Source organism: Sesamum indicum, linkage group LG1, assembly GCF_026168435.1.
Source record: "Sesamum indicum cultivar Baizhima isolate 11 linkage group LG1, ASM2616843v1, whole genome shotgun sequence".
In the NCBI taxonomy this organism is placed as follows: Eukaryota; Viridiplantae; Streptophyta; class Magnoliopsida; order Lamiales; family Pedaliaceae; genus Sesamum; species Sesamum indicum.
Genome location: NC_142657.1, coordinates 9,018,110 through 9,090,198, shown reverse-complemented (window position 1 = coordinate 9,090,198; position 72,089 = coordinate 9,018,110). Strand labels below are relative to the sequence as shown.

At 37.6% G+C, this 72,089-nt stretch overlaps 1 non-coding gene and 1 pseudogene across 1 annotated transcript; both read right to left on the bottom strand.

Moving 5' to 3' along the window:
* Window positions 1-16,822: 16,822 nt before the first annotated feature.
* On the bottom strand, window positions 16,823-16,896 carry TRNAA-AGC (transfer RNA alanine (anticodon AGC)). The gene has a single exon. It is a non-coding gene; the product is annotated as a tRNA-Ala (tRNA).
* Window positions 16,897-24,096: 7,200 nt separating this feature from the next.
* Window positions 24,097-43,991, bottom strand: LOC148789437 (uncharacterized; annotated as a pseudogene).
* Window positions 43,992-72,089: the final 28,098 nt, after the last annotated feature.

The window sequence follows — 72,089 nt, the reverse complement described above, 5'->3', positions numbered from 1 at the left end:
ACCCAATAAAAGAATATGTTATGTAAATTTTAATTACATTACGAAATGCATTCTGAATATTATGTTATGGAATTTCTTTTTTTTTGCGTACTCGAATTGCCTTGTTAAAAAGTTTTATGAACTCGTGTGTATTCTGCTCATTTGCTTTATATGGGTTAAGATTCATGGGTTCAACCCTATCCAACTAATTTTTGATTAGGTTGGATTTGTTATAATTTAGAAGAATTGCTATAGATGAGACTTAAATAAAATTGTATTTTAAATTGAATTGGATATGGGTTCTTAATGGGCCTAATATCAGTTGATTATGAGTTCAATCCAAAAATAAATGTAAAAAGAATAGTAATTTTTTTTAAAATTATTGCAATTTGAAGTTAACCCGTGACAATTTATATGAAAATTGAGAAAAATATCAATAAATGAACATCCAAACTATAATAATGATTGAATTATATAATAATAAACAAATTTATTAAGCCCGTAATCTAACTATATAATAATAATAATAAATAAGTATGTGTTAAAGATAGTGTGTATATTTGGATTTATTTTTGGAGATAATATAAAATAAGTATGGTATGTTTGATGTTATTTAGTGTAAGACAAAAACTACTGTTCATTGTCAAATTATGTCTCTTTTATATATATTTATATATATAAGTATGTATATAATTTTTTAGTTGTAGGGCCTATAAATTAGTATAAACTTATTTTAACCAAAAACAAATGAAGCACTGTTTCAAAACGTCTCAAAACGCCACCAAAACTTTCAAAACAAATCAAGACAAACATTTATTATGTCTTGGCCCATCTCGAAAATGGGCCAAAAATAAAACCAAGCACTATGTAAGAGTTCGTAACACTAAAACAACAAAAAGAAAAGCAAAATCAAACAGATCACAGTAAAAGGGTGAAAAGGAATAAACGTTGAAAAGCTAATATGAAGAGAATGTTGTTGAACAGATAAGAAATTAGAGATAAGTATCTTTTATTTTGAAATCATAGTCCAATATATATGTAGGCTTCAATCTAGGGATACATGTGGCTTTTCTTATTATAGAATGATATTAGATTTACAATAGAGCAAGCCAATGAATTTTTTATTAGATAAAAAATGCAAAACTATCAACATTTAAAATTAAAATTATCACTAAATATAGTTAGTGACATATTTGTAGTTATAAAATTTACTTATATAAATTGTTATATGCATATAATACATAGAGGAAAAAAAAGAATAATTTTAGAGCATAAAATAATAAATAAAGTGGAGAAGACAATATTTTTTTTAACTATATGCTTTTATTTTGTAAGAATAATATATTTATTTATAAAGTACCTATTAAGTTTTAGTTTATATAAATTTATTTTATTATTATAACTTAAGAATTTTATTGAAATAACACGAATAACGTTCAACACACGTCATTAATAATATCAAATAGAGATAACTAACACACAACTCATGTCTTTTTCACCCAAGTATATGAATTTAGACTTTAATTCAACAAAAGTACAACTAAGCACAACATACAACCAATCCCAAACATCATCAACTCCAAACGCAACTTGTGTTGACGCTTCAGTCTTCCACCACACTGCTGCATATGTTGAAAATTAACAACAAAAATCAGTTCATATTCCCAAAACCCACAATGTCAAGTTTCTATCTTTCCTTTTGGGAAAATTAAAATTTTGGTCCCGTAAATATATAAAAAGGGGTCCTTCAGAGATAATTATGGTCGAAAATTCATAAATTGATTCGAAAACCCCAAATTAGCACGTTATGTGCACAACACATGCACTTTTCTATTCAGGTATGCTTTTCTGCCAAAATTGTTTTCGATTGAAAATTTTTATAATTGCAATATCAAATTACCAAAATCAATTTCAACACGATCAAAATTGCTACCCTAGTACTAAAATTGCAAGTGTGTGTGTGTGTGTGCGGGAGAGAAAGAGAGGGGTTTACTTGCAATGACTACATGACATTAGTCAAAAATGATATTAGCTCTTGGAGAAGCTCTCCAATATTCAAGTATCTGATGGATCTTCAAGTCTGCATCAATGTCGTCCAGAAGAGGGTTCATCTCAATCCTCATTATTTGTAAATGAGGTGTTCTAGCCAGCAAATGCCTCACAAGCGCCATTTCTGTCACATTTCCTCCAAAATTCTCTATTCTAACATCGTTTAAGCCACCAAAATCTCCCACACCATAATCTGCTGCACATCCCCCATTCCCCCGATTAATAATTCTTCCTTGTGGCATCTGGCATAACAAACTACAGTAAATGCAAGAGCGGTTTTATAATAAAACAACCAGATATGACCATACAGAATCAATCACATGATAAGTGTATTATACTTATGAGTGCTGAAATATCATCTCTTCTTACCACAAAATCAATAGAGAGCACGGAGAGTATTGGGCATTTGGAAACAAGCAAAATCAATGTTCTAACGTGCCTTGCGACTGGCCATACCCTGACGTTCAGCGTCAGCAAGTAATTGTAACTAACAGAAGCTAGTCGCCTTGGTAGATCAGGAACCATAGAAAGATACTGAAGCAAATGCAAGAAACTATGTATAAGTACTTGTACCATAGTGCACGCTAAAAATTTACGCACGCATGATTCTATTACAAAGAAAACCAATGTAAATTACCTGAATGAGCCAACGTCCTGTAGTGATATAACTTGTCCCAAGAAGCTCTCTAGTGAGTTTAACAACAGTTTGACTCAACTCGTCAGGGCTTCCTCTACACATGAGAGAATCATCACCATCAACCACCAATGAAAATTCACATGGAGGCACGTGCAACACACTTTCCCTTGGATCCCAACTGGTGTATATGAATTTAGAAAGAGATGGAGTCTGGAGCCTGATCGAGCAGCTTTCCATCCCTAGACAGGCAGACATCGTGAACTCCGTTAATCTTGAAGATGAAATGGAAAAAACATTGAGGGACGCAACGTTGCAGAAGAACATGGAGAGTTTTTCAAGTGCAGGGAAATTTGAGAACAAATCATGGCTGGTGATCATCTCTGGCAGAAGCAAGAATTTCAGCTTTAGTTTCTTGAGGTTTGGAAGCTGAATAGTTTCAGGCCAAGATAAGACAATTTCATGTACAGACAACTCCAATTTTACAAGGGACCGACATGAAAAGATGGAATCTGCTAGATTTTGAGTCCCACAAACTCTTCCATGAAGAACAAGCTTTTGCACATTGTGTTGTATGGCAAATTCCACCCATTGGTACTTGATCGAAACCTCACAATAAGTGGTAGGCCCGAGCTGAAGTTCAAAAATTTTAACATCTGATTCATCATGGTGAGCAACAGTCCAGTCGACGAATCTCAAGAAAGAATGTGCCTTATTCACCATAGCCGGGAACTGACTATAATCGAAAACAAGATTTAGCAGCAAACACCATGTAGTCGTCAAAATTCTTGAACTAAAAGCTAACCCTTGCAGCCTCAATTGTTGAGAGGCGAGACAAGATTTCGGTCAGAATATGCTGCGGCAATGCGCTCAACCTGTCAGTGCCTCTGACGACTGGACGACGCCGCCTGTTGGAAGAAGAGGATTCGCCTTCGATAATGCGCACCATTGTTGATGTACTCAAGCGTTCGCCCTTTACTTCCTGTGATCATTACAGTAATTGTTTAGCATAATCAATAATAAAATAAGACAAAAGTACACAAAAGACATGTTAAGACTACTTCAAAAGAAATGTCCAATGATCTTGAGTTTCTGAGGTGGATCAACCAACTTAGTAATTGCATCAGATAACCAAATGTTACACATGAAAACTAGTGCTAAGTATTGCAAATGTAAAGAGAGCAAAGCAAGTGCAAGAATTTCTTAACAAATGATAATATGCATGCACAAATGCTGCACGTATATTGCAAAGAACAAAGCAAATGCAAGAATTCTCTTAACAAATAGTAATATGAATGCACAGATACTGCACGTATGCATTTAACCAATATGATAAAATCAAACAATACTCAATATTGTCCAAAACACTATTGCTTTGTTTGGATTTGTATTCTCGCGTAGCCGAGACAAGATAAAACACACTTAATGTTTATTTTTGTATTTTTACACATTATCTGCGTGTTTTTCTGTTTTTCAACTTTCTATATATAATATATATATATACATTTATATATATACATAATATAAAACAAACATGATTTGACAATATTTTTGTCTCCAAAAAATACAACATTAAACATAAAATATTTATATATATACATATTATATGTAAAAATATATGATTTGACAATAAACAGTGATTTTTGTCTCCCAAATCCCAACATCATACCTACACCACTTATTTTAAAATATTTTAAATTACCCCAAAACACAAATCCAAACATATCATCTATTTTCAACACACACTTACTTATTTCTATTTTTCTCTCTCTATTTTCAAAACACAAAACAAAACAGCTAAAACAAAAATCCAAACACAATGTATGTATTCACGATATTATCTTATATACATTTTGATATTATCATTAACTTATTCAAACGAATTATGGCAGCAAGATGTCCACGAAACACAAGCATAGTATTTGGATTCATTTTCGGAGTGCTTTGTTGTGTTTTATGGAGAAAGAGAGAGAAAAACAATGATAAATAAGTATGTGTTAGAGATAGTATATATGTTTGGATTTGTTTTTGAAGATAATTTAAAATAAGTATTGTATGTTTAATGTTCTGTTTTGGGAGACAAAAATTATTGTTCATTGTGAAATCACTGTCAAACATGTCTTTTTTTGTATATATTTATGTATATGTGTGTATTTATGTCAAAACAGTTAAAAACACCCAGATAAAGTGATTTTGTATGATGACAAACATTGGGTATGTTTTAACTCATCCGAAGATAATTTGAAAATGAAAATAAACATAAAGGTTGGCAAGTTCCAGGGGATAGTGCGCTCTAGGCCTACTGGGATGGATCTAGTACAGTATAACTTTTACCCAATGCATTGGAGGGTTGGAATTTGGCCTATCTATTTGACTTTCTCATCGTCAATCAGTCGTTATCTTTTAGTAAAGGATCTTTTATTACACTTTTATGATATATATATATATATTATATTCATGCATATATTGTATGCAGTCTCATTTTTAAATTATGCTATAATTTAATTATATTTCAAATTAAAAAATGTGTCAGTTACTCATTAGTATGGCACCAATATAAGATTCAAAAGTATGACAGAAGATCCTCATCGCCTCTTCAATCCTTCCACTATCGTGAAGTGAAGTCAGAGGAGTCCGTTAGGCTAGATTTCAGGTCATAAGGGCCCACGACTGTTATAGAAAGAAAAAACACCTAGACCCACATCTGTTATTGGATTAGAGGGAAAGGTGGGCTAGAGCCAACAATACATATGATTCAGATCGTAGCCAAGGGGAAGACAAGAGGCAGTAAAGCGACGGAAAAACCGTTACAAAAGTAATTAGGAGTTTTGTCTTTAAAATATGCTTTTGACTAGTAGATACTCCAAAAAAGACCTTGATTCACCAATAATACGACTTTTAGCCGGTATTGCAACGGAGACCATCAAAAAGCAACTCCACGTTGTGAGTATCTTCGACATCATAGTTATTCCACCCTTTTCGTCAACCTAAACAAGAAGTATATTCTATCATAACTCGTTCGGGCAATAAAAGAAGTTTCGCACCAATAAATCGATGAAAAACTATTTGTAAAATGACTCTATTGAGTCCCATATCGGTGATAGAATTAATCTATTCCTATAATTATGAAACCAAAAATGAGATACGGACGAGTAAGCTATTCCTTTTCTATATTCCGTTAATCGTAAAATGCTGAAGTTACATAGATTATTAATTGAATAACCGTCGGAGATTGTTGAAGCCACTAACTTTGAGAAATTAGGTGGCATTGAAAGTAAAGATATTGTTCATTTCTCTTTTCTATCTAATCCCATAACATTCGTGTTAAAATCATGTACTTTGGATAGTAAAGTATAAAAAAAATGTTCAGGTGAAAAATGGTAAAAACCACTATATTTTGGATGATAAAAATGTAATTTACCTCAGAAAATAATTATTGTCACTAAACTTATATTACCAATTGATCGTCATTACAGATGTGGCATTAAATGTCTTATAATATAGTGATAAGAATGTGACAAGTTTATGTGTTGCATATTTTTGGATAATGCATCGTCATTATAGATATGGCATTAATTGTCCTTTTAAGCATTGTATAATGCATTTTTTTTTGTATTCGATACACATGGACCAATTTGGAAGAAAACACCAATATTGTCATGGATATTTTTCGTTTGATTTGAAAACCTATAGATGTTATAGCAAATACGAAAATTCCAATACAAAGGAAATGAAAGCCTCATCATAGAAGGCTTAACAGAGAAATGAAAAAGGGTGGATTAAGCCATTCCAATTGACCGTGGATGCTCATTTTCCAGGTACACATTTACCATGGTCTCATGGTGGATTTTATTGAACTCTGTCATGACCCTTTCATTATCCAGCTCCTCAAACCTTTCTAGGACATTAACACACCAGTTCATCTCAAGAATTGAACTCTCTTTTTCAGTGTAGCATTGGTAATAGAGTTCTGATTTTCCTTGCATATAGACAGATGCCATAGATACCTTTTGATCTTTAGGTATGGGTATCAATTCAAAGTATCTCGAGCACCTCCTCACCCAACATCTACCATTTTCCCCATCAAAGTAAGGGAACTCTAGTCTGTTCAAAGCATTGTAGGTCCCTTTGCTTTGTGAGCTGTGATGTTCCAGCCTAAAGATGCTACCCCTTTCCTGTTTGAAGGGGTTGTGTATGGCAGCTCTAGAGTTAGATCCCTTGTCCATGGCTGCAGTCAAACCATCTCCAAGGATAGACTTGTTCTTGTTGTATTGCTGTAGTTGCTCAACCACACTTTGGAGTTGCTGTTGAACATTCAGTAAGTTGTGTTCAACATTCAGTACTGATGTCTGAAGGTTCTCCTACACTTCCATCATTTGATCTGGACACCCATTGATTTCATCTTCACTTGCTTGTCTTTTTGCTGTTGTATTTCTTTCAATCTTTTTCCATCAGCCATTGTTGGAGGATTGTTTTGTGTGTTTGAGGTTCAAGGAAATAAGGGCTGTTAGGCTAATTCGAAATGAATTGAGCTAAAATTTGCGAAAAATTAACAGAGCCACAGACAAAAATGGAGGTGGGAAGTAGAAGAAGAATAAGATTAGAGGAAATTAAAAATATAATTCATTCATAATAATTCCTCTTTCAGTCGTTTGAGCCTTTACAAGGAGAAACCACAACAAAAGACAAAAAAAAAAAAAAAAAAAAAACTTGAATGGACATTAAAACTCTTTAGAGTTTTGGGTTGCTCGTCCTCCTCTTAGCTCAGGATTGGTAGTCCTTTATTGTTGTCATGGACTTAATAAATGCAGGTGGCAACTCCTGCAGCAACGGGTGGCACATCTCCGTTGTCCAAGTGTCATGTGTCTGGCTAAATCAGGAAGGGAGAGTTGAGTCCAAATTCCCAATTTCCTATGCTCTGGAATCACACACTAATTGCCTCGAAACCACGTCGCCTTTGCTTGATAATTTAAAATCGTCCCCAATTACACCTGTGCCCTTAATCGAATGGTCCTCTTTCATCCTTCTTCCCATCCAACGTTCAACTTTTAAAGTCGCATTTTGGCCCTTAAACGCGATATAGATCACCTATCACGGATTGACTCTTTTGTCTTGCAATGGAATGTAATTTTCGCCCTTGTAGCATAAGTCACACTCAACCTTCAATCAGTCGTATACCATCTCGAGTCCTGACGACACCCGCCACGTGTTTTCAACACTTAAAACTCACTAGCACGACATTTGAACGCCTCTCGATGTGGCACCCCATGCTCGTGCACTCGCTTTGACAAGTTTAACCTAATACGAAGTACCTATAGTTCTACTTCATATTTGATTGTTTGTTGCTTTCCAAGTACTTATTGCAAATGTTGATATAAAATGTCTTTCACAGTCTCTTATGATTCTTCCTGCTCATGCCGCTCTTTAGTTGACTTTGTCGATTGCCAGTAAATTTATTCTTTCGACGTCTTTCAATAACATGCACTTCAGTAGTGTGCGGTTCATCTTCCATGCATTAACATGGAATCTTCAACATAAATGATATTTCAATTGTGTTGTCGGACAACAAATACAATATAGCATTATTCAGAGAATACAATATGTCGTTATATTTAATTGGATAGGGATGATCATTTATATATTCTACTTCTCACATATTTATTACACCTATGGATAAAGATTATATTATAACCATAATAATAAGAAAGCGTAATATGATTTACCTATTTGGAAATTTGTTTAGTGAATGTATATAGGTTGAATGGACCGGTGAGTCATGTTTTGTTTTCTTCTTCTGTCTTTACCTATCTAAAATTTGATGTCATAAATAGTGTCTCCGTTAAAATATTCTAAAGAAGATACAAAAAATGTCAACATGAGGTCTAGATATCAATATCGAACTTAAACAAAACTTAATGATTATAGGAACATCTTGCCCTATCTTGCTAGTTCGAATAAGCATAAAAGTTCAAGATAGTTTATATACCCATTCAGGAAATCTATGACAGTACTTGCACAAGTATATTAAAAGTTTTGAACTATATTTTACTTTGTTTTCATTGATTTTCTCATCGGTCAAATTGCTCCAACTTCTACACTTGGTGAAAAATAAATGCCAATAAGGAGCATACGAATGAGATTCAATATTTGTCCTTGACATCAATTCTTTTCCTCTTATGTTTCTCTTCATTCCATTACCACTCTTTCCTTTTAGATACCTCGTTCACATTTTAAAACAATTTGATTTACCCATTTCTTTAAATAATACGACGTAATGCAAATGAGATCCACTATATTTCTTTAACATGAATTTCTTTTTCTTCATTTTTACTTCCTTTCAATAAAAAGTATTTCGTTTTTCAGATTTCATTCACAAGTCTCCTTAGATTGTTTTCATTTCAAATTCAAATTAACACATTCAATTTATTTTTATGTTTAAAATTTGGATACATTCTACGCTTTCTATCATGAGAATAAAGTTATTGTCATCATCCACATGAAGAGAGAATATAAATTATTTTTATCAATTTCAATCTTGACATAATTACTTCACAACGAACTAATATAATTCATAAGCAAGAGAAATAATAGAATTTTATTTGATCAATAAGCGACAACATTCTTCAAAACACTAAAATAGAGGACTAATTTGCAAAAAATCTAAGATAAAAGAAAAGGCAAAATATAAAATAAGAATGATGAAAGCATATATTAATCAGATTCATAAAAAAAAGAAAAGAGAAAGAGAAAATATGTTTGAAATGAAAAGATACCTTTTGGAAACTTGAGCAATGAGGGCAACAAATCAATGGTGGTTCGTACCTTTGATGTATTCGGGAGACGAACTTCACAGGAGAAGCTAACAGGAACTGCAAAATCTCCTAAATGTTAACATGAAATTAAGAGATTCATTCAAAAATATTTTACTAAAAGAAAGAGATAATAACAATAACAAATTTAATTGTACACAATCCACATCAAATGCTTATAGTGGATATATATTGTTCTCTATGAATCATTTTTACAAAATTTGAACATATATGTGAAAACCTCTATGTATAATCAGGGAACATCTAACCAAATGAAAATGGCTTGAAAGATATATGCTTCAATACAATTTTTAAAATGCAAAATAATTATTTCAACATAAACAACATATTTCTATCAAATATAAGAATAATAACCATTCAATTCTTTCTTTTTTTCCCCTCCTTATTTGGTAATGCAAAAACTTTACTGAAAGGATTAAATATACAAATCTGCCTCAGGTCAAGGCATTTTCTTGTCATTTAGAATTTACAACATTTATGGTACTTAAATGTGAAGAGTTATTATTTATTTATAAAAAACAAATACAGAATCTATCTTTACTGTACTGTCTATTCTAGCTGCTATCTGTGAATACAACTACTGCCTTCGGCAAGCCCTATTATTTAGAAAAATTCATTCCGTTAATTATATATCCTGATCCATCTAATTCAAAATTAAATCAAACAAAAAAGAAAACAAAGAAGTTGGGCTAGAGAAATTAAAATGATGAGACTAAAAATGGTAAAAAAAAGGTGTATATATGCAACTTGAACGGCAAAGAACAAAAAAAAAAAAATAGAAACATAAATTAGACGATTAAGTAATAAAAAGGTGAAGTAAAAATGGTATGAAACATTTCAACAACCTTCACTTACTGACCAACAATGGAGAGAACAAAGGGCAGATCTGGAGATGAGGAAGAAACATTTTGCCCTCTAGAGAGAATTCATATTCATACACGTAGATGGAGGGTATGCAATTAATGATAATAAGAAAGTTCATTATAACTACACGTAATCTATTCCAACCAAATGAGTGCACGTGGCATTTGCCTCGTCAGCATGAAATTCAAAATATCACTCAATTTAAGAAAATAATATTACGTGAGTTACCTATGTTGACCAGAATTATATAGAACTTACCCAAAGAAATAATGTGTTATTGTACCTTCCTTATCACTTCAAATGTGAAGTAATTATTAATAAATGATAGCTAATTCATTTAAGCTAGTGTGCATAAATTACCCTTATGAAATAGGCATGACTCTTATAGTAATTCACAAAATTGAAGAATATAGAAATTCAAGGCATTGAAGAATATTGAAATAATATTAACTGGAACATTCACAAATAGGAATTTGGGAAAAGAAATTGATTCACTACATAACACAAAGATGATTTAAATAACAAAGTTTCATACTTGCAACAATGTGCTTTAAATTAATGCACCCTACCCAATAAAAGAATATGTTATGTAAATTTTAATTACATTACGAAATGCGTTCTGAATATTATGTTATGGAATTTCTTTTTTTTGCGTAATCGAATTGCCTTGTTAAAAAGTTTTATGAACTCGTGTGTATTCTGCTCATTTGCTTTATATGGGTTAAGATTCATGGGTTCAACCCTATCCAACTAATTTTTGATTAGGTTGGATTTGTTATAATTTAGAAGAATTGCTATAGATGAGACTTAAATAAAATTGTATTTTAAATTGAATTGGATATGGGTTCTTAATGGGCCTAATATCAGTTGATTATGAGTTCAATCCAAAAATAAATGTAAAAAGAATAGTAATTTTTTTTAAAATTATTGCAATTTGAAGTTAACCCGTGACAATTTATATGAAAATTGAGAAAAATATCAATAAATGAACATCCAAACTATAATAATGATTGAATTATATAATAATAAACAAATTTATTAAGCCCGTAATCTAACTATATAATAATAATAATAAATAAGTATGTGTTAAAGATAGTGTATATATTTGGATTTATTTTTGGAGATAATATAAAATAAGTATGGTATGTTTGATGTTATTTAGTGTAAGACAAAAACTACTGTTCATTGTCAAATTATGTCTCTTTTATATATATTTATATATATAAGTATGTATATAATTTTTTAGTTGTAGGGCCTATAAATTAGTATAAACTTATTTTAACCAAAAACAAATGAAGCACTGTTTCAAAACGTCTCAAAACGCCACCAAAACTTTCAAAACAAATCAAGACAAACATTTATTATGTCTTGGCCCATCTCGAAAATGGGCCAAAAATAAAACCAAGCACTATGTAAGAGTTCGTAACACTAAAACAACAAAAAGAAAAGCAAAATCAAACAGATCACAGTAAAAGGGTGAAAAGGAATAAACGTTGAAAAGCTAATATGAAGAGAATGTTGTTGAACAGATAAGAAATTAGAGATAAGTATCTTTTATTTTGAAATCATAGTCCAATATATATGTAGGCTTCAATCTAGGGATACATGTGGCTTTTCTTATTATAGAATGATATTAGATTTACAATAGAGCAAGCCAATGAATTTTTTATTAGATAAAAAATGCAAAACTATCAACATTTAAAATTAAAATTATCACTAAATATAGTTAGTGACATATTTGTAGTTATAAAATTTACTTATATAAATTGGTATATGCATATATTACATATAGGAAAAAAAAGAATAATTTTAGAGCATAAAATAATAAATAAAGTGGAGAAGACAATATTTTTTTTAACTATATGCTTTTATTTTGTAAGAATAATATATTTATTTATAAAGTACCTATTAAGTTTTAGTTTATATAAATTTATTTTATTATTATAACATAAGAATTTTATTGAAATAACACGAATAACGTTCAACACACGTCATTAATAATATCAAATAGAGATAACTAATACACAACTCATGTCTTTTTCACCCAAGTATATGAATTTAGACTTTAATTCAACAAAAGTACAACTAAGCACAACATACAACCAATCCCAAACATCATCAACTCCAAACGCAACTTGTGTTGACGCTTCAGTCTTCCACCACACTGCTGCATATGTTGAAAATTAACAACAAAAATCAGTTCATATTCCCAAAACCCACAATGTCAAGTTTCTATCTTTCCTTTTGGGAAAATTAAAATTTTGGTCCCGTAAATATATAAAAAGGGGTCCTTCAGAGATAATTATGGTCGAAAATTCATAAATTGATTCGAAAACCCCAAATTAGCACGTTATGTGCACAACACATGCACTTTTCTATTCAGGTATGCTTTTCTGCCAAAATTGTTTTCGATTGAAAATTTTTATAATTGCAATATCAAATTACCAAAGTCAATTTCAACACGATCAAAATTGCTACCCTAGTACTAAAATTGCAAGTGTGTGTGTGTGTGTGCGGGAGAGAAAGAGAGGGGTTTACTTGCAATGACTACATGACATTAGTCAAAAATGATATTAGCTCTTGGAGAAGCTCTCCAATATTCAAGTATCTGATGGATCTTCAAGTCTGCATCAATGTCGTCCAGAAACTCTTCCATGAAGAACAAGTTTTTGCACATTGTGTTGCATGGCAAATTCCACCCATTGGTACTTGATCGAAACCTCACAATAAGTGGTAGGCCCGAGCTGAAGTTCAAAAATTTTAACATCTGATTCATCATGGTGAGCAACAGTCCAGTCGACGAATCTCAAGAAAGAATGTGCCTTATTCACCATAGCCGGGAACTGACTATAATCGAAAACAAGATTTGGCAGCAAACGCCAAGTAGTCGTCAAAATTCTTGAACTAAAGCTAACCCTTGCAGCCTCAATTGTTGAGAGGCGAGACAAGATTTCGGTCAGAATATGCTGCGACAATGCGCTCAACCTGTCAGTGCCTCTGACGACTGGACGACGCCGCCTGTTGGAAGAAGAGGATTCGCCTTCGATAATGCGCACCATTGTTGATGTACTCAAGCGTTCGCCCTTTACTTCCTGTGATCATTACAGTAATTGTTTAGAATAATCAATAATAAAATAAGACAAAAGTACACAAAAGTCAATATTGTCCAAAACACTATTGCTTTGTTTGGATTTGTATTCTCGCGTAGCCGAGACAAGACAAAACACACGTAATGTTTATTTTTGTATTTTTACACATTATCTGCGTGTTTTTCTATTTTTCAACTTTCTACATATAATATATATATATATACATTTATATATATACATAATATAAAACAAACATGATTTGACAATATTTTTGTCTCCAAAAAATACAACATTAAACATAAAATATTTATATATATACATATTATATGTAAAAATATATGATTTGACAATAAACAGTGATTTTTGTCTCCCAAATCCCAACATCATACCTACACCACTTATTTTAAAATATTTTAAATTACCCCAAAACACAAATCCAAACATATCATCTATTTTCAACACACACTTACTTATTTCTATTTTTCTCTCTCTATTTTCAAAACACAAAACAAAACAGCTAAAGCAAAAATCCAAACACAATGTATGTATTCACGATATTATCTAATATACATTTTGATAGTATCATTATCTTATTCAAACGAATTATGGCAGCAAGATGTCCATGAAACACAAGCATAGTATTTAGATTCATTTTCAGAGTGCTTTGTTGTGTTTTATGGAGAAAGAGAAAAACAATGATAAATAAGTATGTGTTAGAGATAGTATATATGTTTGGATTTTTGTTTGAAGATAATTTAAAATAAGTATTGTATGTTTAATATTGTGTTTTGAGAGACAAAAATTATTGTTTATTGTGAAATCACTGTCAAACATGTCTTTTTTTATATATATTTATGTATATGTGTGTATTTATGTCAAAACAGTTAAAAACACCCAGATAAAGTGATTTTGTATGATGACAAACATTGGGTGTGTTTTAACTCATCCGAAGATAATTTGAAAATGAAAATAAACATAGAGGTTGGTAAGTCCAAGGGATAGTGCGCTCTAGGCCTACTGGGATGGATCTAATACAGTATAACTTTTACCCAATGCATTGGAGGGTTAGAATTTGGCCTATCTATTTGACTTTCTCATCGTCAATCAGTCGTTATCTTTTAGTGAAGGATCTTTTATTACACTTTTGTGATATATATATATATATTATATTCATGCATATATTGTATGCAGTCTCATTTTTAAATTATGCTATAATTTAATTATATTTCAAATTAAAAAATGTGTCAGTTACTCATTAGTATGGCACCAATATAAGATTCAAAAGTATGACAGAAGATCCTCATCGCCTCTTCAATCCTTCCACTATCGTGAAGTGAAGTCAGAGGAGTCCGTTAGGCTAGATTTCAGGTCATAAGGGCCCACGACTGTTATAGAAAGAAAAAACACCTAGACCCACATCTGTTATTGGATTAGAGGGAAAGGTGGGCAAGAGCCAACAATACATATGATTCAGATCGTAGCCAAGGGGAAGACAAGAGGCAGTAAAGCGACGGAAAAACCGTTACAAAAGTAATTAGAAGTTTTGTCTTTAAAATATGCTTTTGACTAGTAGATACTCCAAAAAAGACCTTGATTCACCAAATACGACTTTTAGCCGGTATTGCAATGGAGACCATCAAAAAGCTACTCCACGTTGTGAGTATCTTCGACATCATAGCTATTCCACCCTTTTCGTCAACCTAAACAAGAAGTATATTCTATCATAACTCGTTCGGGCAATAAAAGAAGTTCCGCACCAATAAATCGATGACAAACTATTTGTAAAATGACTCTATTGAATCCCATATCGGTGATAAAATTAATCTATTCCTATAATTATGAAACCAAAAATGAGATACGGATGAGTAAGCTATTCTTTTTCTATATCCCGTTAATCGTAAAATGCTGAAGTTACATAGATTATTAATTGCATAACCGTCGGAGATTGTTGAAGCCACTAACTCTGAGAAACTAGGTGGCATTGAAAGTAAAGATATTGTTCATTTCTCTTTTTTATCTAATCCCATAACATTCGTGTTAAAATCATGTACTTTGGATAGTAAAGTATAAAAAAAATGTTCAGGTGAAAAATGGCAAAAACCTCTATATTTTGGATGATAAAAATGTAATTTACCTTAGAAAATAAATATTGTCACTAAACTTATATTACCAATTGATCGTCATTACAGATGTGGCATTAAATGTCTATAATATAGTGATAAGAATGTGACAAGTTTATGTGTTGCATATTTTTGGATAATGCATCGTCATTATAGATATGGCCTTAATTGTCCTTTTAAGCATTGTATAATGCATTTTTTTTTTATTCGATACACATGGACCAATTTGGAAGAAAACACCAATATTGTCATGGATATTTCGTTTGATTTGAAAACCTATAGATGTTATAGCAAATACGAAAATTTCAATACAAAGGAAATCAAAGCCTCATCATAGAAGGCTTAACAGAGAAAAGAAAAAGGGTGGATTAAGCCATTCCAATTGACCGTGGATGCTCATTTTCCAGGTACACATTTACCATGGTCTCATGGTGGATTTTATTGAACTCTGTCATGACCCTTTCATTATCCAGCTCCTCAAACCTTTCTAGGATATTAACACACCAGTTCATCTCAAGAATTGAACTCCCTTTTTCAGTGTGGCATTGGTACTAGAGTTCTGATTTTCCTTGCATATAGATAGATGCCATAGATACCTTTTGATCTTCAGGTATGGGTATCAATTCAAAGTATCTCGAGCACCTCCTCACCCAACATCTACCATTTTCCCCATCAAAGTAAGGGAACTCTGGTCTGTTGAAAGCATTGTAGGTCCCTTTGCTTTGTGAGCTGTGATGTTCCAGCCTAAAGATGCTACCCCTTTCCTGTTTGAAGGGGTTGTGTATGGCAGCTCTAGAGTTAGATCCCTTGTCCATGGCTACAGTCAAACCATCTCCAAGGCTAGACTTGTTCTTATTGTATTGCTGTAGTTGCTCAACCACACTTTGGAGTTGCTGTTGAACATTCAGTAAGTTGTGTTCAACATTCAGTACTGATGTCTGAAGGTTCTCCTGCACTTCCATCATTTGATCTGGACGCCCATAGATTTCATCTTCACTTGCTTGTCTTTTTGCTCTTGTATTTCTTTCAATCTTGTTCCATCAGCCATTGTTGGAGGATTGTTTTGTGTGTTTGAGGTTCAAGGAAGTGATGTATTATTACCTAACAACTAAATAGATTAGAAAAACCACTTATAATTTGTCATATGATAGTGATGTAGAATTTATAATCCATGACACAATATCCCTTCCTAACTTTTGACTCACAACATTGTCAAAATCAAAAACCAATAAAAGAAAAGTGGCAAAATATCAAATTTGCTTTCATTGAGAGTCGAAGTCAAGACCTCCCGCTTGCTAAACAGGTGCTCTAACCAACTGAGCTATGAAAGCTCATGAACCTCAGTTTCTTATGAACTAGATTATTTGTATTAGAAGAAAAGACTCTGAGGACATTTTCTACAGGAATAAAATATAGAAACAGTTGAATAAGAGAAAAGTTGAGTTGAGATAAGAGCTTGGGATGCACATAACCTTCCATTAGTAATTTCCCCTTAAACATTACTTTGTTTCACAAAGACAACACTACTTTGATTCAAAGTTGAACCAAAAGACAATTACCAAAAAATGAACAAGAATAGAATCATCAACTTTATTAACAAAGCCATACACACACTCTCATTGTTCTATGAAAACATAACATTTGTTCCATTTACACAACGTAGATTGATTGACGGTTGAGTTGATCCTATCACTCAATTTAGTAATATTTTATTATTCATACTAAAATAGAAAAATCAAATTCAACATAACACAAATTGAATAAATTAAAAAAAATAGTAATTCTATTTCTTCAGTATTGCAAATTACAAAAATATTTATCTTGAAAAAGAAAATAAAATTTCAAATAAATATCTTTGTTGTGCTGATCTTGATGATGATTTCAGGTTTGTGGGATGCTGATCACTCGCATGAATCTGCCTCAATTTACAAATTCAAACTTTCTTCGAAGCTGCTCTCACTTTGAAGGTTTACCGTCAGCAATCCATTATCAGAACTGTATGGTGAAGTCCTCATCTTTCTTGTCTACCTTACAGCACCTTGGTCTTTTGCTTGAAAATGGCTCCAAACAAGCCATCTCTTCTTTCTTTTGATTCTTATACTATCCCCCCAAGGTACAATCCTCAATGGATCCTCCTGTCGTGCATTTTGATTAGTCTGAGCGGTGGAAACTCAACATTTTCTTTGAATACCTGCAGAGGATATTGATAAGTATGGTCTCCGTTGGTCATGAACAAGAAGAGTGGTATGGAATGGAAGTTTGAGGAGTTTTGCCTACTTTTATTGGGGAGACGGTATATATTCGCACTGCATTACGCCTAACGACACTTGAATGGTTTTGTTCTTCAGCACTCTTGAAAGGGATGCTGCAACAGTATACAGTTTAAACATTAGAATCTGTATCAGATAGTTGTTGTGTTTATGTTGGAAAAAGAAGAGGTTGTAAGGAATGAAGTGAACCTGTGTTAAATGCATATACGGCGCATTCTCCATCCTCAAGAAACTCGATATCAAGAGGATTTTGCAGATGTTTAACCCAACACATTTGAGAAAAGACTATACCAACTGAATAGAGTATTTGTTTGAATCACATAATTCATTAATCACATCAAAAACAGTATTTTGATTCAATAAGTTGAAACAAACCATCATTGTCATCAAACACAGAAAAGAAGAAAATCATCAACTTTATTAACAGAGTCTCATTGTTCTACAAAAAGATAACATTTGCTCCATTTACACAAAATACACTGACTGATCAGTTGAGTTGACTACATTTCTCATCAGCTTCCACAATACTCAACACATTCTTTCTGCCCGCAGTCCGACGAAGTGCTCTGCGATGAGCTCCAGAAGGCTCCAGGTAGTAAATCCGTATTGATCGGCACTGTTAGGTTTTGTTCCCTCCTCATTGTAGCTGTTTTCATTCCTTGTTCTAGAGAATGGACCACCAGTACATCTATCAACTTTTGATCAGCTAACTTGGAAGAGTTTCATAAACATAATTTTCAAGAACAAATTATCTTTAAACAGTAATATCAACTGCAGCCACAGCCAGGAAAAGTGTAAAAACTAACAACACACCAGAAAGTACTCCACATAACAATTATGGCCAGCCGCTACACACAAATTATATTTATCAGATCATATGCACAAACTGTTGAAAAGACACTGTTTAGCACTTCTTTATTCATTCTTAACAGCCGTAATTATACTAGAAGATTGATTAAGAAAGTAGAAATGAGGGCTAAAGCACCAAAACCCCAACATTCCTTCTCTTCTTTTCTTTCTTCTTTCAGCTATCCAAAACGTCTACTAATAACATGAAAGCTCGATAGCACAGCTAAATCACCATAACTTGAAATACTATTTATGAAAATAAAATACACAATGGAGACAATTTCTATGAATAGCAAAAGTCAGGAGAACCCTTACTTGCACATAACTGAAAATTTTTGCATTGTTTGCAAACCAAACGATTTCAGCAACCATCATAATGCAGCAGCAGCAGTGCGCGCAGGCATGCTATATGTGTACCATATGAAGCCTTCCTTCATGGCAGATATTGTTTTACTGATCTACATAAATAAAGTAAGTTTGAGAACCAAGATATTTCCAGCAACCATCCAACTCAATTTCTTTTCCTTTTTTCTAACACTTTCTTCTCTACTGCTCCGACTTTACAAACCCTAAATAAAGTAATAAAAAATCGAGAAGTTGAAAAATGTGGGTATGGATGGGGTTTGATGGTGGGAAGCGAACAGTAGTTTTGAGGGTTTTTACCAGTGGGGTTTTCTTTTTTGGATTTTTGTGTCGCATCCATCTCCAATGCCGCTTCTCCTGGATGTGCTGATTGGTAAAAGAAACACATCTTCGCTTCCATCAATCCGAGTAATAAACCCTCCGCCAGTGGTAATAAACCCTAACCCCTCTATTGGTGTTTCCTCTCTATTTTTGAGGGATTTTTAGAAAATCCTTCTTTTGCCCCTGCTTTTTGGGGTTGAGAAGTAAATAGAGGGATGAAAGGAGAAATGTAGGTGAAGGGGTTTTTACAAATGAGAGGAAGGAAAGATGGGAGGATATTAAACTTCTTTATTCCTTCAAGAATCTCTGGTTCTTGTGTAGAGAAATCCAAGAAAACAAGAAATACAAGAATAAAGAACCTATTTCCCATCCGCACACCAATCCAGGCCATCGTTAATACAAACTAAGATTTCATTTTCCTGTTGACATTTATATATTTCGTAATCGGGATCAGGAATGTGTGTAGATGGATGGTTGTATAGAGTGAGATTTGTCCAGTTTCAAAGATTGAACAAAGAAAGAGAGGAGATTGAAGAGCGTCTGAAGATTCTTGAAGGAGTTCAGTTCACATTTTGAAAACGATACTTCCAAGAAAGCAAGAGAAAAAAAGAAAATGTTATAAACTTAGACAAATTCTAAGTTTATTGGCCTATCACTCTTAATAGAATATAAAGAAATAATATATGTATTTCTCCAACCAACTTTCTTATTCACTCAAAAAATCACTTTACAAATGAAATACATGGTGGTATCTATAGATCACCAAAATTGTGGTTACAAAATACATCAAAACTATTTTAATTACAAATTATAATGGGTGATACAAAAGGGTGTATAACATAATGGGTATTAAAAATGAATATGAAGAGGTGTATGCATTCATATATACATATTATATATAATACTCCCCCTTGAATGCATACCTCTTTATCATATACATCCTGCCTCGTTAAAAACCTTGTTTGGAAAAATTCAATGGGATAAAAATCAAGGCTAAGGAAATGAGTACAGTTGTATAATCTCCCCCTCAATTGATACTGATGTACGAGTTGTACGAGTTGTTTGAACACGTTGTACGGAAATGAGTACAGTTGTACAGTTGTACTGGTCGCATGCCAATAAACTGTACGAGTTGTTTGAACACGTTTATTGGTAATGCCTTCGTAAACAATCTGCTAAGTTCTGACTTGATGAAATTTGTTGAACATCAACTTTGCCTTCCACTTGAAGCTCGTGAGTGGAGAAAATTTTTGGTAATATGTGCTTGGTTCTGTCGCCTTTAATATAACCATCCTTGATTTGGGCGATGCATGCTGCATTGTCTTCATATATTACTGTGGGACTTTTCTCGATTATTTCCAGTCCACATGACTCATGCACATAATGTATTAATGATCTAAGCCATACACATTCACGCCCAGCCTCGTATAATGCAATTAATTCTGCATGATTTGATGAGGTGGCTGCCAAAGTCTGTTTGGTTGAACGCCATGAAATAGCAGTTCCACCATACATGAATACATATCAGATTGAGACATAGCTTTATGTGGATCAGATAAATACCCCGCATCTGAACAACCAACTAATTTGATTGTTTTCACATCATCATGCCTTTCAAAATATAATCCCATGTCACTTGTTCCACGTAAATAATGTAGAACGTGTTTAACACCATTCCAGTGTCTCTTTGTTGGTGTTGAGCTATATCTTGCTAGTAGATTAACTGAAAATGCTATATCTGGTCGGGTATTATTAGCAACATACATCAATGTACCAATTGCACTAAGATATGGTACTTCTGGACCCAAAATCTCATCGTTATATGCTGGAGGACGGAAAGGATCTTTATTAACATCTAGCGATCGAACTACCATAGGTGTACTCAATGGATGAGCTTTGTCCATATGAAAATGCTTAAGGACTTTTTCTATATAGTTCGATTGATGAATGAAAATTCCACCCTTAGTATGTTCGAACTGCAGGCCGAGACAATACTTTGTAGTGCCTAAATCTTTCATCTCAAACTCACTTTTTAAGTAATCAGCTGCTTGTCGAAACTCTTCAGGAGATCCAATAATATTCAAATCATCAACATACACAGTTATGATTACAAATCCCGACTCTGTCCTCCTTATGAATAAACATGGACTTATTTGAATATGGTAAAATCCTTTCTTTATTAAGTTTTCACTAAGACGATTGCACCACATACGTCCTGATTGTTTAAGTCCGTACAAGGACCTTTTAAATTTGAGGAGTACATATGACGAGACTTTGACTGTAATGCTTCAGGCATTTTTAATCCTTTTGGGATTCTCATATAGATATCTGTATCCAATAACCCATAAGCTGCATTTGCAGCTGTTCAATTACTGATAAACTGCTCAAAAATCTAAGTATGGTTGCATCCACTACAGGTGAATATGTTTCAGTATAATCAATTTCGAGCTTTTGAGTAAAGCCTTGGGCCACAAGTCTAGCTTTGTACCTTACAACTTCATTTCGTTCATTTCTCTTGCGTATAAACACCCACTTATAGCCAACAGGTTTGACATCTTTTGGTGTTGGAATTATTGGTCCAAATACTTCTCGCTTATTTAGCGAGTCTAGCTCATCTTGTATGGCCCTTTTCCAACTTTTCCAATCATTTCGATGTCTACCTTCCTCCATAGTTTGAGGATCATTTTCATTTTCATCCATGATTTGGACGGCTACAGAATAGGGAAAAATATCATTCATTTCAATTTCTTTTCGATACCAACCTAAACTGTTATGAGCATAATTAATAGACATCTCGTAACTGTCCTCGAGATCTTGCTCATTACTTTTAGAGTCATCAGATAAAACAGCTTCAGGGATTTTATCCTTTGAGACACTAGTGGTCACATTAGCATCGTGATTAATTGAGACGATATGTTCCTTTCTCTTTCGAGGATTTGCATCTTTAGAGCCAAGTGGTCTACCATGCTTCCGCCGTATTTGTGATTCAGATGCATTTGATTTATTTAGAATCGCTTCACGGACTTCTAAACGAGCTGGAACATTTTCAGTCGGAATATATGATTTTGTGACATTTTTGGTATCTATGAATGCTTCTGGTAGCCTATTTGCAACACTTTGCAAATGTATGATCCGGAACTTCAAGTTAACTATTATTTGTCCGTGGATCCATAAAAGATATAGATGTTGCATTCCATACAATATCCTTCCTTTTTATCTCCTTATCTACTCCCCCTAATGCCGAGAATACTATCTCATTAAATTGACAATCCAAGTACCTAGCAGTGAATTGATCATCGGTCATTGGTTCAAGGTACTTAATAATTAAGGGAGACTCAAAACCAACATAAATTCTCAGTCTCCGTTGTGGCCCCATTTTAGTTCGTTGAGGAGGGGGTATCGGGACATACACCGTACAACCAAAAACCTTTAAATGAGATATATTTGGTTCTCTTCCGGAGACCAATTGTAATGGAGGAAATTTATGGTAAGCGGTAGGTCTAAGATGAATTAGAGCCGTTGCATGCAAAATTGCATGTCCCCATGCCGATGAAGGCAATTTTGACCTCATCAATAAGGGTCTAGCCATTAATTGTAACCGCTTAATTAACGACTCTGCCAGGCCGTTTTGAGTATGTACGTGAGCAACTGGATTCTCCACAACTATCCCAATTGATTGACAATAATCATTGAACGATTTAGAAGTAAATTCTCCCGCATTATCTAACCTTATCCTTTTAATAGGATAATCAGAAAAATGAGCTCTCAATTTAATAATTTGGGCTAACAGTCTTGCAAAAGCAATATTTTGTATTGACAATAAGCTTACATGTGACCAACGTGTTGATGCGTCAATCAACACCATAAAGTATTTAAATGGCCAACATGACGGTGTTATTGGCCCGCATATGTCTCCTGGAATTCGTTCAAGAAACATAGGAGATTTTACATTCACTTTTGTCATAGATGGCTTTGTAATTAATTTTCCAAGAGAACAAGCCGAACATATAAAATCACTTTTAACAAGGAACTTCAGGTCCTAGTGGGTGTCCACGTGAATTTTCAATGATCCTATACATCATTGTTTTACCTGGGTGGCCAAGTCTATCATGCCACAAAGTAAAAATACTTTGATCAACTAACTTCGGGTTAGTGATACTATGTGTTTCAACAGAGTTTATCAATGTGCCATATAAGCCAGAAGTATATGTTCTCATTCTTTCTAAAACTTGCTTCTGGCCAGTTTTATATGTTGTAAGGTATAGATATTCGATACCATTTTCATTTATGTTTTCAATATGAAAACCATTGTGTCGAATATCCTTGAAACTCAATAAGTTCCTTTGTGATTTACTAGAATATAAGGCATTATTGATATGTAATCTTGTTCCTTCAGGTAACAAGATAGTAGCTCTTCCGGAGCTTTTAATAAGATTACTAACTCCTGAAATAGTACTCACATTTGTTCTTATCATTAACAAACTTGAGAAAAATTTCTTCTTTCTCAAAATTGTATGCGTAGTGGCACTATCAACAAGACAATGTTCCTCGTCATTGAGATTTGAAATGGCTTGATCTATTCTATATAAATGAAATAGACATATAATAAGTAAAAGAAAAACTTCATTCGTAAAATATAAAAGCATTACTAGATAAAAAGAAATACCCTACAAATAAAAGTAAACATAACTAAATACTGAAAACATACTAATAACATTTGGGATAAATCTAATCAACAAGCATGTCGAAATCCTCAATAATTTCACCAAACTGTAAGGGCAGCTCTGCGAGATTTTTGTTATCATTTTCAAAAAATTGAAAAAAATCTGACGCATCCATGTGGGTACTGTCTAAGATTCCAACCTCAACAAGATTAGTCTCAACTTCTTTACCCTTCGCTTTTACAGAAGCCTGGTATAATTTGACCAGATGTTGTGCCGTACGACAGGTACAGGACCAATGCCCAGACATCTGACATCTGTAGCAAAGATCTTCATTTATAGTTTTCTCTTGTTGATTCTTTGCCTTGTTCCCATTGTTTTTCTGAATATTGAGATTAATCTATGTATTACCACGACCGTTACTGCGACTACGACCACGACCACGACCACGACCATAAGAATGGCCCCGTGGTGAGCAATGGTAACGACCACGCGCCTTTCGTGAAGAAGTAGCATTTGCTTCAGGCAATACCGCTGAAATTTCAGGAAGTGGCTTGGAACCAGTGGGTCGGGTGTTATGGTTATTCATCAAAAGCTAATTATTTTCTTCTGCAACAAGCATGCATGAAATCAACTCTGAATAGGTTTTAAACCCACGTTCCCTGTACTGCTGCTGGAGTACAAGGTTGGATGCATGAAAAGTAGAAAAATGATTTTTTCCAATATTTGTTCATCCGTCACATCTTCTCCACATAACCTCCACTTTGGTACAATTCGAAATATTTCAGAATTATATTCAGCAATCATTTTGAAATCTTGATGTCGCAATTGTATCCACTCATATCTTGCACGTGCTAAGATTACAGTCTTTTGATGGTCAAATTGATCCTTTAAACTCTTCCAGAGTTGAAAAGGACTTTTGACTGTTAAATATTGAGACTTCAGGCTCTCATGGAGATGATGACGAAGCAAAATTATTGCTTTAGCACAGTCTTGTTCAGAAGCAATAGTATTTTCTTTTATTGTTTCTCCCAGTTTGCTACATGCCAAATGTAATTCGGCATCAAGAATCCATGATAGGTAGTTTTTTCCAGAAACATCAAGAGCAACGAAATCAATTTTGTGAGATTGGCCATTAAGCTACAACAAGTTAATATGCACTTTAGCATAATATTCAACATATACATAAAAGTAAAATAATATGTATTACACATGATATAAAGTAAAAATGACATGAAACATTACTAACATTAAGTTACGTATAAGTTACCATGTAATTAGTATGAATTATTATCGCATGCATACATGGAATTAAATATATTTAAGTTTGGCTTAAATCTTATAATGTTACAAATAGCAATTAAATGGTATTCATGCCAAAATCATTTTCTTAACAAATAAATTTTGTTGCACATAAATATATTAGCAAAACATGCAAAATACATACATGGGCATATGAAAGAAAACTATGTGGGCAAAGTTAATAAAATTAACTTCAAGTTAGTCATATAACAATAGCTATACTATGTTACCGAAAAAATTATCACAAATCAAATAAATAAACGAAGAAGCATCGGGCTTCTTGATCAAGCCATTATCTCAAAACACTTCAGGTGGTGAGAAATTAAACATATACTTATCATCGCTTTAGGGATGATATTGCACATAATTGGTACAAAATATTTCACCTACTACTGGAGATGATTTTAACTCATTACTTACTTTAGGAAGCAATGAAATTTTATAGAACATATCTACTTCAGGGGATAAAATCAAGAATTATATGCCTGCTTTTGGAGGCAATATCACATCCACTTCAGGGGATAAAATCAAGAATTATATGCCTACATCTGGAGGCAATATCACATCCACTTCAGGGGATGAAATCAAGAATTTATATATATAGATATATGTCTACTTCAGGAGACATTGAAATATATAATATAATTACTCATATTTTATTATGAAATATTCAAGAATAAAAGTAACTATGATATTGCAGAGGTAAACGAACAAAGAATAAAAATTATATTAATAAAATTAACATTTTACCTTAATCGATCGTAACGTAACGTCGTGCTGATAACGTGTTATAAACTTAGAGAAATTTTAAGTTTATTGGCCTATCACTCTTAATAGAATATAAAGAAATAATATATGTATTTCTCCAACCAACTTTCTTATTCACTCAAAAAATCATTTTACAAATGAAATACATGGTGGTATTTATGGACCACCAAAATTGTGGTTACAAAATGCATCATAACTATTTTAATTACAAATTATAATGGGGGATACAAAAGGGTGTATAACATAATGGGTATTAAAAATGAATATGAAGAGGTGTATGCATTCTTATATATAATAGAAAACAAATACTACATTTTTCACGAGGTGATATTCTTGAAGCCTGCACAAACATGACCTTACAGCCTGTTTGATTTGGGGATATATTTGGGATAATGTCTAGCCTAAGTCTTATAGTGATGCAAAATATATTCAAAAAAATTAAAGTGCGTAAATTATACAAATGACATTGTTCTTGAAGAACAAGAAAATATGTCCTTATTAAAAGTTAGTAATCAGCTCGATAGTGTTGCATATATTCTCATTGCTAAACTTTCCTACATTGGTTCATCTTATATTTCACTGGATTTGTACTTAATTTCTTAATAGATTGTTATGATATAAGATAAGGGTAGATTAATTCATATTATTCACAAAATATTTTTTCTAAACTCTCAATTAAATCTTATATCATTATTTTGTTTTATCTTCTAATTAATAATATATTTATTCATAGGTTATATCAAAAAATTGTATTCAATTTTAAAAATTATAATATTTAATATAAATTATTTAGTATGTCTTTTCTCCTTTTGATTTTTTTTCCGCCTCACCTCCATCTCGTTGTTGGCTGTCACATGTCGCCGCCAGCCTGGGCGACGGTGTTCGCCATCGCCTATCTGCTTGGATCCGGGCAATGACAGTGGGTCAATAAGTGAGTGACGTCGCCTAGGATAAAACTTTAAAAGAAAATTATCACGTCTATTTATATAAAAAATTATCATTAAATATCATAATCTAAGTATTATTTCATGTACTTTGGTAAAAAGACTTTCACGACAGATTCTTCTCCAAACACATTTTCATTGTTCACATCTTTTCACATTAAAATTCTTTTACAATAATATAAATTGAAACAATATTTTCATACATCATACAAAATCCAATACAAAATAAAAACTAATTTAAAATACTAAACTATAAATTGAGAATGAAAACAAAACAAACGAGGTTGTGTGACAAATGAATTCAGATGTTTTATTGTAAGTATTCTTCTTTTTTTTTTTTACGTAAACATGAAAAATCATTAAAAATAAATTATTATTAGCTACAATTTTAATGACTATAATTAAAAACTACAGTAAATAATTATTATTAACCACAGTTAGACGCAATTGATGCAAAAATTAGCTTTTTCATTATGAAAAAATTATTTGCTATAGGTAAAAGCTATAATAAAAATATTTGTTATGGTTTTTAGCCATGAAAAAAATTTTAGTTACCCTCACAAAAACTACAGCCAACAACCGTTGCATGGCTGTGATCAATATGACTATTTATATCATGGTTAAACGTTAGATTCGGAATATCTAGAGTGTTGATCATGGACAATGAAACTCAATTTCAAGGCAAGAAAATAATGGAATAGTGCAAGGAATTGAAGATCCAACACAAATTCACGGCAAAAGAAAATCCGCAGGCGAATTGGCAGACAGAGGTCATTAATAGAATTTTGTTGCAACACCTTAAAACAACTTAGAAGGTGCGAATAGTTACATGGGTGTTATAAGCATACAGGACTACGCCAAGGACTGCGACTGGAGAAACGCCATTTTGCCTAGTTTGATAATTGCATAAATTGGAGAAGAAATGGTGAGGGTCGCGCAATATGAACTTGAAGGCAATCGTCAAGCAATACATTCCGACCTCGCAATAATTGAAGAAACAAAGGATAGAGCATTTGCAAAAATCTTACACTACAAAAGTCTCATGATGTAAAGCTACAACAACAAAGTCAGACCAAGGAACTTTCAAGTAGGAAAGCAAAGGCCCGCTTTGAGATGAACAATTGAAAGTGGGCAAAAACCCTTAGGAGGGCAATGCATTCTGTCTAAAGAACACAGAAGAATTATCTCAAAATCATTGGGAATGTAATACTTCTCCCTAATCACATTACTGGACATGTTTAAAGAACTTACAATACCTGTTCGTGGATCCTTAGATATCATAGCTACACATTGTTCTAAGGTATTTTGGGTTTGTATCTACAATCTTTAGGTTGTTTTCTACCCTAATTAGAGGAACAATGGAAGGACCTTTATGAGCGATGGGCTGGTGCGAGGTCGTGGTCCACCCAGAAGAATTGAAGTTGGAGCTAGCCACCGAGCTCGAATTAGAATTAGAAGACGTAATAAAATAGGGAAAGGAGATCGCGAAAGACACCTAGAGATAGGTGAGTGAAATATTAGCAGGTCGCGGCAAGGAAAGGGTAAGAACAAGTTAAATGATAGTGTATTTATAGCCAGTGGAATATGGAAAGGCATGCCAAAATGGACCGTCGGATGAGAAGGATGACAGATAGATCCAAGGGCTTAGATTAAATGATTGTTCAACTTCTCTTATTGGTTTTCACACACTAAGAAGAAGTGGGGGAGTAATGATGGGGATTAAGAGAATTACAATTAAAAATGATGAAAATGCCCTAAAACCAGGCATTATTTACAGGTATAACCCGAAGATCCGTGCCCCTTCATGGGTTGGGACCTTCAACTCGACCTAAAAGACCCGCTACTGGAGGCTGTCGATTCACGTGACATCACGTGAGTTAGGATGACGACACGTGGCATAACGCAAATGGATCTTTGGACAGGCAAGTGGACCCACCTAGACATTATAAATACACCGTCTTCAGTACATTTTTTACACTAAAAATCCAGATTAGATCGCTTTGAGTTCGCATTAAGATCGTTTCCTCTATCTGGAATATCTTCACTGACTTAGATATCGAAGGATCGTAGTTAGGGACCTCCTAGTAAGCCTAACGATATGCTGTCTTTTCTCAGGTCCTGAACCTTTCTGAGAATGCGAGGTAACTGACAATCTGCGACTCAAATTAGACATGGTTCTATATAATACGTATATATTTAAGATACATTTCAATTTCTCATAAATTTTAAATATGCAACATAAAAAATATCAAGATAAAACATTAAATAAGCCTGTCTTACATATGAATTCTTAACCAAATTGAACTTAAAAAATATACATAATTATTTATTTTAAAAGGTACAAAATATTAATTTCTATTCATCCAAAGTAGTTAAATTATTATGACCATCTATTCAATTTTTAGTAATTTCATCCTAAACTTTTTAGTTAAAGGGTTGTTTTCAATAACTTCTATTTTATTGTATTATAGAGAAAATTGTAAGTTTGTTAGAGTGTTTCAAAACATAATTTAATGCATACAATTTGACAAACAATCTGCACAAGTTGGTACTAAATTGTTTATCATTTCTGGCTTACATCCAATTTAGTTTATGTAGTTCAAAAATATAAACTGTAAAAACAAAAATACTCTTTTCAAAATAAGCTAGTAAATACTTAAAATAAACGTCTGAAATCACCCCTTTAGTAGATTATCCGCTATGTACAATAGTGGACACTAACACGACTCGAACCACAGCATCCGTATGTCCACAAAAAAAAAAAAAAAAATAAAAAGCATGATGTTGAACACACTCTGGACACGTTTAGGTTTTTTATACTTTTAAAAGTTTTCAATTGTCATAAGAAAAGAAGAGTTTTGAAAAATAGAGTTAATTGTACTTAGACTTCCTTTGAAAATGTAATATTACACTTTTTCTCAAAAATACTTTGAAGTTATACTTACACCTCCTCTAAAAATTCTTTCTTTTCACATGGCGTCCTTCTGTTAGAGTTAGGACGAAAAGTACTATCACAAACAAAAGAAATTATATAAATTTTTAATTTTGCCTGTTATTTAATATTTTCATATATATTTTTATACTTATAAAATGATAAATATAATATACATATATATATATGTGGAGTGGGGTTAATATCAATGTATTTTTTCCTTATAAGTATAAAATTATTACAAGGGAATGTTAAATGAGGGGTAAAGTTAAAAACATTTATGTAATACTTTTTGCTAACATCAGCATTTTTTGTCCAAATTCTAACAAAAGTGGATCAGGTATTAATAACAAATTTTCAGAGGGGTGTAAATGTAATTTTGAAACTCTTTTGGGAGAAAGTTTAATTTTATACTTTTAAAAGAGGTCAAAGTATAATTAACTCTAAAAATTATGGCTAATAGATACTATTTACATGATCAACCAAAAATCGATGTGAAAAATAAAGTTTTAACTATGGTTAATTAGCTTTTGTCATGGTTTTACTGACTAAAATATTTGTAATGATTTTTAGTTGTAACTAATATTTTGATCTCGTTTACAAAAAAACGGTTAATAGCTGTGAACCAATGTTAAACGCGTTATGACTTTTTACTTTTTAACCATTGAAATTAAACATAACAAAAAGTCATAAAATGTTTTAACGAGTTTTATTTAATATTATAATAGTATAAATGAGAGGTACTAATGTGAAATATACAATTTATATAAAATTTTAAATTCTAAAAATAGAATTTCATTTTTAACATTCTAAAAGAATATTTATTTTAGATCTGATGAAATATTATTCATATTTTGTACTTAATTAATAAGAAACATTAGGAGACCCACATTTAAACCGGTCGATTCGATCAGCAGTCGATCCTTGAACGAGTAGGGGTTCATATTAAAATCATTACAGTCAAAATCGGGATGGACTGATCAAAATCCGACTGTCGTGTGTACTAGCGCAAACTGGTCAACTTAACTATTATTTTTTTAAGAAATGCAAAAACTCAAACTAAAGAAAAAGATGCCAAAACAAGAAATTTTTTTTGTTTGGTTATAAGTGCAATACATTTACTATATGATTGGTGTACCATTCAAGAAAAGTGATCAATCACACTTGTTTTGCGATTATTTGGTTGGGCTATATCTGATCCATGTAAAAGAAATTTCAAAACAAGTTGGATTTTTCTTCTCATTCTTTCCACTTTTCCCCAAACTTTTTCTCCTGACATTCTTGTACTTGTATTTATTTTATACTGAGGCAGCGGTTGCTATCTTTGTTAGTTCAGAAAAGAGTCAACTACTGCTGTCTCTCTAAAGCAACAACGGCAGAAGTCACTCTAATTTATATAGTATGATTTGAGTTTGTCAGTATTTTTAATTCGATCCAATTGGTCAGACCCAATGTCAACCATATTTGATTTTTAAACATTAATAATGAGTTGGAAGTAATAAATAACTTCAGGTACAAGAAAAAGTTGATCGCAAGAAAGCCGATACGAAGAATAATGGCCCCCCAGAGGAAATAAAAATTAAAGCTTCTAGTAGTTCTTCAGGATTAGAGCTCCAGGTGAGTCCTCCACCTACTGTATATGTAACATGATTTTAATTTTGTTACGGACTTTCAGTTGTAGTTTATTTATCTATACTATTTATTAAAGATGTGACCCTTAATAGTAATTAATTTTGGTGACAAAATATTTATTTATAAAAATATCGTAAATATACTTATTTATTCACAAGTATATAAAATTATATATATATATATATCATTATTATGAATATATATCGAGTGTGTTTCGAGTACTATTAATTAATGTGAGTTTATTTATTGAGGTTTATAATAAAAAAGTATGTACTTACTATTTGGTTTTAAACAAACACATAATTATTGTTTTTTTATTACACAATCATCGTATTGTACCCACTGTTAGTTTATTTACTATAATTATCATTTATTGTATAATTTTTTAGGTTAAATACAATTTTCTCCCATAAAAATATAATGGGCAGAAACCCTGACTAAACAAAATGAAAGAGCAACCCGTCTTCCTAAACTTTTAAATTAAAATGAGACAATTTGCCTCTCTTGCACCTCTCATTCCGAAATCAAAATGTAATGGGCAATTAATTTTTGGGAAAAAGTATTATTTTAGTCCGCTAAATATGCCTAATTTTAATTTTAGTCCGATAACTATATCCATTTTTGTTTAGGTCCAGTAACTTACGAAATTGCTTACTTTTAGTCATTTGGCAGATTTTTAGACAATTTTACCCCTATGCAACTTTTGAAAGACAGTTTTAATCCATATGCACTCAATAGGGGTAAATCGTCTGAAAATCTGCCAGAGGACTAAAAGTAAGCAATTTTGTAAGTTACTGGACCTAAACAACAATGGACATAGTCATCGGACTAAAATTAAAATTAATCATACTTAGCGGACTAAAATAATACTTTTCCCTAATTTTTGACATATATAATGTCTGTTTTACTTCTACTTACTAATATAAAAACATAAATGCTGAATTACATACTTTTTCTATTTACTATCAAATTATCAATTTTTAGACATATATATATATATAATGATTTTGTTTTAACAAAAAGCCATTAGGCTAGAAATGAATAGGGAGACCGTTGTCTGTTTATGATTTCTTTTTAATAGGTTTTCTTGTTAAATGACAATATGCTTCGATTAATTAATGAAATTGGATTTTATATTGAATTGTGGTGTCAAATTGTATTCTGGTTCACATAAACCCCTTTCCCTCTTGGCTGCGAGCTTATTTCTAACTTGGCTAGTCATTCAGCATGTCCACGTCTCCTTCATGTGGAGTTTTCCCGGTTTGTAGCAAACTCCAATCGTTTGCTTGGAACGCATGTTATAACGTTCTCCCCACTGGAGGCAATTTGGTGCGTAGAATTCCAGATTTTTCATCCACCTTCCAACGGTGCATAATCCTTCTGAGGATATAGCGAATGCTCTGGTGCATTAATTTCCATTTGCTTGCCAAGTTTGGGCCCTCTCCAATGAGGGTGATATCTCATTCCACAAGCATATTGAAACCATTTTACAAAGGGTTTTTAAAAAAAGGGATGAACATGAGATCCATTTTACTGAAATTATGCTGCAGGCCTCATGCAAATTCACCATGATGCTAGAGGAAAACGATCCAAACTATATTAAAGCGAATTATTTGACAAAGGGCGAGAGGCAGGACTTGGAGTCATTGCTCGTGACAGAACGACCACTTCTGTTGCTTGAGTCTGACACAGTGTGCAGAAGATGGTCGCCCTTGAACACGCTGAAGTCTTGGCGGGTCGAGAAGGTAGGTATCAAGTTGGCGGAGAATCACTTTAGAAGGAGACTGTTCAACCGAATCCAAGAACCTCTCTGATTAATGGTTCCGCATTTGGTCCTTCAATTACTGAAATTTGGTCACTTAGTTTGCTTCCTCTTTGTGCTTGATTGTTGCTAGAACAAATAAGTTTAGTGGCTCATTCCCCAACACCATTTGATTGTTTCTTAATTAATATTATTATGATACTTTCCCTCAAAGAAAAAAAATAATAATTTTGTTGAATTGATTGGTTTGTAAACAGAAATCTTAGAGAATTTATTTTGTTTAGTCGAACAATCAGAACATTTGTATGATCCAATAAGTTATTAAAATCACTTACATTCTAATATAGACATATTACATTTGTATTATTACCTTCAAAAATTCTCTATTTACACTATTTCATCTTTTGTTAGGGTTAGAATATAAAATGTTGACCTTAGAAAATAAGAAAATAGGTGGATAAATTAGTTGTTCCTTTTTTTTGTCATTTTATAACGAATTAAAGTTTAAATTTAACGGTCACCTAGCTATTTCCTTGAGCTGCCTTCTAGATCTCCTATGATTGTGGCCAAATATGCTAATATATATCTCCCTATTTATATTGTAGATATTAGTTGATACTATTTCATAATTATTAAGTGGTTAGTTACTGATTATTTTTTTTATGGGAAAAATGCAAGCAACCCATGTGGCATCGCAAATGAGCAAATTATCCGCTTATGAAAAAATAAATAGCGATTTATCTCCCTATATTTTTTAAAATATAACAATTTATTTCTCTATAATTTTTAAAAATGGAGCAATTTACTCCCTATATAAGGAGGTAAATTGTTTCATGTTAAAAAGTACAAGGGAATAAATTGCTAAATTTTTTTTATAGGAAGGTAATGTGCTCATTTTTAATATCATTTTATTCGAATAGTTTATCTTCATAAACACAAAAACATAATATCATTGTTAATGTTAAATTCATAAATTATTTAGATGATTATAAAAACATAATTGCTACTAAATTAACTGCTAGGGAAAAAATATGGCCATAAAATTTCTTTTAAAAAGAAAGTGTAAAAGTCAAATAAATTTATGTTTAATTTTTAATAGAAATAAAGATGAGTGGATAAATTAACTTTCTAATTTTATATGTAAGTTAATATTATTATTTTTAATTTGAATTTGTTTACATTTGAGGTTATTTGTATTAGTTCTATACAAATAATTATAATTTAAAAAATAAATTTATATTATATATACATGTATATATGAATGCATACACCTCTTTATATTCCTTTGTAATGCCCATATATTATACCCTTTTATATCCCCCATGATGCTTTGTAAATATAATAGTTATGGTGTATTTTGTAAACCACAATTTTGGTGGTCTATACCATCATGTATTTTATTTGTAAAATAAGTTTTGAGAGAATAAGAAAGTGATTTGGAAGAATATGTTATCTTTATATTCTATTAGGAGTGATATGCCAATAAACTTAAAATTTCTCTAAGTTTATAATATATTATCAGCACGACGTTACGCTGAATCAAGGTAAATATTGATTTTTCTAGTATAATTTTTATTCGTATTTGTTTACCTCTATAGTATCATAGTTACTTTTATCTTGATTGTTTAATAATACAATATGAGTAATTATATTCTATATATTTTAATGTCTCCTGAAGTGGACATATATAAATAAAAAAAAAATTCTATTAGTTTTTATATTGCCTCCAAAAGTAGGCATAGAATTCTTTGATTTCATCCCCTAAAGTGGATGTGTTTTATAAAATTTCATTGCTTTCTGAAGTAAGTAATGAGTTAAAATCTTCTCCAGTAGTAGGTGAAATATTTTCTACCAATTATTTGCAATATGAACCCTGAAGCATTGATAAGTATAATATTTGATTTTCTCACCACCGAAGTGTTTTGACATAATGGCTTGATCAAGAAGCCCGACGCTTCTTCATTTACTTAATTGATTCGTTATTTTTTTTTTTGTTTTTGATATCATAGTATAGCTATTGTTATTAAAGTATGACTAACTTGAAGTTAATTTAATTGACTTACTTTACCTACATAGTTTCTTTCATATGCCTATGTAAGTATTTTGCATGTTTTGCTAGTATATCTATAGGCAATAAAATTTATTTGTTAAAAAAATGACTTTGACATGAATACCATTTAATTGTTATTTGTAAGATTATAAGATTTAAGCCAAACTTGAATATATTTAATTTCATGAATGCATGCCATAATAATTCAAATTAATTACATGGTAACTTATATGTTACGTAATGTTAGTAATGTTTTATGTTATTTTTACTTTATATTATATGTATATGTATATGTTGAATATTATACTAAAAGTGCATATTAACTTGTTGTAGTTTAATGGCCAATCTTACAAAATTAGATTTCGTTGCTCTTGATGTTTCTGGAAAAAACTATCTACATTGGTTCTTGATACCGAACTACATTTGACAAGTGGCAAACTGAGAGAAATAATAAATAAAAATACTAGTGCTTCTGAGTAAGACTGTGCTAAAACAATGATTTTGCTTCGTCATCATCTTGATGAGAGCCTAAAGTCTCAATATTTAACAGTAAGCCCATTTCAACTCTAGAAAGGTTTAAAGGATCGATTTGACCATAAAAAAATTATAATCTTACCACGTGCAAGATATAAGTGGATACAATTGCGACTGCAGGATTTCAAAACAATTGCTGAATATAATTTTGAGATGTTTCGAATTGTATCAAAATTGAGGTTATGTGGAGAAGATGTGACGGATGAACAAATGCTGAAAAAAATATTTTCTACTTTTCATGCATCCAACCTTATACTTTAGCAACAGTACCGGGAATGTGGGTGCAATATCTATTCAGAATTGATTTCATGCCTGCTTGTTGCATAATCAAATTTTGTTTGAAACCGACCTACTGGTTCCAAACCGCTTCCTGAAAATCAGTGGCATTGCTTGAAGCAAATGTTACTTGTGACACCCCAAATATAGGAGTAATTGATAAATCTTTATGAAACTTAGTGATTAGTAAATAAATTATAGGTCATAATTGAAAAATAATAAAATTTGAACGGATTAAATTGGAGTTCATTATAATATTTGGGGATAACTTATATTAATTAAGAAAATTAGGAAGGACGTAATGGGTATTTGGGGAAAAGTCAGTTGAGAGTGGGCCGCCTCACTCTCTTTCTCTTTTCTTTTATACACCCACACACACATACAACACGCACTGCACAACACACAACACAACACAATTGTGAAAATTGCAATTCTTTGGCCGAAAAAGAAAAAGAAACAGAGGTATCAAAATTGTAATTTTAATATATATTAATTTATATAATTATATTATTTAATTAGTTGATTTATTAAATATTAATTATATGAGCGATGTATTATTTAACTGAAATATTTTATGAATTTAGCTATTTAAAATAATGTCGTATTGAATATCAAATCGGATATAAAAATTATATCGTTGGTTGATTACATCATTAAACTTATTAGATTTGAATATTACTATAGCTAATTTATACAATTTCATCGAAATTATTAACCAAATATGCAATTCTATGTATTATTGTTTAATTAAATTATATAATACCGAGAAATTGATAGAAAATTCATAGAAATATTTCAGAAATTATATTAAAGAAATATTATGTTATTAAAGAGGAAAAATAAGGTTTTTAATGTAACCTAATTTAGGAATGTTATTAAAAATGATAATTATAAATATACAAGGGGTTTGCTTAAATGAATTCCTATGAATTACTTGATAAGTTATAAATATTTTTATGAAGCCTAGAGTGTCTAGTTATTAAGAAGAACTAGAACGACGATTTATATTTCGATAGAAATGAAATATTAAAGAATTATTAGGAATTGTGTAAATAATATTTAATATTATATTTTAAAAAATTATGATATTTTCGATATATTAATTGTATGTGGTATAAATCATTATAGGATATGGGATAAGGTGAAAAGACTGACAATTATCGATTGAGTACATAAAAGCGTTGTAAGGGCGAGATAATAAATAATTTGTATTATCTATATATGTTTTCTTTATTTGTGGTATTGCTGTTATATAAATTTGTGATTCATGCTGACGTTGATTCATATGAAAATATGTGAGTGGTGAATGATTTAATTTGATTGACGATATTGTGTACATGGAATGAGAAAGAAATGAATGAAAAGAGTTTTGATGCGATATGAAAAAAGCTATGATGCGATAAAGAGCAATGATGCGAAATAAGATTGATGAGCGGCTGTGAAGGGGATTTCACTTGAATTTATATAATGGTTAGATTGAGTTGACGGAAAAAACACGATATCACCTTCTGGTAAGCAAACTATGAAAAAGAAAAGTTTATGATTGTCTTATTGTGAAATAGCTATGTGGTGTAATAAAACTGATTATGTTAGAATTAAATTGACTATATTCTATGCATGGGTCCTACTTATCTTGTTTGGCGCTATATTTGATATACATATGTAGATAGGGCTGGTTATTTACTTAGTGAGTGACAAACTCATTCCTTTGCTGACATTTTTATTCAGGAATAGACTTTGAGGTGTCTACTTGTCGAAAACTAGGTCCTAAAGTTATATTCTGTCAAGTCGGGCCAGCATGTAGTTTTCTCCTCGTTGTCAGTTTGAATGCAAATCACGTTTTGTTTGTATAAAGAGAATGTAAAAGTGTGGGGACTACTTGAGATAGATCACCTTGTTGTGTTTGATATTTTTGCAGGACCCGTGGCATTATCTCGGACCGCTCAGTGTCACATTCCCACGGGGACCGAGACTACTCAGAATGGAGGAATCAGCCAGATTGAGTACAGTTATTAGTGAAGGAGAGTGGCAGTGGCCTCCTATCACACAGATTTTGAGTGTCTGGAGATCACACATGGTTTACCCACAATCCATGGAGGGGAGGATCGAATTATTTGGAGATTTGTTTAGGAAAAACCTACAACCCAGGCTCTATATAGGCTTTTTGATCCCCAGGACCGAAAGTAGGCTGCTCTTCACTACTTTCGGGATCACTGAAGATTCCACGTCATTTGTTCATCCTGTGGCTTGCTATTCTAGGCAAATTGGCTACGACGGACAAATCATGGTTAGCGCACCTTGGCCCATGTATTCTATGTAATGAGGGAGGGATAGAGACACATGGCCACTTATTCTTTCAGTGCAGATTTATTCGACAGTGTCTCACAGCAATCCGGAGAATGGTACGATATTCTTGGCCCAATAGAGATTGGATAACGGATATTGAATGGGCTTCCCAAAAATGGAGAGGTAAACACATTGTTAACATATCTTATCGAGCACTATTAGCATCATATGTTTACCATATTTGGAGGGAGAGAAACTTGAGAAGATTCAAGCACACCGAGAGGACACCTAGCACCATGGCTTTATTGATTGTTGAGGATATCACGCAACGGATCCTTAGTATCTCTCTACCTAGATCAGTCAGTAAACGAGCTTTATATAGATTGTGGCGTATCCCTTGGCCTATCGAGTGAGAAACTAGTTGATAACCACACTGTTGTACTGTACTACTATTTTATTTTACTGAATGAAACTTACATTTACCAAAAAAAAAACTATGCAAAACAACTTAATTTTTAACGTTATCAGAATTCCATGAAACTTGACCCAAACGTAGATCTAGACCCATACATTTGTGTGGTAAATTTGATAAGCGTATAATAACTACAAGTTAGTGTAAAAAGGAAAAATAACTTGCTTTAATAAAACCCTGCAAAACAGCTAAATTTTGAACGTTCTTAGAATTCGACGAAACATGACCCAAACGTTGGTCTACACCCATGCGTTTGTGTTGTAAATTTGCAAAGCGTATTAATAACTACAAGTTAGTGTAAACGGGAATCAAATCTGCTTTAATAAAGCCATGCAAAAAAACTAAATTTTGAACGTTCTCAGAATTCGACGAAACTTGACCCAAATGTAAGTCTAAACTCATGCATTTGTGTGGTAAGTTTGCAAATAATTTTAATAACTGCAAGTTAGTGTAAAAGGGAAACGAATTTGCTTTAATAAAACCGAGCAAAACAGCTAAATTTTGAACGTTCTCAGAATTCCACGAAACATGACCCAAACGTAGGTCTAGACCCATGCATTTGGGTGGTAAATTTGCCAAGCGTAATAATAACTACAAGTTAGTGTAAAAATGGAAATGAACTTGTTTTAATAAACCGTGCAAAACAGCTAAATATTGAACGTTCATAGAATTCCACAAAACTTGACCCAAACTTTGGTCTAGAACCATGTACTTGTGTGGTAAATTTGCTAAGCATAACAATAACTACAAGTTAGTGTAAACGGGAAACGAACTTGCTTTAATAAAACCGTGCAAAATAGTTTAATTTTGAACGTTCTCAGAATTCCACGAAACTTGACCCAAGAGTAGCTCTAAACTCATGCATTTGTGTGGTAAATTTCCAAAGAGTAATTATAACTAAAGTTAGTGTAAAAGGAAAAAGAACATGCTTTAATAAAACCGAGCAAAACAGCTAAATTTTGAACGTTCTCAGAATTACACGAAACTTGACCCAAATGTAGGTCTAGACCCATGCATTTGTGTGGTAAATTTGATAAGCGTAATAATAACAACAAGTCAGTGTAAAAGGAAAAAGAAGTTGCTTTAATAAAATCGTGCAAAATAGCTAAATTTTGAACGTTCTTAGAATTCGACAAAATTTGTAGCAAACGCTTGTCTACACCCATGCATTTGTGTTGTAAATTTGCAAAGCGTAATAATAAATACAAGTTAGTGTATAAGGGAAACAAACTTGTTTTAATAAAACCATGTAAAACAACTAAATTTTGAATGTTATCACAATTCCACGAAACTTGAACCAAACGTAGGTCTAGTCCCATGCATTTGTGTGGTAAATTTGCTAAGCATAATAATAACTACAAGTTAGTGTAAAAGGGAAACGAACTTGCTTTAATAAAACCGTGCAAAACAGCTTAATTTTGAACGTTCTCAAAATTCCACGAAACATGACCCAAACCTAGGTCTAAACTCATGCATTTGTTTGGTAAATTTGCTAAGCGTAATAATAACTACAAGTTAGTGTAAAAGGGAAATGAACTTGCTTTAATAAAATCGAGCAAAACAACTAAAATTTGAACGTTCTCAGAATTCTATGAAACTTGACCCAAACGTAGGTCTAGACCCATGCATTTTTGTAGTAAATTTTCTAAGCGTAATAATAACAACAAGTTAGTGTAAAAGCAAAAAGAACTTGCTTTAATAAACCGTGCGAAACAACTAAATTTTGAACGTTCTTAGAATTCGAGTAAACTTGACCCAAACGTTGGTCTACACCAATGCATTTGTCTTGTAAATTTGCAAAGCGTAATAATAAATACAAGTTAGTGTATAATGGAAACGAACTTGCTTTAAAAAAACTGTGCAAAACAACTTAATTTTTAACGTTATCAGAATTCCATGAAACTTGATCCAAACGTAGATCTAGACCCATGCATTTGTGTGGTAAATTTGATAAGCGTAATAATAACTACAAGTTAGTGTAAAAAGGAAAAATAACTTGCTTTAATAAAACCGTGCAAAAGAGCTAAATTTTGAACGTTCTTAGAATTCGACGAAACATGACCCAAACGTTGGTCTACACCCATGCGTTTGTGTTGTAAATTTTTAAAGCGTAATAATAACTACAAGTTAGTGTAAACGGGAATCGAATCTGCTTTAATAAAGCCGTGCAAAAAAGCTAAATTTTGAACGTTCTCATAATTACACGAAACTTGAGCCAAATGCAGGTCTAAACTCATGTATTTTGCATTTCTGAAGAAGCAGTTACTGAAATAGGATGGACTCTAGCACGGTCGATGATGGAGTTTGTGGGACTGATACTTTGGCCGACGTTGGGGATGAGACGGCTGACGATGGCGGGCCGGCGAGCGGAGGGCAGAACTTCGGCAACGGCGCGGGTAAGGAAAAACTGCAGGGCTTTCATGAGGAAAAGAAGATGCGAACTCTGGTTTCGCCGACGACTTCCTCGTTGCCAATGGATGGCAATCCAATCTCCTTAGAAGGCATGACGACTGAGTTAGTGGATTTTGTTCATAGAACGTTCACAAGGTGGATTGAGGAGTGTGTATCCACGACATCATTTTCGATTGGGCTCAATGGCAAACCTCATAGGTTCTTTACTGGAGCGAGAGGACTACGACAGGGAGACCCACTATCTCCTTATCTATTTGTACTTGTTATGGAAGTTTTACATCTGGGATTCCTGCAACGAATTGAACAGGACATGCAATTCACTTATCATTGGAAGTGTGAGAATTCCAAGATTTTCCAGTTGGGATTTGCAGAGGATCTCCTTCTCTTCTGTAGAGCTGACGGTGACTCCATCAGAGTATTTAAGGAGGGATTGGATAGATTTGCGGAGTTGTCGGGTCTTCGGCTGAATGTTCATAAAAGCCACTTAATCATCTCCCGTTCAGCTCAAGAATTAAAAGATCAGATGTTGGATATTTTGGGTTTCCAGGAGGGACACATTCTAATGAGGTATCTAGGACTACCCTTACTCTCTTCTAGACTGTCTATCTCTGACTGTCAACCACTTATTTCAAAAATAGATGCATGTATTACTGGATGGGAAGGGATGTCGCTATCATATGCTGGGCGAGTACAAATCATCAAATTCGTACTATCGGCAATGAGTTTATATTGGGCATCTGCGTTCATATTACCTAAGAAAGTCATTAAAGAAATTGAGAAGAGACTGCGGAGTTTTCTATGGAAGGGTACGACATCTATTTGGCTACGCCAAGGTAGCCTGGAAAGATGTGCGTCGATCAGCGGACGAGGGAGGACTTGGATTCAAGGACATCTCTACCTTGAATCGCGCACTAATGAGCAAGAAATTATGTGATGTTATTCGGTGCGATAGGACATCCATCTGGGTTCAGTGGCTTTACGAAGACCGGTTACGGAACACATCGATTTGGACTGTCAGTGAGCATGGAGGTTCTTGGGGATGGCAAAAAATGCTCAGACTCCGACCATTTCTTCGCTCTATCGTGGACTACCAGATTGGAAATAGTGAAAGATTCTATATTTGGCAGGACCCGTGGCATCACTTGGGACCACTTATCGAACGATTCCCTCGTGCTCCACACCATCTTGGAATTGAAAAATCAGCAAAACTCAGCTCGGTGATCTCAGCAGGAGAGCGGCAATGGCCTCCTATCACGGACTTCGAATGTTTGGAGATCACTCATAACCTACCGATTATTTCTGGAGGTGAGGATCGGGTGGTGTGGAGATGTGACGGAGGGCTGCCTACTACCCAGGCCCTCTACCGAGTATTTGATCCCCCTGAGCCAAAAGTAGGTTGGGCTTCACTACTTTCGGGCTCGCTAAAGATTCCACGCCACTCATTCATCCTATGGCTTGCTATTCTTGGGAAGCTGCCTACGACAGACAAACCATGGTTATCTCACTTTGGCGATTGCATACTTTGTAAAGAAGGGGAAATAGAGACACATTCACACCTTTTCTTCCAGTGCAGATTTAGCCGACAGTGTCTCACAGCAATTCGGAGAAAGGTACGATTTCATTGGCCCAATAGAGACTGGGCGAACGACATTGAGTGGGCTTCTCGCAGATGGAGGGGTAAGCACATCGTTAACATAGCTTATCAAGCACTATTAGCATCTTCTGTTTACCACATTTGGAGGGAGAGAAACTTGAGACGTTTTGAGCACATTGAGAGGACTCCGAGCACCATGGCGTTATTGATAGTTGATGATGTCAGGCAGCGGATCATTAGTATTTCATTAGCTAGTTCTGTCAGTACACGAGCTTTGTATAGACTATGGCGTATCCCTTGGCCTGTCAAGGGAGAAACCACCTGATGATCACTTTGTTGTACTGTACCATTTTTACTTAATAAAAATTACATTACCCAAAACAAAAAAAAACCCGTAGACATAGAATTTTCCGCCAACCCCATGAGCCTCTATTCTCCCTAATCGTCCAAATGGAGGTGTCTCGTAATCGACCCTGGTAAAGCCATTCAACCCAAATTGAGGTCCTATCACACCTGATGATATCACAGAGTTTCTTTCTCGCGCGATTCAAGATAGCAATATCTTTGAATCCTAGTCCTCCCTCATCTTCCGGTCGGCGTAGATCTTTCCACGCTACCTTCGCATAACCACTGTTTGTTGTCCCCTTCCACAAGAAAGTTTGCAGTCTCTTCTCAATTTCGTTAGTAACTTTCTTTGGCAGGATGAACGCCGATGACCAATATAAATTCAGCGACAAGAGTACAGATTTAATAATCTGCACCCTACTAACATAAGAAAGAGCCATACCCTCCCAACCCGCAATGCGTTTATCAATTTTCAACAATAATGGGTTACAATCAGCAATTGTTATCGAGAAGATAAGAGAGGTAGCCCCAAATACCTCATCGGTAGGACTCCCTCTTGAAACCCGAGTACTTCCAGCATCTCCTCTCATTCTTGTGCTGAACGTGAGATAATAAGGTGGCTTTTCTGCACATTCAGCCTGAGCCCTGACCATTCAGCAAAGCGATCTAATCCTGTCTTAAAGACTCCAATAGAGTTCATATCGGCACGGCAGAATAGCAACAAATCATCAGCAAAAACTAATGGACCCAAAAAAAAATTCTCTCTCTAAAAATTCCCTCTCTAAAAATTCACATACTAATACTTCATCTTCCTCACTTCCGGCCGGCGAAGTGGACACCGCCGGCGAGGCTCTGGTTGACGGCGAGAGTGACGGAACAGTGAATGGTAGGCGGAAGAAGGACGGCCATGGACATGTTTTGCGAAACCGAGCTGTGCGTGATGGAGAAGATGAAGGGTCGGGTCTCTCGGTGCCGGCTGAAAATGCCGTCTTTCTGCCGGCTGAGGGTAGGCCAAGGGTTTGCATGGGCGTAGAAGGGCTGTCGATGGCGAAAGGAGGGAAACCGGGAGCTGAAACCGCGACTGCAGATCTGGAATTTGGAGGCGGCGCGAGCTTGAAAGTCGACCATGGCGAATCGTCTTCCTCCTCGTTCAATCTGGATGAATTTTTGAAACTTGCCAATCGGGTTATTGACCAGGGCGATGACGCTTCCATGGCTGCTTTGAACGACCTAAAAATCCGATGGAAATCGCGCTTTGGAGACGGCAGAAGTCTGTGTGAAACGCCAATGGTGGCGCGCGGGCAAGAGCGACCGGTGATCGGAGAAATTCTCAAGGCCAGGCGCTGCCTTCTCCCTCGGGAAATGGAGGTGAGACGTCTGCAAAGCTTCAACTCCCCAGGGCGGCGATTGGTTGCGATTCTTCGTCGGAGATGGGCGGAAATGGAGGACTTTCTGGTCGTCCAATGAGTGCCGGTGGTCGGAATGTTGTTGCGAACACTTTTGCAGCTCCTGGGTCCCCTTGCGCATTTTTCCGGCGTGTTGGTGAATGCCGGTAACTTTCCCGGCGATCGATGATGTCATGTGGATACGGCTGGAGCTGAAGTGGCGGCGGAAGTGGGTGACAAGGACGGTGATGTGGATGAGAGGGCGCCTGACATTGCCCTACTAGGGCTGATGTCATCCATGATGCTAGGGCTGATGTCAGCAATCTTAGAGCTAACATCATCAGTTTTATGGGGGAAAAAACAGCAACCTGGGGAAAAAATAGACACCCTTTCACTTGTTTATTGGGAACATTCCGCTTCACACTGGTTCTAATGGGATTGTTAATGATAAAATTGCTGACACATTCAACAATTCGTCCCTGAAAACACTATCTTTCATTGCCCCAACGAAGCAAAATGGGGAGGTTGTAGTTCGTCCTTCACTAGATACTGTGCGTAACGGATCCAAACGATGGAAATCTACGGCAGTGGGATACTTTATGGGTAAGCGGCCGTACTATCACCACTTAATGGAGTTTGCCCATTCGATTTGGCCGGCGCTACGAGAGGTCATAGCAACTGCTAATGGCTTCTTTTTCTTCCAATTTAAAATGGAAATTGATATGGAGGAGGTCATATAAGGGGGGCCATGGCTGTTTCAGGGACAATCAATTGTATTGCAAAAGTGGGAACCGGGTATGGCTATGAGAAAGTTGAAGCATACACAAGTGCCTGTCTGGATAAAACTGCGACACCTTCCATTGGAATTCTGGACAATGGAAGGATTGAGTATTGTGGCTAGCGATGTGGGTAAGCCTCTATACCCTGATGCGATAACGAGGGCATGCACGAGACTGGACTTCGCTCGTGTATGCGTGATGACTGATGTTACTCAGAAATTGATGTTATCATAATGACGCCAGATGAAGATGGCGGGGAAACCCCATGCAAGGTTGATATCGAGTATGAATGGCTTCCCCCTAAATGTACAGGATGCATGACGTTGGGTCACTCGGAGAAGGAGTGTTCGTTGACCAAACCTCAGAAACAGACAAAGCCTCCGGTGAAAGTGTATGTACCAAAAGCCAATGTCCTCCCTCCACCAGCCCCCGAGGAGAGAGAGAAGAAACATAAGACCGTGGTTGTGGCGGAGGATAAAGCGAGAGCAGATGAAGGTACAAAACAGAATAAACGTTACATCTCATTGCAGAAGGAGAAGGGTAAGGAAGTAGTTATTTTTAATCCTTTTGATGCTCTGAATTCACTGAACGATGCAGAAGAGAATACTAGGGGTCCTAACACATACAACCCCTCTAGTAGTGATCCATGTTGAATCTCGCGGTGTAGAATGTCGGGGGGCTGAATAAGAGAGACCATCAGCTTGCATTAAAGGACCTTATCTCGGAATACAAGTTAGATTTTATGGGCATCTTAGAAACTCGTGTTCGTATTAACAACGTCATGCATATTCAGTCGTTTTTGCTGCCTCATTGGAAATGGTTTGTTGACTATACAACTGTGGGTAACCGTATTTGGGTAACGGGAGATGATAATGTTGTGGATGTTCATATTCAGGATTTGAGGAATCAATTTATGCACTGTCGTGTCACTCATAGGGCAAATAGTGAATCCCTCTTAATCACTATTGTTTATGGTGCCTCTGAGATGATTGATCGCAGAAGTTTATGGAATAACTTGGAAACATTAGCTCGAGAGTATTCGGATGAGCCCTGGCTGGTGCGGGGGGGGGATTTCAACGCGGTCCGAGAAATGAATGAGGTGTGTGGAGCTTCTGGTCATGGAAGAATTCAATGCTGGTATTTAGGAGGTCGGGTTAATATCAGTGCCTATGCAGGGGGAATGGTATACTTGGCACAACTGCAGCATGAACTCGCGGAGTCTATGGAAGAGATTGGATCGAATTCTTATTAATGATAGATGGCTTGCGAGGTTCCCTTCCTCATGTTATCATTGCCTTATACCGCAGTCTTCTGACCACTCGTCGCTTGTACTGCATGGGGACAAGCAAAGTCAAACTGGAGGTATGTTTCGATTTGACAACTACCTAACACACTCACCTGAATTTATCCCCAGTGTGTAGAATATCTAGCATTGAAGCCGTAAACTTATGTTCCTATGTTGGCGGTAACACGTAAACTTAAAGCATTGAAGCCGGTCTTCAGGGAACAAAGGAGGAAGAAGGGGGATTTGACTCTAAACGTTGAATTAGCTAAAGGTTTTCTAGATGAGGCACAACAACTGGTGAGCTCAGATAGACAGTATGAGGCCTTTCTACAATTAGAACACTGCTGTCGCCTGGTTTATGCAAAAGCGGCAAAACTGGAACAAATCATGCTGCAACAGCGAGCCAAGATGCAGTGGATGAAGGGGGGTGACCAATGCTCCTGAATTTTCTTTCGTAAAATAGCCCAGAGAAGGGTGGCAAGGAGGATACTGCAGATAAAGGATGACAACGGGACCATCCACACTGAACCAGAAGAGATTATCAATGAATTTGTCTGTTACTATTAAAATCTCTTGGGCGGTAACAGACGACAGATAACGTTAGATATTGGCTTTCGCAGACCGTGGGCAAGACATATTTTTTCTAATGAGGAGGCTGACCATCTTATATTGGCGTTTAGACCGGATGATGTGAAGCAAGCAGTATTTGACAATGCAGAGGACAAGGCCCCGGGACCTGATGGATATTCATCAGGATTCTTTAAAGCAGCCTGGCCAGTGGTGGGACAGGAAGTTAGAAAGGCGGTACTGGAATTCTTTATTACGGTAAACTACTCAAACAACTCAACTCCACACTTTTGGCACTAATCCCAAAGGTACACACTCCTATGACTGTTGGTGATTTTAGGCCAATTTTGTGTTGTAATATGATATACAAAATTATTGCGAAATTACTTGTCCAACAGTTGAGTGTGGTTCTGGACAAGATAATTAGTCCCTGTCAGGGAGCGTTTATCCCAGGGCGTAGCATTGGGACAATATTTTGTTGGCACAGGAACTGCTCATGGGATACAACCAGGTGAGTCTCCCACCTCGTTGTACCCTGAAAGTCGATATCAGGAAGGCATATGATACTGTAGAGTGGGATTTTCTACTTGCGGTCCTACAATTATTTGGATTCACCCAAACGTTCCCCAGGTGGATTGAGGAGTGTGTAACGACGGCAGCATTTTCGATTGGTCTTAATGGAAACCCTCACGGTTTCTTTGCAGGAGCACGTGGACTAAGACAGGGAGACCCTCTATCTCCCTATCTTTTTATTCTCGCTATGGAAGTCTTGCATTTGGGATTATTGCAACTTATTGAGCAGGATTTGTAATTCTCTTATCACTGTAAATGTGAGCCGGCCAAAGTCTTTCAGTTGGGATTCGCAGACGATCTCCTGCTTTTCTGTAGAGCTGACTTGAACTCATTCAGGATCCTCAAGAGGGGGTTGGACCGATTTGCAGAATGGTCGGGACTTCGATTGAATGTTCAAAAAAGCCATGTCATTATCTCTCGATCAGCACAAGATTGGAAGGATCAGATTTTAACAATTGTGAGCTTCCAGGAGGCCAACTACCAATGAGGTACTTGGGCCTCCCTCTACTGTCTTCTAGATTATCTATATCCGATTGTCAGCCACTTTTATTGAAAATTGATGCTCGCATTAATGGCTGGGAAGGAATTTCATTATCGTATGCTGGACGTATACAAATCATTAAATCTGTACTTTCAGCAATGAGCATTTATTGGGTGTCTGCATTAATCTTACCGAAGGCTATTATTAAACAAATTGAGAAACGCCACAGAACTTTTCTTTGGAAAGGCACTTCTACGTCGGGATACGCTAAGGTAGCGTGGAAGGATGTGTGTAAACCAATTAAAGAACGAGATTAAGAAATTAAGGATATCAGTATCCTTAACCGTTCCTTAATAGCAAAGAAGTTATGTGATGTTATTAGATGTGACCGAACATCTATATGGGTTGAGTGGTTGAAGCAAACACGATTGCACAACACTTCAATTTGGACAATTAATGAGAAGGGAGGATCATGGGGATGGCGAAAACTGCTCCGACTTCGCAGCTCTATTCTACCTATGACGGAGTTTCTTATTGGAGAGGGGAGGTCATTCTACTTGTGGAAGGACCTGTGGCACCACTTGGGCCCACTTATTGCTAGATTCCCACGAGGACCGAGCCTCTTAGGACTTGATGAATCCGCCAAACTACAAGTAGTCATTAATGAGGGGCAATGGCAGTGGCCTTTCATTACTGATTTGGAATGTATGGAGATCATTTACATGTTACCCCAGATTCATAGAGGGGATGACAGGATCAACTGGCGGTTTTCAGAGGAACGACCCACTACACAATCCCTATACAGACTTTTCTGTCCACCTGGACTGAAAGTAGGATGGTCTTCACTACTTTTGGGTTCTTTGAAGATTCCCCGACATAACTTCATTCTTTGGTTAGCAATTCAGGAGAAGCTACCGACAACTGATAAACCATGGATGACTCATCTAGGGGGATGTATTCTCTGTGACGAGGGTACAGCGGAGACACACACTCACATGTTCTTTCGATGTCGATTTAGCAGAGGATGCCTTGCAGCTATACGACAACATATTCAATTTGCTTGGCCCAACCGTGAGTGGACAAGAGACGTGGAATGGGCATCGAGGAAGTGGAGAGGGAAGCATATTTTTAATGTTGCTTATCGAGCATTACTTGGTGCATGCATATACCATATATGGCGAGAGAGGAACTTGAGACGGTTTGAGCACACCCATCGGCCGGAAACTGTATTAGCTACTTGCATCATAGAAGACGTTAGACAGAGGATAATTAGTATTAATCTTTCCAGTTCTATTAGTACATGTGCACTCTATAGACTTTGGCGTATCCCTTGGTCTGTTGGGGGGGTAACCACTTGATTGTTGTACTTTTTACCTCTTTTTTTAATTAAACTTACATTTACCCAAAAAAATAAATCATCAGCAAATCCCGGCTGAAAAATCCTTGCTGCATCACACTTCCAATGAAAGGAAAATAATTCATCCTGGTCAATTAACTGTATGAAACCCAATTGTAGGACTTCCATCACAAGCACAAATAAGTATGGTGATAGAGGATCACCCTACCGAAGCCCTCTGGCCCCCGTAAAGAAGCCCTGAGGTTTCCCATTAAGCCCAACAGAAAATGAGGGTGTTGTGACACACTCCTCAATCCATTTCACGAATGTATGAGGGAACCCAAATAACTCCATCACAGCAATCAGGAAATTCCACTCCACCGTATCATATGCCTTCCGAATGTCCACTTTTAAAGCACATCGGGGTGGTAGATGGGTCTGGTTATATCCCGTAAATAGTTCCTGCGCCAACATAATATTGTCTCCTATGCTTCGTCCGGACACAAACGCTGCTTGGCACGGACTAATAAGTTTGTCTAGTATCACACTCAACCGTTGGACAAGGAGCTTGGCAATAATCTTGTACAGTACATTGCAGCAAGATATAGGACGAAAATCACCAACATTCATAGGGGAATGTACCTTTGGTATGAGCGCCAAAAGTGTAGTATTTATCTGCTTCAGAATTCGGCCCGTATTAAAGAAATCCAATACTGCCGAAGACACCTCCTGCCCTACTATAGGCCTTGCAGCTTTGAAGAAGCCCGATGAATACCCGTTCGGCCCAAGTGCCTTATCTTCAACAATGTCAAAAATCGTCTGCTTGACTTCCGTATGAGTAAACGGCAAGACTAAGGAGTTGACATCATCTTCACTCAATATATGTCTAGCCCATGGTCGCAGGAATCGAAGATCTATCATGTCTATTCGTCATTCCCCACCAAGTAAATTTTGGTAGTACATGACAAACTCATTAATTACTGCTCCTGGATCTGTGTGAGTGGCTCCATGATCATCATTGATTTGTAAGATTCTCCTCGCCGATCTCCTTTGAGCAATCTTACGAAAGAACACCTGGGAGCACTGGTCACCCCCCTTCATCCACTGCATTTTTTATATCTGTTGAAACATAATCTGTTCAAGTTTAGCTGCTTTAGCTAGTACTACCCGGAACCAGTGTTCCAACTGTAGGAATAGTTCATCCTGCCTGTTTGAACTAACAAGTACTTGCGCCATCTCAAGAAACCCTTTTGCCAGTTGTACATTGTGTGATAAGTCCCCTTTTTCCTCCTCTGCTCTCTAAACATCGGTTTAAGTGCTTTAAGTTTTCTTGTTACGGCATACATAGGTGTCCCTATTATGTTATGTTGCCATACCTGCTGTACACTGGGAGTAAATTCTGGAGATAGGGCGAGGTAATTATAGAATCGAAACATACCTCCTAGTTGTTGTTGTATATCCCAACATAACACCATTGGAGAGTGGTCTGAAGTGCGTGCTGTGAGAGAAGAATAATATGATGTCGGGAACTAAGCCATCCATCTATCATTGATCAGCATGCGATCCAGTCTTTTTTTTTTTGGTAAATGTAAGTTTCATAAATAACATGGTAGTACAGTACAACATGGTGGTCATCAGTTGGTGTCTCCCTCGACAGGCCAAGGAATACGCCAAAGTCTAAGTAAAGATCGTGTACTGACTGAACTAGGTAAAGTAATGCTATGTATCCGCTGCCTGATATCCTCGATAATAACTACTGCCATGGTGCTGGGTGTTCTTTCGGTTAGCTCAAATCGTCTCAAATTCCTCTCCTTCCAAATGTGGTAGACACATGATACTAACAATGCTCGGTAAGACATGTTAATAATGTGCTTATCCCTCCACCTCCGAGACGCCCATGTAATATCCGTCATCCAGTCTCTATTGGGCCACGAGAATCGTATTATTTTTTGGAATTCTGGTAGACACTGTCGACTAAATCTGCACTGAAAAAATAAGTGGCCATGTGTCTCCGTTGCTCCCTTGCTGCACAGACTGCATGGGCCAATGTGAGCTAGCCATGGTTTATCTGTCGTAGCCAACTTACCAAGAATAGCAAGCCATAGGATGAATAAGTGACGTGGAATCTTGAGGGATCCCGAAAGTAGCGAAGACCAGTCTACTTTCAGTCCAGGCGGATCAAAAAGCTTATAAGGAGTTTGAGCTGTAGGAAGCCCATGGTCGAACCTCCAAATAATGCGGTCTTCCCCTCCATGGATAGTGGGTAGTGCATGTGTGATTTCCATACACTCAAAATCTGTGATTGGGGGCCACTGCCACTCTCCTCCACTAATCACCGTACTTAGTTTAACTGACTCCTCCAATCTAAGTAACCTCGGTCCATGTAGAAATTTGTCACTATGAGGTCCCAGATGATGCCATGGGTCCTGCCATAGGTAATCTCCTTCCGTCTCCTATCTGATAATTCACCATAGATCGGAGGAAAATCCGTAAACAGAGGATTTTCCGCCATCCTCATGATCCTCCATGCTCTCTAATCGTCCAGATGGAAGTATCTTGAAATCGACCCTAGTAGAGCCATGTAACCCATATCGAGGTCCTATCGCATGTGATGACATCACATAGTTTCTTAGCCATTAATGCACGATTCAAGAGAGTAATATCCTTGAATCCTAGGCCTCCCTCCTCCTTTGGCCGGCATAAGTCTTTCCAGGCAACCTTGGCATAACCACTGGCTGATGTCCCTTTCCACAAGAAAGTTCTCAGCCTCTTCTCAATTTCATTGGTAACTTTCTTTGGCAGTATGAATGCTGAAGCCCAGTATAAATTCAGCGACATGGGTACAGATTTAATAATTTGTACCCTACCAGCATATGACAGAGCAATTCCCTCCCAACCAGCAATACATTTATCAATTTTCATCAATAATGGACAACAATCAGCAATTGTTAAGCGAGAGGATAAGAGAGGTAGCCCCAAATACTTCATCGGGAAGACACCCTCCTGAAACCCGAGTGATGTCAGCATCTCCTCACGAAGTCCTTGGGCTAAACGTGAGATAATAAGATGGCTTTTCTGCACGTTTAGCCTGAGGCCCGACCATAGAGCAAAACAATCCAGTCCTATTTTAAAGACTCCAATAGAGTCCATATCAGCATGGTAGAATAACAACAAATCATCAGCGAAACCTAACTGAAAAACCCTGGATGTATCACATTTCCAGTGGAAGGAAAATAATTCATCTTGTTCAATCAACTGTAGGAAACCCAAGTGTAGTACTTCCATTACAAGCACGAATAGGTATGGTGAAAGAGGATCACCCTGAGGCCCCCTTAAAGAAACCATGAGGTTTCCCATTCAGTCCAACAGAAAATGAAGTTGTAGTAATACACACCTCAATCCACTTCACGAAATTAGGGGGGGGAACCCAAATAATTCCATCACCGCGATCATAAAGTCCCACTCCACCGTATCGTATGCCTTCCGAATGTCCACTTTCAAAGCACACCTGGGTGGTAGACGGGCATGGTTGTAGCCTGTAAATAGCTCCTGTGCCAACATAATATTGTCTCTAATGCTTCATCCAGGCACAAATGCCGCTTGGCATGGACTAATTAGTTTGTCTAATATCACACTCAACCGTTGGACAATGAGTTTGGCAATAATCTTATATAACATATTGCAGCAAGATATAGAACGAAAATCACCAACGGTCACAGGGGAAAGTACCTTGGGTATAAGCGCCAGAAGTGTAGTATTTATCTGCTTCAGAAGTCGTCCTGTATTAAAGAATTCCAGCACTGCCAAAGTCACTGCCTGTCCCACTATAGGCCATGCAACTTTGAAAAAGCCCGATGACTACCCGTCCGACCCAGGTGCCTTATCCTCAGCGATGTCAAATGTTGCCTGCTTGACATCCGCGGGTGTAAATGGCAAGAGTAAAGAGCTAACGTCCTCTTCACTCAATAGATGTCGAATCCATGGTCGTAGGAATCGCAGATCAATCACGTCTCTCCTTTGTTCCCCTCCAAGCAGGTTTTAATAGTACATGACAAACTCATTCACTACCGCTTGTGGTTCTGTGTGAGTGGCTCCATTATCATTATTGATTTGTAAGATTCTCCGCGCCAATCTCCGTTGAGCAATCTTACGAAAGAATACCCGGGAGCATTGATCACCCCCCTTCATCCACTGCATTTTTGCTTGCTGTTAGAGCATTCTTTGTTGAAGTTTGGCTGCTTTGGCTAGTATGAATCGGCAACAATGCTCCAGCTGCAAGAATAATTCATCCTGCCTGTTAGAACTGACAAGCATTTTCCCTATCTCAGGAAATCCTTTTGCCAGCTGGACATTATGTGATAAGTCACCCTTATTCCTCCTCTGCTCTCTAAACACCGGTTTAAGAGCTTTGAGTTTCCACATTACCGCATACATAGGCGTCCCGATAATGTTATGTTGTCAAACCTGCTGCACACTGGGAATAAACTCTGGTGATAAGGCGAGGTAATTATCAAAACCAAACATACCTCCATATTGTTGTTGACTATCCCCATATAGCACCAGCGGTGAGTGATCTGAAGTACGTGGAGTCAGGCTAGTGTAAAAAGATGTTGGGAATCGAGCCATCCATCTATCATAAATCATCATTCGATCCAACCTTTTCCAAAGATTCGTGGACTTGCACTGCAGTTATGCCACGTATATTATTCTCCCTTCATGGGTAATGGTAGTAAACCTGCATTTTGAATGCAATCATTAAACTCTTCCATTACCATTCGAATGTCTCCCGATGCTCCACATATTTCACTAAGGTCTCGTACCGCATTGAAATCCCCTCCAATAATCCACAAGATGTCAACAGCCTGCATGGCAATAGTCTCTAGAGAACCCCATAACTCCCTCCTATCTGCCACCTCTGTAGCTCTGTAAATCACAGTAATGACTCACGTATTGACCGTATATAAACAAGGCAGTGGATGAATTGTGTACCACATTCAATGAAATTAACATCAATAAAATTCTCATCCCACGCAATCCAAATCCGATTACCAACCATTCCATAATCTACAAACCATTTCCAATTGGGTAATAAGAAGATTGAATAGCAGCTATATCTCCTGAGTATACACAGTAGTCGGCTCTGCATGTCCCATTTTTGGAACGTAAACGGCGACTGGTGGTTTAATTTGTTTGGATGATTTATTGAGCTCACAGTCCTTAGTTGAGTGGCCTAACGTCATACAACTAGTGCATTTGGAAGGTATCGATTCATATTCCACGTCAATTTTGCACGGTGTCTCTCTTCCTTCCTCGTCAGGAGTCATAATGATAATATGTTTATGTAGCTTAGAGCTCACATCCAACATGACGCATACACGAGCGAAGTCCAGTCTCGTGCATGCCCTCGTAATAGCATCCGGATATAGGGGATTACCAATACCGCTGGCCATCGTGCTGAGTCCCTCCTCAGTCTATAATTCTACCGGTAAGTATCGCAGTTTTATCCAAACTGGGACCTGTGTATGTTTTAATTTTCTCATTGCCATTCCTTGCTCCCACTTCTGCAGTACAATAGGTTGTCCTTGAAACAACCACGGTCCACCTTCAATTACTTCTTCCATATAAGCGATAGTCTTGAACTGGAAGAAGAAAAAACCGTTCGTCGTGGCCTTCACATCCCGCAATCCGGGCCAAACTGAGAAGGCAAATTCTTTAACATGGTAAAAGTACGGTCTTTTCCCAAGAAAATAGCCAACCGCTGTGGTCTTCCACATATTTGAATCGTTGCGAATAGTTTTCATCGTAGGCCTCACAACTACTTCACCATTTTGTAATGTAGGAGGAATATATGACAGAGTCCTCCAAGATGAATTATTAAACGCGTCAGCAATTTTGTCGTCCACATGCATAGTCGAATTTGCAGTCAGTGGAATATTACCCACAAATAAACCCGTAGGAAAGGACCGCATTTGTGTAGGGAGAAGACTAATTTTTTCCACATTTGTGTTGATGTCATGGATTACATCAGTAGTTGCATCATCGCATATGTCATAGCCTGCATCATCGCATATGTCAGCACCTGCATCATCGCATAAATCAGCGCTTGCATCATCCTCCACGTAATCATTTGCATCATCACACAAATCAGCCTCCACGTCATCAATCCTTTGCTGCAGATTTCTTACCGAAGAAACACCAGCAGTTAACGTTTCTGTTCGTCGCCGGCCGTCGTTCGCCGGCGCCGGAATCTGGGAAAATCTCGCCTGAGAATGCTGCAGCAGTAGGAAGCTACCAGAAATGCCGAAACAGACTTCTGCAGCAGCAGGACATGTTTTCTTCTCCCCTAATACCATCAATCCCTCCGTTCCCGACATCGGAAACGGCACCGGTGGAGCAATTCCGTGCGCTCGTGCCCTGTCGATCAAGCTTCGTGATTTCCCGATCGGTAGTTCTAGGAGACACCTGCGAGCCCTAATAGGCATACGTCCAAACGGCTGAGCATTTTCAGTCGCCATTTGTTGTCGCAGATTATCACCATGGCCATATTTTGCTTCCCAACGAGATTTTAGATTCGCCAACGCTTCGATTGAAGTTGTATCACCAACATCCACAACTTTGTTCGCAAGATTTAGAAACTCAGAAATATTAAAATCTTGAGGAGAAGGAACAACAACTCGTCCGCCATTGATGGACGAAGAAGAAGCTTTACCAAACCCTAAACTTGGCGGCGCAATGAGACGCATGGTTTCCATAGCCAAGTTATCTTCTTTTTCGTTCGAAACTTTTTCTCTCATCTCTGTGATGTCCAATCCACTCTCAGATACCGGAAATAAACCTGTATCCGTCGTTTCCAATGAATCAGATGTTTCATCTTCCATGGCAGTTTTTTCCATAGTAAACCCTAGATCTGACGGTGCTCGGTTCCCCGTCTGTTGAGCTGCCGAGTTCCCTCCTTTCATAGTTTGGCAAGTAGAACCTCCATCCACTAGGAACTGATCGTCATCAGTTGCCGGAGATACGAGATTCACCGACGTCTTCTCAGAATTCGAACCTTCAACCTCTCGTCGGTTTCGCGTTTTTACTGTTTCTCCTCCGTCGCCGGAAGCCTGACCACCCTCCTCATCAGCCGATCCCTCCCCTACCTCGGCCGGCGATTCATCTCCTCCATCACCAATATCGACCATGCATTGAAGTTTAGTGTGTGTTTTTGAGTGTGTGAGAGAGAGGAGGGAGAATGTGAAAAGTTCATTTTTTAGAGAGAGAATTTTTTAGAGAGAATGCGATCCAGTCTTTTCCAGAGGTTTCATGACCCGGCACTACAATTGTGCCATGTGTACCATTCTCCCTGCATGGGTAATGGTAATAATCCTATTCTGATGTGCATCCATTGTGCAACTCTAAAAAATGGACCCTCTCTATTCTCTCTCACACACTACTAAACCACAAAACACACACACACAAGCCCTAACAACTAAAACCGCTGCCGGCGACAAGGAAGGAACTCCGCCCGGCGAAGGGGAGGCTGACGGTGATGAAGGACGGCGACAGACGGAATGTTTTGGTCAGTTTTCCGGTGACCCAAGAACGAAAACAGGAAAATTGCGATTGGAAAGTAAATCGCCGGTTTTGGGCAGTTTGCCGGCAACAATGGCAGATCAGACGATTGGGAACGATGACACAGTGATTTCAGAGGATGGGAATGGAAGTGTAACGTCGAGTGATCGTATTTTGAGGGTTGAAACAAGGGGAAAATTGCAGACGCCGCTGTTAGGGAGACGAAGGGTCGCGCAGCCAAAACCCGTCAAAAACTGGCACTATTCAGGCTGATGAAGGTACATTGGGCTCTGTGGAGGAAGTGGAAACGACTCTAAATGAGAAAGGTGAGAACATGGCTTATGACTCGTATTCGTTCCGAGCGCCACCTAAATTAGGGTTCGGCGAAGCTTCACCTTTCATCAACGGCGGAAGGAAATTTGAGCCGTTTAATCTTGATGAGTTCTTGAGATTGGCCAACGCTGTCATCGACAAAGGAGACAAGCAAACTATTACAGCACTTAGCGATCTGAAAATTAGATAGAAGGAGCGATTTCGAAGTGTACCGTCGCTGCGTTCGTTGGTTGACAGAAGAGATGCGCCGCCACGCGTGGGTGGTTTACGTCCGGCTATGAGATGCTTATTGCCGTCGGGAACAAGCAGTGGGGGGTCGGAAACTGCTGGGAACTCGACTGATTCAGATCTACAGTCGCCAGTGCCTGAGATTTCGCGACTTTCCACCGGAAATGAACTTGCTTTGCTACCGCCATCGACTGATATGGCAGCACCGGTGAAGGGTGACCGGCGACTCACTAGTCCGGCGACGGTTGGTATTCCAAAACCAGCTGACGTGGCTTCTGTGGGTGATGTGGAGGGTAAGGTGGAAGGTACGGTGGCAGTTGACAAGGATGGTGATGTCACTGGTGATGCTAGCATATCCTTTACTGACATCACTGAAGATGACATCACGCTGATATCACTGCAGGTAACATCACTGCTTACATCACTGCTGAGATCACTCCAAATGACATCACTACTGACATCATGGATGCCGTCATCTTGCGCAAAAAGACAAACAAATAGATTTCTAATTTTTGTTTTGGGTAAATGTAAGTTTCATTAACAAAAAGGAGGTAAAGTACAATAATCATGTGGTGGCTCCCCCGACAGACCAAGGGATACGCCAAAGTCTATAGAGTGCACATGTACTAATAGAACTCGAAAGATTAATACTAATTATCCTCTGTTTAACGTCCTCTATGATGCAAGTAGCTAATACACTTTCCAACTGACGGGTTTGCTCAAATCGTCTCAAGTTCCTCTCTCGCTATATATGGTATATGCATGCACCAAGTAATGCTCGATACGCAACATTGACAATATGCTTCCCCCTCCACTTCCTCGATGCCCATTCCACGTCTCTTGTCCACTCACGATTTGGCCAAGCAAATCGAATATGTTGTCGTATAGCTGCAAGACATCCTCTACTAAATCGACATCGGAAGAACATGTGAGTGTGTGTCTCCGCTCTACCCTCGTCACAGAGAATACATTCCCCTAGATGGGTCATCCATGGTTTATCAGTTGTCGGTAGCTTCTCCTGAATTGCTAACCAAAGAATGAAGTATTGTCGGGGAATCTTCAAAGAACCCGAAAGTAGTGAAGACCATCCTACTTTTGGTCCAGGTGGACGGAAAAGTCTGTATAGGGATTGTGTAGTGGGTCGTCCCTCTGAAAACCGCCAGTTGATCCTGTCATCCCCTCCATGAATCTGAGGTAAAGTGTAATGATTTCCATACATTCCAAATCAATAATGAAAGGCCACTGCCATTGTCCCTCATCAATGACTACTTGTAGTTTGGCGAATTCATCAAGTCCTAAGAGGCTCGGTCCTCGTGGGAATCTAGCAATAAGTGGGCCCAAGTGGTGCCACGGGTCCTTCCACAAGTAAAATGACCTCCCCTCTCCAAAAAGGAATTTCGTCATAGGTAGGATAGAGCTGCGAAGTCGGAGCATTTTTTGCCATTCCCATGATCCTCCCTTTTCATTAATTGTCCAAATTGAAGTGTTGTGCAATCGTCCCTGCTTCAACCACTCAACCCATATAGATGTTCGGTAACATCTGATAACGTCACATAACTTCTTTGCTATTAAGGAACGGTTAAGGATACCGATATCCTTAATTCCTTGGCCTCCTTCTTTAATTGGTTTACACACATCCTTCCACGCTACCTTGGCATATCCCGACGTAGAAGTGTCTTTCCATAGAAAAGTTCTGAAGCGTTTCTCAATTTGTTTAATAATAGCCTTCGGTAGGATGAATGCAGACGCCCAATAGATGCTCATTGCCGATAGTACGGATTTAATGATTTGTATACGTCCAGCATAAGATAATGAAATTGCTTCCCAACCATTAATGCGAGCATCAATATTCAATAAAAGTGGTTGACAATCGGATATAGACAATCTAGAAGACAATAGAAGGAGGCCCAAGTACCTAATTGGTAGTTGGCCCTCCTGGAAGCCCATAATTGCTAAGGTCTGATCCTTCCAGCCTTGTGCTGATCGAGAGATAATGACATGGCTTTTTTGTACATTCAGCCAAAGTCCCGACCATTCTGCAAATCGGTCCAACCCCCTCTTGAGGATCCTGAGAGAATCCAAGTCAGCTCTACAGAGAAGCAGGAGATCGTCTGCGAATCCCAACTGGAAGACTTTAGCCGGCTCACATTTCCAGTGATAAGAGTATTGCAAATCCTGTTCAATAAGTTGTAATAATCCCAAATGCAAGACTTCCATAACGAGAACAAAAAGATTGGGAGATAGAGGGTCTCCCTGTCCTAATCCACGTGCTCCTGTAAAGACACCATGAGGGTTTCCATTAAGACCAATTGAGAATGTCGCCGTTGTTACACACTCCTCAATCCACCTAGTGAACGTTTGGGGGAAACCAAATAATTGCAAGACCGCAAGTAGGAAATCCCACTCCACAGTATCATATGCCTTCCTTGTATCGACTTTCAGGGTACAACGAGGTGGGAGCCTCACCTGGTTATATCCCGTGAGCAGTTCCTGTGCCAACAAAATATTGTCCCCAATGCTACGCCATGGAAAAAACGCTCCCTGACAGGGACTAATTATCTTGTCCAAAACGACACTCAGTCGTTGGACAAGTAATTTCGCAATAATTTTGTATAACACATTACAGCACGAAATTGGCCTAAAATCACCAACAGTCATAGGAGTGTGTACCTTTAGTATTAGTGCCAAAAGTGTGGAGTTGACTTGTTTGAGTAGTTTACCGGTACTAAAGAATTTCAATACCGCATTTGTAACTTCCTGTCCCACCACTGGCCAGGCTGCTTTAAAGAATTCTGATGAATATCCATCAGGTCCCGAGGCCTTGTCCTCTGCAGTGTCAAATACTGCTTGCTTCACATCATCCGGTGTAAACACCGATATAAAGTGGCCAGCCTCCTCATTAGAGAGAACATGCCTTGCCCACGGTCTGAGAAAGCCAATATCCAACGTTATCTGTCGTCTGTTACCGCCCAAGAGGTTTGGATAGTAACGGACAAATTCATTGATAATCTCTTCTGGTTCAATGTGGATGGTCCCATTATCATTATTTATCTGCAGTATCCTCCTTGCCACCCTTCTCTGGGCAATTTTACGAAAGAAAATCCGAGAGCATTGGTCACCCCCCTTCATCCACTGCATCTTGGCTCGCTGTTGCAACATGATTTGTTCTCGTTTTGCCGCTTTTGCATATACCAGGCGGCAGCAGTGTTCTAATTGTAAAAAGGCCTCATTCTGTCTATCTGAGCTCACCAGCTGTTGTGCCTCATCTAGAAAGCCTTTAGCTAATTGAACGTTTAGAGTCAAATCCCCCTTCTTCCTCCTTTGTTCCCTAAAGACCGGCTTCAATGCTTTAAGTTTACATGTTACCGCAAATATAGGAACCCCAACGATTGTATTCTGCCAGATATTCTACAGACTGGGGATAAATTCAGATGAGTGTGTCAGGTAGTTGTCAAATCGAAACATACCTCCAGTTTGACTTTGCCTGTCCCCATGCTGTACAAGCGGCGAGTGGTCTGAAGTCCGCGGTAAAAGGCTATGATAACATTAGGAAGGAATCTCGCAAGCCATCTGTCATTAATGAGAATTTGATCCAATCTCTTCCATAGACTCCGAGAGTTCGTGTTGCAGTTATGCCACGTATACCATTCCCCCTGCATAGGCAATGGTATTAACCCGGCCTCCTGGATACCAGCATTGAATTATTCCATGGCCATCCTTATATCACCAGAAGCTCCACAAACCTCATTCATTTCTCGAACCGCATTGAAGTCCCCCCCACCAGCCAGGGCTCATCCGAGTGCTCTCGAGCTAATGTTTCCAAGGTATTCCATAGACTTCTATGATCAATCATCTCAGAGGCACCATAAACAATAGTGATTAAAAGGATTCACTATTTTCCTTATGAGTGACACGACAGTGCATAAATTGATTCCCCAAATCAAGAATATGAACATCCACAACATTCTCATCCCACACTACCCAAATACGGTTACCCACAGTTGCATAATCAACAAACCATTTCCAATGAGGAAGCAAAAACAACTGAATATGCATGACCTTGTTAATACGAACACGAGTTTCTAAGATGCCCATAAAATCTAACTTGTATTCCGAGATAAGGTCCTTTACTGCGAGCTGATGGTCTCTCGTATTCAGCCCTCGGACATTCCACACTGCGAGATTCAACATGGATCACTACTAGAGGGGCTGCATGTGTTAGGACCCCTAGTATTCTCTTCTGCGCCGTCTAGTGAATTCAAAGCATCAAGAGGATTATAAATAACCACTTCGTTACCCTTCTCCTTTTGCGATGAGGTGTAACGTTTATTCTGTTTTATACCTTCATCTCCTCTCGCTTTATCATCCACCTCAACCACGGTCTTATGTTTCTTTTCTCTCTCCCAGGGGTTTGTGGAGGGGGGACATTGGCTTTTGGTACTTACACTTTCACCGGGGGCTTTGTCTGTTTTTGGGTAAATGTTAATTTCATTAATAAAAGTAATGGTACAGTACAACATGTGTTCATGAATTGGTTTCTCCCTCAACCCAAGGGATACGCCATAATCTATATAGTGCTCGTGTACTGACTGATGAAGGTAAATTGACACTAAGAATCCTATGTTTGACGTCATCAGTGATCAGGATGCTCAAAGTGGCTGGTATCCGCTCAGTGTGTTCAAATCTCCTCAAGCTCCTTTCCCTCCTAATGTGGTAGACACATGCTGCAAGTAGTGTACGGTAGGCGATATTGACAATGTGCTTACCTCTCCATTTCCGCGTCGCCCACTCAATATCTGTTGCCCAATCCCTATTAGGCCAGTGAAATCGAATCCGTCTGCGAATCTCAAGTAGGCACTGACGATTATATCTGCATCGAAAGAATAAGTGTGAATGAGATTCCGTAGCTCCCTCATTGCACAAGATGCATGCTCCAAGGTGAGATAGCCATGGTTTATCCGTGGATGGTAGTTTGCCAAGTATTGCAAGCCATAAAATGAACGAATGACGAGGTATCTTCCACGAGCCCGAAAGTAGCAAAGACCATTTTACTTTCGGCTCAAGGGGGTCAAATAATCGGTAGAGGGCTTGGGTAGTAGGCTGTGCTCCGTCAACACTCCATATCACTCGATCCTCACCTCCAAAAATAATCGGCAGGTTATGAGTGATCTCCAAACATTCGAAGTCCGTAATGATAGGCCAATGCTACTCTCCTGCTGAAATCACCGAGCTGAGTTTCGCTGATTTTTCAATACCAAGATGATTTGGACCACGTGGGAATTGCTCGATAAGTGGTCCCAAGTGATGCCACGGGTCCTGCCAAATATAGATCTCCCTCCATCTCTAATCTGATAGTTCACGATAGAGTGAAGGAAAGGACGGAGTCTAAGAATTTTCCGCCATCCCCAAGAACCTCCATGGTCACGGACAGTCAAAATCGATGTATCACGTAATCGGTCTTGGTATAGCCACTGAACCCATATGGATGTCCTGTCACACCGCATTACATCACATAATTTCTTGCTCATTAATGCGCGATTCAAGGTAGGGATGTCCTTGAACCCAAGTCCCCCCTCATCTGTTTCTGAGGTTGGTCAATGAACACTCCTTCTCCGAATACCCCAATGTCATGCACCCTGTGCATTTAGGGGGAAGCCATTCATACTCGATATCAACCTTGCATGGGGTTTGCCCGCCATCTTCATCTGGCGTCATTATGATAATATGTTTTTCCAATTTCTGTGTAAAATCAATCATCATGCATACACAAGCGAAGTCCAGTCTCGTTCATCCCCTTGTTATCGCATCAGGGTATAGAGGCTTACCCACACCGCTAGCCACAGTACTCAATCCTACCGTCATCCAGAATTCCAATGGAAGGTGTCGCAGTTTTATCCAGACAGGCACTTGTATATGCTTTAACTTTCTCATAGCCATACCCAGTTTCCACTTTTGCAATATAATTGGTTGTCCCTGAAACAGCCATGGCCCCCCTTCTATGACCTCCTCCATATCAATTTTCATTTTAAATTGGAAGAAAAAGAAGCCATTAGCAGTTGCTATGACCTCTCGTAGCACTGGCCAACCGAATGGGCTAACTCTTTCAAGTGGTGATAGTACGGCCGCTTTCCCATAAAGTATCCCACTGCCGTAGATTTCCATCGTTTGGATCCGTCAATCGGTGTCTCATGGACGAACTACAACCTCCCCATTTTGCTTCGTTGGAGCAATGAAAGATAGCGTTTTCCCAGATGAATTGTTGAATGCATCAGTAATTTTATCTTTTTTGGGTAAATGTAAGTTTCATTAAGTAAAAATAATACAGTACAACAAGATGATCGTCAATCGGTGTCTCCCTCGACAGGCCAAGGGATACGCCGAAGTCTATATAATGCACGTGTACTGATTGACTTAGCTAAGCTAACGCTAAGGATCCTCTATCTGACGTCATCAGCTATTAAGATACCCAAGGTGCTCGGTGTTCTCTCAGTGTGTTCAAATCGCCTTAGGTTTCTCTCTCGCCAAATATGGTATATGCATGCACCAAGTAAGGCTCGATAAGCTATATTAACAATATGCTTCCCCCTCCATTTCTTCGATGCCCATTCCACATCTCTTGCCCACTCACGATTGGACCAAGAAAATCGAACTTGTTGTCGTACTGCTGCAAGGCATCGTCTGCTATATCGGTATCGGAAGAACATATGTGTGTGTCTCCGCATTACCCTCATCACAAAGGATACATCCGCCTAGATGACTCATCCATGGTTTGTCTCTTGTAGGTAATTTCTCCTGAATAGCTAACCAGAGAATAAAGTTATGTCGTGGAATCTTCAATGAACCCGAGAGTAGTGAATACCAACCTACTTTCGGTCCAGGTGGTCTGAAAAGTCTGTATAGAGATTGTGTAGTGGGTCGTCCCTCTGAGAATCTCCAGTTGATCCTGTCATCTCCTCCATGAATCTAAGGTAGTGTGTAAATGATCTCCATACATTCCAAATCATAAATAAAAGGCCACTGCCATTGCCCCTCATCAATAACTACTTGAAGTTTGGCGGATTCATCAAGTCCCAAGAGTCTTGGTCCACGTGGGAATCTAGTAATAAGAGGGCCCAAGTGGTGCCACGGGTCCTTCCATAGGAAGAATGAGTTCCCCTCTCCAATAAGAAACTCCGTAATAGGCAGGATGGAGCTTCGAAGCCGGAGTAGCTTTCGCCATCCCCATGATCCTCCCTTCTCATTAATTGTCCAAATTGAAGTATCACGTAACCGTCCATGCTTCAACCAATCAACCCAAATAGATGTTTGGTCACATCTGATAACGTCACATAGCTTTTTTTCCATTAAGGCACGGTTAAGGATACCGATATCCTTGATACCTTGGCCTCCTTCTATATTCGGTTTACACACATCCTTGCATGCTACCTTGGCGTAGCCTGATGTATAATTGCCTTTCCACAAAAAATTTCTGAGGCGTTTCTCAATTTGTTTAATAATAGTCTTCAGTAAAATGAATGCAGATGCCCAGTATGTGCTCATTGCTGATAATACAGATTTAATAATTTTAATGCATCCAGCATATGATAATGAGATACCCTCCCAACCATTAATGCGAGCATCAATTTTCAAAAGAAGTGGCTGACAATCAGATATAGTCAATCTAGAAGATAGTAGAGGGAGACCTAAGTACCTCATTGGTAATTGGCCCTCCTGGAAACCCATAACTGCTAAGATCTGATCCTTCCAACCTTGTGCTGATCGGGAGATAATAATATGGCTTTTGTGTATGTTCAGACGAAGTCCTAACCATTCTGCAAATCGATCTAACCCCAACTTGAGAACCCTGAGAGAATTCAGGTCAGCTTTACAGAAGAGTAAGAGATCATCTGCAAATCCCAACTAGAAAATTTTGGTCGGCTCACATTTCCAGTGATAAGAGAATTGCATATCCTGCTCGATAAGTTGCTGAAATCCCAAGTGCAAAACATCCATAATAAGAACAAAAAGATAGGGGGATAGAGGGTCTCCCTGTCTAAGTCCACGTGCTCCTGCAAAGTAATCATGCGGGTCTCCATTGAGCCCAATTGAGAATGAGGCCGTCGTTACACACACCTCGATCCATCTTATGAACATTTGTGGGAAGCCAAATAATTGCAGGACCGAAAGTAGGAAATCCCATTCCACGGTATCATATGCCTTCCTAATATCAACTTTAGAAGCACATCGAGGTGGGAGTCGCACCTGATTATATCCCGTGAACAATTCCTGTGCCAACAAAATATTATCCCTAATGCTACACTCTGGAATAAACGCTCCTTGACAGGGACTAATAATTTTTTCCAGAACTCCACTCAACCTTTGGACAAGCAATTTCGCAATGATTTTGTATAACACATTACAGCACGAAATCGGTCTAAAGTCTCCAACAGTCATAGGAGTGTGTACCTTTGGTATAAGAGTCAAAAGTGTGGAGTTGACTTGTTTGAGTAGTTTACCGGTACTAAAGAATTCCAGTAACGCCTTTGTAACTTCCTGACCCACTACTGGCTCATTTACAATCCCACTAGAACCAGTGTGAAGCGGAATGTTCCCAATAAACAAAAAAATGGGTGCCAATTTTTTACCCAAGTTGCTGTTTTTTTCCTCCATAAAACTGCTAATGTCAGCCCTACGATTGATCACATCAGCAGCTGTGTATGCAGTGGCATCAACAGATGTGTAAGAAGTGACATCAGCCATAGCATCATGGATGACATCAGCCCTACCAGGGCTGATGTCAGCAGAAGAGTAAGCGCTGACATCAGCCCTTGCAGCACTGATGACGTCAGCCCTAGTAGGACTGACGTCAGCCGACCTCTCAATCGCCACTTCAGGGTCCAAGTCACTCACAACCGGTGCCACCTCAACATCCACGTCACTCACACCCGTCGCCACCTCAACATCCATGTCACTCACAACCAACGCCACCTCAACATCCACGTCAGGAAGTCGGCGTACATCACTAGTCGTCGGAAAAATCGCCGGCCGTTCACCCGTTCGCCGAAAAATCGCGCCTGAGTGTTTCTCTCTCGTTTGGACTATTGTTTCATCGCCTTCTTTGCAAGAAAGGGCCTCGCACAGTCGCACCGGAATTTGGGTAGTTTCTTCAAGCGCCGGCGGACCACCATCGTCTTCGTCCAAGCGTGGTTTCCCCCCATCAAAAGGCATCGATCCACCAGCGCCTTTCGCCTTCCCAGTCGCCGTCGATGGAGGCCCAAAAATAAAATCCTCCCGTCGCGTTTCATTCGCCGGCCCAAGAAGGCAATGACGGGCTTGAATAGGTCGACGGCCGTAAGGTAGCAAGGCCATAGCCATCGTCGCCGTCTGCTTAGTCGCTGTTGCGCCATTGCCAAACCTTCTCTCCCATCGCGATTTTAACGCCACCAAAGCCTCCATTGCATCAGCGTCGCCTTCGTCCATGACTCTGCTCGCAAGGCTGAGAAATTCAGCCATATTAAACTCACGTGGTGAGATTCCAGTCCTTCGTCCGCCATTGAAGGAGCTTGAAAAAGCTTCAAAACCCAACAATGGCGGTGCTCTCAAAACAACCCTATCCGTGGCCAAATCGCATGCCTTTTCGCTCGGAATCGTTGCTATAGTCTCCCCAAAGCGAGGGCAACCCTCAGTTGCCGAAAAATCGTCGGTAGCCGGCGGATTCGAAGAGACCCATTTTCTAAAACCAAAGCCAAACTGCTGCGATTCACTATGAAACTCGCCTCCACCATCCCCCTCACTACTGTCCCCACGCTCCATGCTGTCCCCGTCACCGGCCGGAGTATCTCCGGCGTCCCCCTCCTCGTCGGCGGCTGTGTCCTTGCCTCCACCATTAGTGTGTGTTTTTTGTGGTGCAGCAGTATGTGTGAGAGAAGAGAGGATTTTTAGAGAGAGAATTTTTTGGGTCCATTTTTTAGGTGTTTCACTGTATTCAGATTTCTACTTTTGATTCTCGCGCTCCTACGGGTCTGTTCATTGAAAACATTCCGTTGCATGCATACTCATCGATGACAAAATAGCTCATGCATTCCACAATTCAACTCGAAAGACCCTATCCTATGTAGCTCCAACGGTACAAAAAGGAGAGGTGATTGTGCGACCAACACTGGATATTATACGGAATGGGTCTAAACGATGGATGGCTACCGCGGTGGGGTATTTCCTTGAAAAAAGACCGTACTTTCACCATCTAAAGGAATTTGCGAAGTCGATATGGCCGGACTTAAAGGAGGTCACTGGTACAAATAATGGGTTCTTTTTCTTCCAATTCAAATCAGTCGTTGCTATGCATGATGTCATTGAAGGAGGTCTGGGGCTATATCAGGGGCAGCCTATTGTTCTTCAAAAATGGAAACCAGGGATGGTATTAAAGAAACTACAGCATACAGAGGTTCCTGTGTGGATCAAAATACGACACCTTCCAGTCGAGTTGTGGACAGAGGAAGGCCTTAGTACGGTGGCCAGTGGAGTGGGTAAACCACTTTACCCGGATGCGATTACGAGAGCATGCATGAGACTGGACTTCGCTCGTGTATGCGTAATGTTAGATGTGACATCAAATTTACCGAAACACATCAAAATTATGACACCGGATGAGGAAGGAGGAGAATCCCCATGTAAAGTAGATGTTGAGTACGAATGGATACCCCCGAAGTGCAAAAGTAGTATGACATTGGGGCACTCTGCCAAAGAGTGTGTTCTTAACAAATCAAAACCAGTTAAACCACCGATCGCTGTATACGTACCCAAAGTGGGGACACCGCATGAAACAGCAATGTCTGAACAGAGTAGGAACCATCCTATGGAGGATGGTGATACAACTTATATACCATCTCGGCCACCACATTTGCCTGATCGGAAGATAAGCAGACCACCACAAGCTCCAGTGGTAGAAAAGAAAAGAGAGGGCCGTGAATCCCCTAGAGATGCAGTAGGCTCAAGTCGTGAGGAGAGGGCTAAGGCGGTTGTTATATATAATACATTTGATGCACTACACATACTAGATGATACAGATGAGTCGACTTGGGGTCCTAAAAACAGCAGCCCCATACCTAGTGATCCATGTTAAATGCAGCAATATGGAATGTACGGGGCCTGAACAAAAGAGATCATCAGTTGGCAGTCAGAGACATCGTTGCTGAGTTCGGGTTATAATTTCTCGACCTCCTTGAAACTCGTGTTCGATTTAATAATCCAGCTCAAATTCAATCTTTCCTATTATCCCATTGGAAATGGTATATGGATTATAGATCTTCTGGTAATTGGGTGTGGATAGTGTGGGATGATAATTTTATTGATGTTAATGTGGTTGAATGTGGAACGCAATTTATCTATTTTCTTGTTAATATTCGTTCAATTCATGAGTCAGTTCCTGTTACTGTCGCTTGTGGAGCTACTGTGGTGGTTGATAGGAGAGAGTTATGGAATGCCCTGGAAAATTTAGCTATACAGTGTGTTGATATCCCGTGGTTCGATTGGAGGGGATTTTAATGCAGTTCGCGACCTCAACGAAGTATGAGGCACATTAGGGGATATCCGAATAGCTATGGAAGATTTTAATGCTGCCATTCAGAATACAAAATTACTACCACTACCCATGCAGGGAGAGTGGTACACATGGCACAACCACAGCGCAACACCACGGAACCTCTGGAAAAGACTGGACCGCATGTTGATAAATGATAGATGGATGGCACAGTTCCCTAACACATTCTACTCGGTCCTTACACCACGCACTTCAGACCACTCACCGATGGTACTAAATGGGAACCGGCAACAGCAATATGGAGGTATGTTCCTATTTGATAACTATCTCGCTCATTCACTTGAGTTTACTCCTAGTGTGCAGAATATATGGCAACATAACATTATTGGTATGCCTATGTATGCTGTGACACGCGAACTCAAAGCATTGAAACCAATCTTCTGAGAGCAAAGGAGGAATAAGGGGGATATATCGCACAATGTTCAAATGGTGAAAGGGTTTCTTGAAGCAACACAACTACTTGTTAGCTCAAGAAGGCGAGATGAGCTATACATAGAACTAGAACACTGTTGTCGACTCGTACTGGCCAAAGCAACAAAATTGGAGCAGATTATGTTAAATCAACGAGCGAAGATGTAGTGGATGAAGGGAGGTGATCAGTGCTCCTGAGTGTTCTTTTGGAAGATTGCCCAACGAAGATCATCAAGGAGGATCTTCCAGATCAAAGATGACCAGGGATCCACTCACACTGATTTAGAAGAAGTTATTAATGAGTTTGTCACATACTACCTAAACCTGCTAGGAGGAGATAGACGAAGAGCAAGTATTGACATTCGGTTTCTCAGACCGTGGGCTAGGCACATTTTGAGTAATAAGGAGTCTACCGCTTTACTATTACCGTTCACACCAGCAGATGTCAAACAGGCGGTTTTTGACATTGCTGAGGACAAGGCCCTAGGCCCGGACGGATACTCATCGGGCTTCTTCAAAGCAACATAGCCTATAGTTGGACAGGAGGTGACTTTGGCAGTACTGGACTTCTTTAGTACAGGCCGACTTCTGAAGTAGATAAATACTACACTTTTGGCGCTCATACCAAAAGTACATTCCCCTATGACGGTTAGTGATTTTTGGCCTATAGCATGCTGTAATGTGTGTTATAAGATCACTGCAAAGCTCATTGTCCAAAGGTTGAGTGTGATAATGGACAAACTGATCAGCCCATGCCAAGCGGCATTTGTGCCGGAACGCAGCATTGGAGAGAACATCATGCTAGCACAAGAACTATTTATGGGATACAACCAGACTCGTCTACCTCCTAGATGTGCTCTGAAAGTTGACATCCGGAAGGCATATGACACAGTTGATTGGGATTTCTTGATAGTAGTCATGGAGATGTTTGGGTTCCCTATTACTTTCGTGAAGTGGATTGAGGAGTGTGTAACAACACCTTCATTCTCTGTAGGGCTAAATGGGAAGCCCCATGGATTCTTTCGAGGAGCCAGAGGACTTCGGCAAGGTGACCTTTTATCACCCTACCTATTTGTGCTTGTGATGGAAGTCCTACACTTGGGCTTCCTACAGTTGATTGATCAGGAGGAGATATTTTCCTATCATTTGAAATGCGAGGCAGCCATGATCTTTCATTTGGGGTTTGCGAATGATGTGATATTATTTTGCCGTGCTAATATGGACTCTCTAAGAATCTTCAAAGCAGGTTTGAATCGTTTTGCCGAATGGTCGGGTCTCAGACTGAACGTGCAGAAAAGCCACCGGATTATCTCACGTTCAGCACAAGCATTGCGTGAGGAGATGTTGGCGCTACTCGGATTTCAGGAAGGGGTTCTTCCAATGAGGTATTTGGGGTTACCACTTATATCGTCTCGACTTACTATTGCAGAATGCCGTCCACTATTACTGAAGATTGACAAAAGGATTGCTGGATGGGAAGGTACCACTCTATCTTATGCTGGTAGAGTACAAATTATTAAATCTGTACTTATAGCACTTAGTCTTTATTGGGCATCGACATTTATATTACCGAAGAAAGTTATTAATGAAAGTGAGAAAAGATTGCGAGCTTTCTTGTGGAAGGGAACGACGAATAGTGGTTATGCCAAGGTTTTTTTTTTTTTTTGGGTAAATATAAGTTTCATTAACAAAAAGGAGGTAAAGTACAACAATCATGTGGTGGCCCCTCCGATAGACCAAGGGATACGCCAAAGTCTATAGAGTGCACATGTACTAATAGAATTGGAAAGATTAATACTAATTATCCTCTGTTTAACATCTTCTATGATGCAAGTAGCTAATACACTTTCTGACCGACGGGTTTGCTCAAATCGTCTCAAGTTCCTCTCTCGCCATATATGGTATATGCATGCACCAAGTAATGCTCGATAAGCAACATTGACAATATGCTTCCCCCTCCACTTCCTCGATGCCCATTCCACGTCTCTTGTCCACTCACGATTTGGCCAAGCAAATCGAATATGTTGTCGTATAGCTGCAAGGTATCCTTTGCTAAATCGACATCGGAAGAACATGTGAGCGTGTGTCTCCACTGTACCCTCGTCACAGAGAATACATCCCCCTAGATGGGTCATCCATGGTTTATCAGTTGTCGGTAGCTTCTCCTGAATTGCTAACCAAAGAATGAAGTTATGTCGGGGAATCTTCAAAGAACCCGAAAGTAGTGAAGACCATCCTACT